Below are 72,089 nucleotides of genomic sequence, written 5' to 3'. Positions count from 1 at the left end.
CATTTTTTGGTTGTCATCACTTCAAATGAGCTTTCTTTCCACACACACACGCACACACAGAGAGAGAGATGGATGGATAGATAGATAGATAGATAGATAGATAGATAGATAGATAGATAGATAGATAGATAAAAAAATAACAACATAAAACAAGGTTTTATCTACAAAGTATATGGAATGCAAAAACTTAGAAGCTTAATATCTCAAAACCCAGAATTCAGACAGAGCCTTATAATTTATTACAATATTTTGTGAAAGGCCTATTTATTTATAACATTTAGTACAACTTGTTCAGTTATATTTTAATAAATTATGCATTTAGTATGAACAAAACTGTGAGAACTTTAGTTGAGCAAATACATAATTAAACCCGTTTCCTTTACTGACATCAATGATTGAGGTTCCCAAGTTGAAATCAGATTTTGAATGGCAAATCTATTCTATATACATGTACACGATGTGAATGAGCTGTAATGGAAATAGTCCAGTTATAGAAACTATGCATGTACTAAAGCCATCCGCCACACAGAGAGAATCACAGCCCTGATGTTCACCTACCATTCACCCGGCCCATAAAGCTGACAGACTGAGACAATACAGCTACTGGCGTCTGTGCTGGGATAATAGAGAATGGCCAGTAGCTGGTGGTAATATTGCTGGATAAATGATTATTGATTAGATAAAGGTTGAGATAATCATTAGCCTTTATCCGTTTCACTCAGTGTCTCTGACCTTTCTGCCTCTCTCTCTCTTCCTTCATACTGGAGTTATCTGTATGACGATATGATCATCTGTGTCTCACACACACACACACACATGAATATGAGTTAGAGAGAATGAGGAGGAGTGAGAGAATAAGAGGGTGGGAGAGAAGGAAATGACAAGTGTTTTACTATCTATGGGATATGTTTGATTATTTAGATCCTCTCTCTCTCTCTCTCTCTCTTTCGCGGTTTCTTCCACTGATACTGTATGGGGTACTATCCATTTTTTTATTGATTTAATTCTTGCAATTGGAACACAAGCATTGTTTACTTAATTACACTATGGTCTGAGTGAGTGAGAGAGAGAGAGCGAGAGAAAGAAGACTTGGATGCTGAAAGCACTTGACATGTACTCACCAAAGCAAACAGATCCATAATAAATCCACTGGGGACACTATAACATCTTCTTTGTATCCAGTGTTTGTGTACGTTTGTGTGCGTGAAAGACATAGAGAGAAGGAAAAGACAGAATGTAATGGAATTTAGATTTTAATTTAATATCTAATTTAAACCTGTACAAAAATAATAATACTAATAATAATTGTATTTATTTATTATGACACATCATGACATAAAATGGCTATTTGACTGCGATGTCTTGGTCAAATCATGCTGGAGAACATGATTATCAGTTCACGCAGAAGGAAAATTCATATAAATCTGTTCAATTAAACTTTTCACTCTGTTACATTTATCTCACTTGACATAAAAATGACTTTCAAATGCTTGATAAGTGCAAAATTTGGTTACATTTTACTTCATGGCGTCATTTTTAGAGTGTTATTATGCAATTAGGCATTATTTAACATTTAATAACAACATGCACAAGATGAGGTTTTGCTTAGGATTAGTTACATGCAATTATGCATAATGTAATGTTATTACTATAATGCGCAGCTTACATGTAACGTGTATCAAAGACACAAAAATATAGTGTCACCAAAAAAAAGAAAAAACTATATTTATTTCTTTTTTTTTAAATCTACTTAATATGTTACACTATTTGTGTGTACTTCTATCTGTTTATTTTCAAGTGTTTGTGTGAAAAAGAAGAGCTGGGAAGCACTCGGGCTGCATTATAACACATTAGACTATAGTTCTTATGGTGGCTTTATTTATTGAATTACTCTGAATTTCCCTCTTAATAGCCAGTTAAGCGGCAACAGACCCTAGCTAACATCTGGCTGCAATCAGTAGAGGAAATCTGCTTCTTTGCCTTTTGTTCTATTTATTCACAAACCCATGCTGGAATTGCGATGTTTATTTAAAGTAATACTGCCCGTACAACTACTGTACAGAGAGACATTTGGACATTTTTACACAGAATTTCATTCCCTAAACAATTGTCTCCGACAATGCCTGTGGTTATGCTACATTATTGTGGAGTTGTGGCTTTAATGTTTTGCATGAGCAGAATTGTAATTGGGCTGGAGTTTTGCCGTTCTGCAGCAAGTGTATTAGAGACGGGATGCATCAGAGGCTCCCAAAGAAATGCTATGATTCATCATTTAACTCAGAGAATACAGGGACGTTTATGGAGGACTGAATGACACATTTTACCCAGTACTTCAGTGTGTGACTTTCCACCGGCTTATTTGCATTTAATATGTTGACGGAGACAACCTTTGAAAAGCGTCTCGTGTATATACAGACTTCCAAATATTTGAGATAAAATATAATAGTTATTACTCTCAGCTTTTCACTAACAGACATTTGATCCGAAATACAGCATACCAATGACAAAATCTTGCTTATGCAATTAGTATAAGTACAGCAATATCATGTTATGAAAAAAAAATGAATTCATAAAACATTCAGTCATTCCCAAAAAGAAGAAGAAGAAAAAAAAAGAACAACACAAAAACGCCAAATGTGGTTTAGTTTTTATTAACACTTTTAAAGTACAACAGTGACTCAGTGAAGGAAAAACATGCTGATCCAGAACATTATGGAATAGAATTTCCCAGAGACGCAACACGTATGAGTGTTTCTGACAGACAGGTCAGAGCCTTGGCTGCATGAAACACAACCAGTTCAAACGGTTCTTCATGGTGATAAAAACCATATGGATGTCAGTTACACAGCTTAAATAAGCATTTGCACAACTCGCAGGCCAGCTCTGCACACCCGGCTGACTATGAAAATAATTAGTGTGTGAGCTGGAGCCCTTGTGGTGGCTAAGCTCACAGCTAACAACCCCCTGAAGAGCTTCTGTGAGAGCCCCCCTCAAGCTCTGTGTGTATGGAGAGTCTAGAGGGACAAACACAAATGTGGCTTTTCAACAATGCTCTTTCTCCCATTGCTGCAATGTTTACTTTTAGCGATAATGGAAGAAAGAGTTTTGTAAATGAGCTAAATATGTGACGTCCTCGTGATAATTGTTTTTTATGGATTTGCTTTTGCCTGAAGGGGAGAAATGTAGTGTGTATTTAGGATACAGGACACAGGAAGGGAAATAATCAGCAATACGTAAGGCAAGGATGAATTCAATTATTATTACTATATTTCAAATTAATGCTTTATCAATATAATGATTATATTTGTGAATTATTTTTTTCAGGATTATTTTATGAACAAACTCTGTGATGAGTATTTATTTGAAAGTGTTTTTTTCCCCTTTGTATTAACACACACACACACACACACACACACCTCACAATATCATATTATTAATACAATATATAAATTAAATTGTTAATAAAAATGAAATGTACAAATACAATTATAATCTCTCTCTCATATATGTATATATATATATATATATATATATATATATATATATATATATATATATATATATATATATATATATATATAAAATACCATTTTATTAATACCATATTATTAATACCATATTATTAATACAATATATAAATTAAATTGTGTTAATAAAAATGAAATGTACAAATACAATTATAACATATTTATGTAATTATAACACAATATTATAATATTTTTTTATCATAATTATTATTATAATTTTTTTTACTTAAAAATGTTGTGTGGAAATTATTTTCACACAGAAATTGCTAGTGAATTTCTTAATCAATTAAAAGAAGTGGCAAGTAACACAATTAAGTAATTGTGAAATTTAGATGTAGAAAAACTGAAGTAGTATTTCTAATTCTTGTAAAACATTCCAAAAAACTTTATTTACAACTTATTATTATTATTTTTTACAGTGTATTTTATTCATTCTATTCCATCAATCTTTGCTTCCATCTCTGCTCCTGCAGCTCTGTAAATATTTCAGCTGGTCATGTGTGTGTGTGGTGTGTGAAGTGTCGTTTAGTCAGGTAGGCCGCTGTAGTAAAGTGCAGCAGGGCAGACTGTTAGAGGTGAAGAAGAGTGAGGGAGCAGATGGAAGAGTGTAACTCTAATGGGATGTGAAAGGGAGAGACCGATAACTAATGTGCTTCCTGTGTTTCCCTCTCTTACTTGTCATCTCTCTCTCTTTCACTCAGAAAGAAAATCTCTCCATTTCTCGATATGCATGTGTCCAGTGATGGTGATGATGAAGATAATGTGTCTACTTGTGTGTGAAAGAGTAAAAAAAGAGAGCAAGAACGATGGAGATGAGAAGAAGGAAATGAGAGGTGACTGAGCCGTTCACTTAGCAGAGAGAATGATATTAACAGCGACAGACACCTCTCTGTGTGTATCAGTGGCACATTCATGTGTGCAGTGCATATGGTGCTTCTTGTGTAATTTCTCATAATGTCTTTGATGAGATTTGTATTTATGTAAAAGTTGCTGGGTGAACGTCTGACTAGACTGATTGATGTCTTTGCACAGGCACAGGTGGATGAATGCATGAATGTGAGCAGTATGACTGCAGACGTGATGTGATTTAGCACTGACCTGGATTCAAGACATCGCATCACACGTCTTATCCATTTCATTCCTCAGGATGCCCACTTCTCTGAGAAAAAACGATAAGCAGAGAATAATTAAAAGTAACTTCAAAAAGATGTCAGATTGTGTTTTGATTCATGGTGTTAAATTAAAATTATAAACCACAATTAAACAAGTTTAGAATATGTATTCATGTTTTTGAAAGACATTTATAATGTTCATCAAGACTGCATTTATTTGACTAAAAATACAGTGAGTAATATAATAAAATATTGTTACAATGTGTATTGTTACATTTTATATATATATATATATATATATATATATATATATATATATATATATATATATATATATATATATATATATATGAAATGTATTCCTGTGATAGCTGAATAGCAAACATTACTCATCGTCTCATGATTATTATTATTGGTGCACAATTATTATTATTATTAATATTGTTGTTGTTGTTATTTTGTTTGTATATATTTGGTGCCTGACGAAGACCTGATGGTTAAAATGTTGCACAATTAAATTATTTTTTGTAGCACATTTACATCAGTGTGCAGGCAATATGTTTGTATTTGTGTTATTATTATTATTATTATTATTATTATTATGTCATGATTTATTTAAAATATAGAGTAAATCTTTTGTAAAAATTATTAGGGTCTTTACTGTTACTTTTTATCAGTTTGATGTGTACTTTCTGAATAATTATACAAAACTTTGTAATGATATGTATCAGATTCCAACCTATTAACAGCATAACTGTTTTCTACAGTGATAATATATATATATATATATATATATATATATATATATATATATATATATATATATATATATATATATATATATATATTGGAGGGAAAAATCTGTATATTAGAATGATTTCTGAAGGATTATGTGACACTGAGACTGAAATAATGGTTGCTGAATATTTAACTTTGCTAAAACAAATTACATTTTACAATATATTCAAATAGAAAACAGTTTTTTTAATTGTAATTCTATTTCACAATATTACTGTTTTTCCTTTAGTGTAAATGCAGTCTTTTTGAGCATAACAAGCTTCTTTCAAAAACAACTTTTCTTTTTTTTTCTTTTTTTTTTTTACTTTTGACCAGTAATCATAAAGAAACCAAGCAACAGAGGCAAATAAAAGTCCCTATTACAATACGAAATGTCAAGTCACAGCAGGATGCATACCTACTAATCATATAATAAGAAACAAAAATAATCTCTCAGTCTATTTTCTCAGTAAAGGCATTCAGTGACCTCCCACTGCTTCTCCAATGATCTGCGGTAGTGTAAAATTGCTCTGCCGTGTTAGAGCGGAGAGCTGTTTTGCAGAAGTGTGTGGAGCTCTGTTGCCTTCTCACCTGCTTTTAAAAATAGAGACAAAGAGGTCACAAAGCTGAATTAATGATATGATTATAGTGTCCACTTAATACTGGTTACCATGGAGCCGACCGCTCGTGGATCATGATCCAAGTCTGAGCATCTGAGACTGACATTATGATGGAAGCCTTTATTTTTACTCTCAGACTGAAGCATTGTAATTATGGATATGAGTATCATGGACCATTCGAGGGCTGGTTTGTTTTTCTGTCTGTTTTTATAGACGTATGTTAGAATGATTATACAGTTAGTATAAGCACGTTATGCTAAAATGCATGACAATGTAGTTTTTCAAGTTCAACACATTATTGAGTTGCAAAATGATTTCTGTGATATTCAAATGTACACTTTTTGGAAATAATAAATATAATGTGAATCTTATAAAGCACTACAAAGTATAGATACCTCAAGTTAACTCCTAAAATCACAAGCTTTTCTATTTTTTTTTTTTTTTTCAGGCATGAAAAACGACCTAATCAAAATGTAAAAGCGCAACTCGCTTTTACAACTAAGTGCTTTTCCCCTTTCTCTCTGAAAAGCCTGGCCTCAGCCCAAGAGAAAGCTAGACTTTTATGTCCAACATTAATTTGCTCAGATCAAACCATTTTGCAGACACTTTGCATGACATTTGGCTGGGAAACACAGCTGAACACAGGCCACATTGAGCCCAGGAAAACCAGCAGGCTTCATTTCATTTAGTCATTACACGTGCAGTATGGGCCTATTTTGTATTATTGCTATTGCATTCCTGGTTTTGAATTGTTGGAAGCGTATGCACACACACAGAGATCATGCAGCGTGTCTTGTGTGTAACGTGTAATTAATGTACTCATTTAATTAGTCACCTTCCTGTGCACACACAAACCCAGACATACATCATCTCCTCCAGTAGAACTCAAGAAGATATTTCTTTGCCATATTTGCCATTCATCTCTTTATTTATTTAGCCCTGCTGACATTTGACCTTTGATCTGTGAACTTTAATGCACCTTTCCTGCTGCACCTGCTACTGGCTCTTATACAAACTGAACTCTGTTTGAGTCTACAATGGCTTGTTCAGGGTGGCCAACTCTGATCAGGTGAGAGACGCATCACTTCCTGCTTTGGAGAGGACAGCCCCTCCATAGCCAGATCCCATTTTAAGTGGTAAAACCCCTTTAGAGAACTTACACACTTTTGCTTTTTCTGTCAATACCACTACCAGCGGAAATAGCTACTGTGAATGAAATGTTTAATTTTGAGCATATTTGAGTTTAATTAAATACAAAGTGCCGGAATCACAGCAGGCTTTTATCACATTTGCATGTTTAATCAAACCCTGTTCTGATTCATTCTGTGCCTGGCTGTGTATTTTAAACACGCCCTGGATAACTCTTAAGAGGGACGTAAGGAAAATATGTGGAAGTGCTGATTTACACTGGCAGGAAACATCCAGTAGCCAGTTCTCAAGTGTCACATCTTCTAGCGTCTGGGTTTAGCCGCGGGAATGCTAATCATCGGGCTGTAAAGGCGAGCCTCTGGGTGCACTTTGAGTCTCTCACAGTAAACCAAGTCAGCCAGGGGTCAACGTGATGACATCTGATTGTGTGTGTGTGTGTGTATTGATGTGGGTATTTGAATTTGTCCTCTGATCAGATTTATGTTCAAAAGCAATGTGTCACATTGGTTCAGCTGTAATGTGATTATAGTTCCACTGAGTAGCATCTTGTTCTTTTCTTATTTCAATATACGTATGTGACATTTTCCACATACAGGTAGAAAGATAAAAACATTAACTAGCTTTAAACCCATTGCTTCAGTCTTCAGTGTCATTTCTAATAGTATCAATTCAGTGTCCATGTCAATTCTAATTTGCTGAAATCAAGCTACATGTATTTTAATTAAAATAAAGTTATTTGATTTTGAATGGCAGAATATGATGCTTTTCATAAACATTAGGCAGCAAAAACGTTTTTATAGGAATTTTTTTAAGCACCAATTCAGATAATTATAATGATTTCTGAAGGATCATGTGACACTGGACAGAGGAAAGTAATGCTGCTGAAACTTTCAGTTTTATTTCAGTCAATTACATATTAACTAATATTTTATATATATATATATATATATATATATATATACAGACACAGAGAGTATAAGAGACTTCTTTCAGAAAAAAAATAAATAAATAAAGTCTTAATTTTTACAAAAATTTTGGTCACCAGGTTCTGCACACACACACACACACGCCACACACTCTGACCTATGCCAAATATATATATGTGTGTGTGTGTGTTATATGTGTGTGGGGAGGGGGGGTATGAAGAATTATGTTTGTCCACATGGTTGCATGCCTTTGTTTCCTTCTATATCAATAGCATTAGAGCAGTCCCTATTGTAAGTATATTTATTCTTATACCTTCACTCACTTTCTCTCTCTCTCTCACTCTCTGTCTGTTATTAAACTCTCCTAGAGTGTTTCGAGGTGAGGCTTCTGCTTAGGAGGGCTGAAAAATAGATGGAGCAGAGAATGTCAGCGTAAGATAAACACCAGCATGGTGAAGTGGCTCTCACACGCTTGACAAGACAGCAGAAAGAGAGAGGGAAAGAGGAAGAGAGGTTGATCTTTTAGGCCAGATGTGGCTCTGAAGCAGCTGAGGTTTGATTTTTTATTTCTCTCTCTCTCTCCAGCACTCTTTACTAGTTTGTAAACCCTTATTATTTTGTTCCAGAACTTCTAATCTCCCCCTCCCCCTTGTGTCACCATGTCTTTTATTACAGTTTCCAGAGTCAGATTTCCAGGGTGGGGTCTTTTGACAGGTGGCTGATGGGAGTTTGTGTGTGTAATGAGGAAGGAAGTCTGACAGAGAGAGGTTGTAGCAGCGTTACATCACACCTAATTAATAAAGCAGGCCTGCACGAACACCAAAAAAAGAAAAAAAAAGTGTGATTAATGGATTAATGTCATCGCTGGCACACAGCCGTAGCATTAATGGCTGCATGGGGTAAACACACAAACACGCTCTGAGGCGCTTTATCTCTCTACATCACTTAATGCATTCAATTCTTTATTATAAATAGAAGGAGGGAAAACAGCCACAATAAAAAAGGATGTAAGAATGTCATACACAAAGGGGAAAAACGGCCAAGCGCAATGTAAAAAGACAGCAGCTATATTTAAACAGCAGTTTAATGACAGCAAGTTATAAAAAGTTATGAAAACACATTTCGGATTATCCCGCTCCAGCTCAGTCACAATCAGTGACTCACTCCGATCCCTGAATCATGACACTCATTCCAATGGATATAGATTGCGCTCTCTAGTAATATCAAGCTCATGAGAGAAGAATACTGGGAGGAAACCCAGTCAGGAAGCCAGAATGAGTCGAGCTCCATCTGCTCTATAAAAACACACATATGCCTTGATTGGAACTGGATTGGGAACTGGAGCTGGATTTTACTAATGATATACGGTTGCATTGTATTGCAAGTCTCCCTGTGCCCGAAACACCTTCCGTTACACCAAAACATGTGGTCAATTTTATTAAAAATCGAACGTTTTTGGTCAATTAAACCCCAGCGATGCCTGAGTCTCAAATAACGACTGCCTTGTTTGATGGTCAGTTCTGTTGACCTTGTAGGTCTGCATTTGAGAGCCCGCTTGCATCATTATTAGCACCAAAACAGAGCCGGGGCTATTAGTTATTCCGTTAGGAGCTGTGAGCCGGGCCGGCCGTGTTTGTCTGGTTTTCATTGGGGTAAACATTTGTTCCAGTTGTAGATGTTGTGCGGCAGGAACATGAATCAGGGACGAGAGGCGGAAAGAGCTCTGACAGCTGCAGCTCATTACCACCACCATTACTGCTGTAGGGGGCTGCTGGGGGAAATTCCTCCTTCCAGGGAAAACGTTCCTGTTTACCATACAGCGCCGTGGATCAGGTCCCGCACACAGAGATGCAAGGCAATCACATGCAGGCTTACGCACACTCACAAAACGAATGAAAACGTGCCGTTTTGCGCACACACATACACACACACACACGAGTTCTTATGTGTGTGGTCACGCTCAAATACGCACATGGACGCGTGTACACACAGACACACTCGCTTCCTCTCCCACACTCATCCTGCACACTCTTACACACTAACAATCAGTCTTTCTTGTGAGCTGATACTAGTACTGTACCTCTACCCCAACTGTTCCTTGTCCCTCACACACACACACACACACACACACACTCACATGTTCCTTCAATCACGACTGACTCATGCCTGCTTTACGTCATTCTGTCCAATCAGACAGAGTTCCACAAGGCCATTAAACTGAAAGTTGCTTTCTTTTACTTGGTCATTCTTTCACCACTACATCAAAGTCAAACATTCAGTCATAATCAAGCTCTTCACCCACATCTGCTCGTTCATTGTGTAATCACAGTCACCCATCATAGATCTTCAGCACAACGCAAATCTTTATCTCACTCAGAAGCTTCAATCGCTGTCTGTTCTGACAATGATAATCTCCAGAAAAAACTTTCAAGATCAAAACACTGCATACGGTCAATACTGGCGCAGAGATCAAACTAGGAAATTATTGAGCTAAAATGTGTCATTTGAACCGATTTCTTTGATTTGTAGCTTAATTTTTGTGAATTAAAGGAGGAAGAATAGACTGTAATGGTCATCCATACAATGTGTTTAATACACCTTTGTGTTGAGCATGTTTTAATTTCTGCAGTAAAATTAATTGTGTAAAGGTCAGTTATTCTCTTAAAACCTCACACAATTTGACCTTGCGGTGCATGTGACTTACCAAAATTTTAATATATTTGAATGAATAATATAATATTATATAATATATTTATAATAATGGATTTATAATATTATATTTAAAATACAATTAAATCAAATACAAATTAAAACTTTTTACACTAAAACATTATTATTAATAGTATTTTTTATATATATATATATATATATATATATATATATATATATATATATATATATATATATATATATATATATATATATATATATATAAATTATTATTATTTAAAAAAAAATACTTAATTGCACCACATGCAATTTTTTTGAATCATTATATGTAAATGTATTTTTGTTGAAAATAATGTTACATTTTAAAAAAAAATGTAACCAAAATTCTATATTTTGACAAAAGGAATAGTTCAAATAAAAAGAAACAATTATATTTTGTCATTATTTACTCACCCTCATGTTGATTCAAACTGAATGGCTCAGGTTTCACTGTATGGACAAAAAAAATAATATATTTCTTACAAATATATTTTGTGTTCCACAGAAGAAAGAAGGAGATGAGGATGAGTAAATGCTGATTTTCATTTTTGGTGAAATATAACTTCAAAGTCCATTTTTTACAGATATTTATTTCCTGTATTGTGAATGCTCTTATTTGTCATTGACCGTGACATCAATCCTCTGAAGTAACACATTTCTTCCAAACGTTCCTCTTCTTATAATCTAACCTGCATCTGATTTAACAGTCTTGGCTTTGATAACCACAACATAAGCCACAGTTGATAGAATTGGGTAATGTTTTAATTTTTCTGCTGCTCTCCTTGAAAGCATAAATCAAAAGAGATGAAAAAGCACCACGTGTTTTGACTGCTCCCTCCTTCTCTGACCTATGCCAATTTTTATCTCAACCTGCTTTAACTTTGTAGATCAGACTTTAATTTTGAAGCGGGTCTGTGGGACAGTGATGAATTGGATATATCAAGCAGGGCTTAAATTACCCTCTCCCTGGTGGCAGAGGATGGGAAGGTGCCGGAGAAAGAGGCATGAGTGCGGGGAGGGGGGCGCTCCATGACCTAGTAACAGGCAGAGAAAGAGGGCTGGTCAGCACTTGCCCTCTCAACCCTGCAAGCTAGCACACCCAGAGAGAGAGAGAAGGAGTCAGAGAGAGAGAGAGAGAGAGAGAGAGAGAAAAGAGCAGCCCCCAACACTTAAGGTTCCTCTTCTGAGGAAGAAGGACATACCAGAGTATGAGACAACCATCAACGGTAAGAGGCAGAGGAAATATTGTGCCTCTCTGAAGAGGCCAGCAGTCCTTTTCTTCCTCTGAAAGCACTTTAACTTTCTGGGCTGAACAACAATTGTGAGCCAAACTAGATGCAAGTTGAACCAGTTCTAAATGTGGGATAGTTACCACACACACACACACACACAAACACACTATAATATGTTAATTGTATTGTATTATGCCGATTCTTGAAATTATATATATATATATATATATATATATATTTTTTTTTTTTTTTACCTACAATAATCATGCTTAATATTTAACAAAACACTATGCTTTTTATTACATTCAAAATCTAAGGAGGCACATATTTATTTTTTTAAATGTGTATTATTCTATACTTTATCTAGCTGCAGATTGCATTAGGAAACAAAATAAAATAATAAACTAAATATTGAGAATTAAAGAAACTATTTACTTTAATAATAACTATGTAACAGTGGATGTGTTGCAATATATATATATATATATATATATATATATATATATATATATATATATATATATATATATATATATATATATAATTTTAAATATCATGACATCAAAATTAATTTTCAATTAGAGTGTTGCAGAACAGAAAGCAAATGTAATGTAAAACCGTGATGTAGAAAATATATCTATATATATGTATATGTGGGATGTATATGGGCTGTGGGATCTGCCATATCCAGAATATAGGCATTTGTTGCCTGTTACTGAATAAATGTTTTGCCTCTCTTGAGGAGATCTCTCTGATGCCTAGCCTCTTTACACACACTACTAGGAACAAGTGTGCCGTGAAGATGCGCGGTGCAGGAGAGCGTGAGCTTCAGAAGTGGGAAATCTCCTCTAGTTCTAATTACCACACATGCTTTTTATAGCTGACCAGGATCTAGTCCTAGCTATTGTTTTCAGAGAGTAAGGATGTGACAGTATAGACACTTGCCCTCTTCACACCACAAAAAAATTAGCTGGGTACCAAGCTGAGCTTGTGCTATGTGGGTCTTGCCTGATCAGACCACGGATCAGAGAGACCCTGGCCTATAGCACAGCTGGGTCTCCTAGTCTCATGGGTGGTGTCACCAGATATTAACCTTTCTTCATAAGATATGTTCCTTGAAACAATGAGTGCCTGCTGCTCCCCTGGGCCTAACCTGTGTATGTTGTGCTGTGATATATTATAATGGTGTATTTTTCATATTGTGTTGTGTTTAATATTTAGAGCAACTCAGGTTAGAGCAGTCTTACTTGACCAATAAACCTCAACTTTAACTTCACCTCTCATCCTCTGACTGATGACTAATGTTCTCCACTCATATATCGATCACATCCCAAATCTAACTGTGCCTCTGCTCCATATAAACCTGCTCTTGCCAGTATGATAACAGTATAAATGATCAACATCTGTAACACGGGCCACAGAATTAACAAACACTACTAAAGATCTTCTTCAATTTATATTTATTTTTACTTGGGTATATGACAAATGTATAAATGTGTGTGTGTGTGTGTGTGTGTGTGTGTGTGTGTGTGTGTGTATATATATATATATATATATATATATATATATATATATATATATATTCACTGTTTAAGATGCATTTTAAATATATAATGTACTGATAGACTTCCATTAGCATTTTAAAAGAGGATAAACCTGCACACCTGAAACACCCCAAATCCTGCTATTCTACCTTAATGTAAAATGCCTTAAACATTACTTGGGATAACTAATATTAATATTAAATTACCAGTAAGCTAGTCGAAATAACTACCGAGGATTCCACATAACAAAAAGTATAAACTTAACAGTCCTTCAGGAGAGCAGGACTAGAAATCCTGCTCCTCATATCGTTTGTCACGTTAGTGTCTTGGCACTCCTCTATATGATCGTACTGAGAAACTGGATGAATTGTGATCCCTGCTGTAGATCTGTGTCGTGTCAGTTTGTGTACAGAGAGAGAAATCACAAAATGGAAAACAGGTGTTAAACTAGAGAGAGATTGTGAAGCGTATGGAATTATGTTGTACTTTTTGTTTGTATTTAGTAGGCTATATGCTGCACTGAGACAATCAACCTCAAAGCAACCAATGTATTTTTTTTTTTTTTTTTTATTATTAATTATTCTTGCAACTTAAGGAAAGGCTGAACTGACTGAAGCTGTTATACGCTATAGACGTTTTTATTTCCTCACGCAAAATTTTGCATAAAAACCACTCCGTATTCTGCACAATTCAGTTTATATGTATGCCAGTGGTTGCTTAGATAAAATTGAATACGTTCCATTTTTGTCACGTTTTTCTTTCTTTTTTATTAACACAAGATAGATGTGTAGACGAATGAGGAGGGAAAAAAACGTAAAGATATCCACATGCCTGTAAAACAGGGAGCAATAAACACAGCACTTTTTTTTCTCCCACTTTTACTCGCTCTTCTCTAATTTCGTGCTTGCATCGGACACTTTTGGAAACCAGACCGAAAGAAATATTACAGCTGAGGCTGAAATCTGGATTAGCATGGACAAATAAATGCATTAATCTCCCGTATTTAGACATCTGGGTAATTAAAATAGGCTGGAACTTTCCAATAAAGTATTAGTTTAGACTATAAAACATATAGGACAAATATAGGTTTAAGATGAAAAGAGTTGGGGTAATGCTGCTCAAGCTTTAATGACTCGTCTCCACTGGGGCTATTTCAGACTTTGCTCTCAGTTTAAAGGTAGAAACGAACTCTCAAATCTCTGCGGTTCGTGAGAGCTGCACTAGTAGTATATGCGGAGACAAAGAAAAAAAAAATCAAATTTGAGACTTTTTAATTGATTTTTTTTCTTTCGTTTTTTATCACGTGGTGCATTTACTTTTCCTCAATTTCAAAGTTTCAGGACTTTTTGGAGAATTAGTATTTTCACAGCGTGTGTTCTTGCTCAGATTGCACTTGCATTTATTCCTTCATTTTCGACTGGAAATTTTTCTGAAAAGTTCCTTCTTTAAACTGAACTAACAGCAGTTTATTAACCAGGAATGTTTAACAAAACCACCAAGAGCAATGCTATTGCGGCAAATAAAACATATTAGCGTTCCTGTTGTCTTCAGCGAATGTGGCAATTAAAACGAGCCTCCAAGTGGTACTAAATAACTCATTGTTTATGCTACAAATATTCTTCCTCTCTCTTTCTCTATAAATAGTGGCAGAAATGCCTACTGTAATTATAAAACAAAATGAAACAAACATCCACAGAAATTAAGATAAGCATAATTTAATAGTGAAGGATTCATTAAAGTATAAAGTTTATCTCAAGTTTTAAGAATGATGTCTAAGTTAATTTACATTTTTAGAAACTCTGATAATGGCACTCTTCTCTCGTAAGGACAATACATCACAAGCCTACCTTACAATAATGAAGACTGTGAATTGTTAATACTAATATAAAAATTAATAATAGCAATAATTATAATAATGTTTAGGTAAAACACACACACACACACACACACACACGCTTTAAGACTTTTTTTTTTTTTAAGCTGTAAAGTTTGTTAGGCCCATGTTTCAAGTTAAACAGATGTCTCTAATTTTGACATTAAAAACAGTGGTTATGTGATATTTTAACAGTTCATCAGACAAAGGATACAGACAAAACATACTATTAAACGCATGAAGGATATACACATGGAGAAACCCATATAAAATAAAGTGAAACAGACAATGACGTACCTTTTCTGCTCTTTGGACAAGTGAGCACAATCACGGTTAGTGCTGTCATTTTTGACAGAAATAATACTGTAAAACTTCCTTAGACGATGTAATTTAAAATAGTACATTTTTGGGATTTTAAGATAAGCACATAAAAGGGGCGGATACAATGAACTGCGCGCTCACGTTCATACACTCATGCAGCTGTTCTCTGTTCCACGCGCGCGCACACACACTCAGTAAATGACTAGTTATTATTACATAGCCTAGATGCAGTTTCCTCATCTCCGTTAATTGTGTTTATATATTTTTCAATTTAGATACCTGCATTTATCTACACTCATGAAAAGTAAATATTTGAGGGAGAGTTTTACCTGTTTAATAGTCTTTGTGACTTAAACATATCTCCATTACTCCAGTGTTTTACTTTGTGCTTATTTTACTTTTACAGACTATATAACTTTTAATAAGTCAAATTCAATTCGTGGTTTTCAAAACAACTTTCATGGCATATATAATCAAAGTAGTTTCACTAGTACTCACATGCTTGTACACTGAAGCAATCAGTGAAATATGGCCCTAAAAATAAACGCCACAGTTCATGGTATTTTTCACGCGGTTATTTACAGCATATCGAAACAATTCACATCAGTGCAAATTACTCAAAAAGACAAATACATTCACCTCACTCAGACTTAACAACTGTCAACAAGACAAGAAAAAAATATTATGAAATTAAATCATAAGAATAATAATAACAAAATAAAAATTGCATCCACTTGTTTGAGTTACTTTAAGAAAATCTTTCAGAAAAAGTTTTATATTTTAAACAATTACGCGTTGTCATTACTCGTCTGCAGGTTATTATTAATAGTTGCAGCAATAATATAGACTAACGTGTGGCTAATAATAAAAAAAAAAAAAAAAAAAAAAAAAACATTCGTCCACTAAAGTCTGAAAATGTAGGCTCCCATTCGCCTGTAGCAATTTGATAATGCATTATTTCTTTTAGGATATAACATCGGGAAGCACCCCCTATTAAACACTCTAATCTTGCTTTATCAGTCGTTTGATGAAGAAGAGAAGCTGCCCGTAGTTAAAGCGACTCCGTGCGGCGTGTGTGTGTTTGTGAGTGTATATGTGTGTGTGTGTGTGTGTGTGTGTGTGTGACACTGATGGATGCGCCAATGGTTAGACGGACAGATGCTTGGGCGGATCTAACGGCATGCACACACGAGTGAGATCGGGCAAAAACATCCCGGATCCGTGAAAGACTGCTCTTCCCTTTCAATCTGCCCGTGTGAGCTCGGCGCGCGGACACTGAAGAGATTCTGGACATTCTAGTTCTATTGAACGCTACGACTCCCAGTTGCCCCCTTCCGAGGGCTCGATGCGATTCCCTTTGCGGTCAGATGTGAGAGGAGACAGCGCGATCGCGAAGCGAAGACGCGGACTTTAGTGGAAGAGGCAGTGTCTGACAACTCACCCTCAGCTAGTAAACAGAGAGGACAGTCCCATCTCCCCCTCTCACCCAATACGGACAACTTCGCCCTTTCTTAAACGCTTGTAAAAACGAAAAAAAAAAAAAAAAAAAAAAAACTCTTTCTTTATAACACTGTATTTTGTTTCGTAGAAGTAGTAGTAGGTGCCATGATGATGGACATATCTGGAAAATGTTGATCTTACCGTCTTAAAAAGTCCATTCTGTGAAGAAAGCTTTTTGATAAAGGATTTTTCGAAAGTGACATTACTGGAGAGCACGAGAGGACTCGTCTGCTTCGCCCGTTGCTGTTTTAAATACCTGCTACGAGCCCCACAAAGAAGGCTAAAAAGTGCTATTAGCGGTGAAGAAAGTGTTTGGCAATAGCTCAGTGATCCATGCTCTCGCAGCAGCAGCAGCTGAGGCGCAGCCCGAGTCCATCCCCTCCTTCTGATGTGCGTTATTACAAGCAGGAATACCCAATCAAACACCTATCGCATCGATTCTCTCAGCGGATTCCCAACGCGCGCGGACAAAATAAGCAAACGAGGCAGCGCGCGGGCGACAAGTCCGTCCATCTCCTCCTCCTCCAAGCTTTTTGTCTTTACCCCGGTTTGTTTATTATAAAAGAGATGGACGTTTGAAAGGCGGTGGGCACTTGGAGTCTTTGGGATTTTCACAGAAAGCTATAGGCGACAGCTACACGATTTTTTTGTTTGTTTTGTTTTATTCTTTGGCTTTTCAAATCGTATGCGATTACTCGGACGGGATTCCTCATGGATAACACGTTTATTCAAGCGACCGAGTAAGTAAAGCTTCGTTCTTTGCCTTCGTGAACCATTAATAAAGGTGATTGCTGTTTGCATTGCACGCGTTTTTACGCTTAAACAGAAAACATTAACTCAGCCTGCTGACTTGATATACACATATGTAAATGTCAATCATTGCATTTCTATAGTGCTGTGTTTGTGAGCTGCTACTTTTACTATTAGAGTGCATTGGGGTTGGCTGCGGTAGGGAGAGAGATAGAGAGAGAGAGACATATGCCTACCCACATGACATGAGCTAGCTAACCCATTCGAGATGGAAGGAGTTAATATGACAGTGCTTGATGTTTGCCTCTGTTTGCCGACTTTGAGTGACGCGATCATTTCGTTTTCCTTTAAGCTTGCCTGTTGCAGCTTCCAGCGCGGAGTGAGCGAGGATCGCACTGAGGCACGAGCGCTTTTCCTCCCCACTGTAACGGCGAGACTCTCCGTCATATCCAAAAGACACGCGGGGTGAAAGAGAAAGGAGAAAGAGGGGGAAAATCTCGCTTCGTCTTCATCCTCTTCAGATCTATCCGTCTGATTTTGGGGTTTGAAAACTGCCGATACATGTCAGGCGTGTGAAAGCGCCCCAGGTGCCGTGTATCAGAGCAGAAGCGGAGCAGCTCTCGGGATCTCAGGGCTCCTGAAGAAAAAATAAATAAAAAATACCCTGAAAGAGAAACATGCCGCGGAGGAAACAGCAAGCGCCCCGGCGCTCGGCAGGTACGGCTCTTCTTCTTCATTTGCTCTTCTTCACCTCTGTATTTTTAGTTTTTAGTTTTTCTAGCGCTATTTTCATAGCAATGCTGAACGTGTGTGTGTGTGCGAGTATGTGTGAGTGAAATGATCTGGAATTACCCACTGCTCTTTTTACTTAGCGAAATTATGTGTATACGAAAAAAAAGTTTTTTTCTTATTTTTTTTATTTTATTTTTTTAATAACATAGGTTGCCTTTTATTAAGTTTGCCATGTTAGTGTTGCATATCATTTGAGGCCACAATTCTCTTAAGGACAGTAGCTAGTCGACTGGCTGAAAAAGAATAACCTGTGAATATACTACCTATTTTCCTCGCGTAGTTTTCGTACTTTGGTCAGTTCCCGTGCAGCTGAAGCTGAGTCGACTGGAAGTCTTCTGATTGTTCTCTCTCACACCGCTCTGTTTCCTCGCAGGGCGTAGATATTGACTCCATGAATTAGAGATCTATAAAGAAGCGCAGGAAAAAAGGGCTTGGGTGTCAGCTGACTGTCATGACTCTCTTTGATGCTCGCCTTCGTTCTTTTTTGGCTTTTTGTGCGAAAACATTTGATCACAAAAAGCCAACTTTATTTATTTTTCTTCTTTTCTTTTTGTATCCCTCTTCTCCGTTTCTTGGAAAGACTCAAGGATTATTTTGTAGCCGACGCACGAGGAGTCTAAGAAGAGCCTTTAATGGACAATTGCCATCTTTGATTTGACGGCTGATTGATTGTCTGTCATCCGGCTGCTCTTTGATCTATTCATTCCTGATAAACATCAATAAATCACTCGCCATGGCAACGCCACAACCCCGTGACGTCACGTGTACTCTGACAACCGCTCATTTAAATATCTTTAATTGCCGCTTTTCTACTTTTTTTCCACATAGGCCGGGCACAAGGCCACATTTACTTCCGCTGCTCAAAGACCACTAACACGAGGAACATGAGAAACAGACCGCCTGAATGACGATAGGCAACATCTAAAACTATTTAGCTTCTTCTTCTTCTTCTTCTTCTTCTTCTTCTTCTTCTTTTTTAAAGAACTGTCTAAAAATAACATATCTTTACATTTTGATTGTTAGCTGAAAAAATTCAAACAAGAAAGAAACAAAAATAGAAATCGGTCCGCTTAACTGGTCCTAATGTCTTTTCAGGCCTGCATTGTAGCCGCTTTTTTCAACCAGTCACTGTTGTGATAAAAACTAGAATACGTACGCCTTGTGATTTTTGAATCCTTGTCTAAACTTTGCTTGGAGACACAAGAAGTCTTTGTTTATTCATGGATGAATTACAGACTGTTAGTGTACGATAGACTGCTAAATATTTACCGCTTAAACATTTTCAGGTTAAGATCATATCTAAATAAAAATAGGCAGACTATTGAGAATCAGATCCAACAGTTAAGTGTTAATGCGTAAGTCATATAGAACAGATCCATACAGTTTGATCGACACTGATGCTCTTGCAGTCAAATGGATACCACTGGAGTATGATACACTCTGGAACGGTCCGATAGAGGGCACACCTACAGTCACACACACACATACACAAAACTAATAACCTAATCTGGAGACGGAAGAATGGTTTGCTCCATCAGTCTGACCCGTCAAAGCAACTTTGTTTCATATTTGATTTAATTGTCTCTCCTTTGACAGCCACATTCATCAATAGCTCTAATGGTCAATCAGAAGTTGGCAGAGTGAGTGCTCTCATTTTGTCCCCCCTCCCCTCCCCTCCTCTCCCAATACGATAGGCTCGTGCTTTACTTTATCAAAATGCTTTTGCCTAATGGACGCGCAGAGGTAGAGGGAAGAAGGGAGGAGGGGAACAAGGGTGACTGAGAGGCTTCTCATTTCAGAGGAGTGAGAGAGAGAAAAAATCAGGCATTTATGCCTTTGATGAGCGGATGAAGACAAATACAAGAGCAGGCTGAGAGCCTTTTTTTTCTCTCTTTAGACGAGGCAACTTCCTGTGATATTTTTTTTAACTCCCTCTCTCCTTTCTTCAAACCAATGCCCCTCCCCTCCGTCTCTCTCTCTTCTTCTCACTCCATCCCTCCCTCCCTCCCAGCAGCCCTCACAGCTGCAAGTTATAAGGTTGACGACTGCACTGTGGCATACAAAGAGTGATGACAAATTGATTGTGCCGTCGTGATGGAAAGAGCAAAGGAAAGATGGCAGATGATGGGCCTTGATTAGGAACTTTGGGAAATCCAGTCCCCTGCAACCTTGAGCTTTGCATGAGAAAATTTCGCCCTCCCTCACATTTTCTGTCTCTCTTTTTCTCGCTCCCTCGTTCTGTCTCTCCCTACCTCCCTCCTCCCACCAAGTCTGGAAGGCCCGCTCAGCCGTAGAAAAAGAAAAGTTGTTTTGCCAGCTTCATTAGTGTTCACCTAATTAGCTGTAAAGCTGATGGATTCCTGACAGGCCTAATGATTGGAGATGACAAGCTCCGCACACTGTCATCCAGCCCAATTAGGTTTGCAGCTAGTTTGATGTAATCAAGTTGATATTACACAGTCCTCCATGCCTTTAGTTGGTGCACTAACTCAATTTGCTGCTGCAGGTGACAAATGGGCCGGGGTACCTGGGTAATCACGTTGGCTAGAATAGAGCGCTTTTAATGGTCAAGAGAATAAGAGCAATAATAGCTGTGAGGTGACAGAACAGAATCAAAAGGCGCAGAAAAATCGTGTTGTGAAAAAAAACGGGGTCGAAGTGAGTCACGGGCTCTTGCGCACCTTTGTCATGATTTTTTATTTATTTTTTTTTAATAGTGGGGAAAACTGCCTGCTATCCATTTGTTCAGTCTACTCTGTCTATCTATCTCTCTTTTTTAACAGACAGACAGAGCACTCTCTGTCTAGCGAGGGTGATTCACCCCCCGCCAAAAAAACAAACAAAAAAAACACCCATTCAGACGCAGGCGATGCAGCATACACACCGTGTTTTTGTTCACAGGCTTCAAAGCTTTTGCCAGACCAAACATATCAATTGTTTAGGGGAGTCGAAGAGAACATCAAACTCTTTCTCCCCCCAGCCATCTCTTTGTCCGTCTCGTATTTTTAATATCAAAGTTAGCTACCAAAGCACACCATCGATGGAAACGTCCACACACCCTCAATACCTAAACTTACAGTCTCCATGTTGACGGGTCGGTCCCAGTTTTTAGTTTGGTGAAATCTAATCTCTGTACGTGCGTTTGAACCGAGCAGATTTGATGTATGAAGACAAACGATGTTGATATCGGTCATTATGATAGCATTCATAGTGTGTTTTAAGTTAGTTTATCTCGTCTGCGTTAGAATAAATGCTAACTCTCAGCATTGTTTAGAGCAGCTAAATATGATTTATAAAAATATTTGGGTTGTGACGAATGTAACGGAGGCTGCGCTGAGATGGATTGCTGTTGAGGAAAGGAGCTGATTTCTGTGATTTCGTGTGTGTTTGATTGATTGCAGACAGGGAGCAATGATTAATCAAACTCAAAGCCTGTTCCGGCGAGGGTGTGGAGCGTTGGATACGTGAGATCTTATGGGGAACACCGGTGGGCTCATAAATACGGTCACATGCACATAATCATCACCCACATGTTTGCTTATATGGAACATGTAGGGTTAGTTATTATTAATATAGACAAAGCTGAGAAAGTATATTATAATAGTTGGCGGCGTTGAAGTTTTCAATGTTTTTTATTTATTTATTTTTTCTGTATATTTGTAATGTCATTTGACTTTGCAAATTAAGAGTCGTCCACTTTGGTTCAAGATTTTTTTTCTTCCCCTGCTGCAATTTAATTACTTAAATTATAATGAAACATCATGGTGACTTGATTATGTTAATTATCCTTATTAAAACCTAGTCATGATAATCATATGCATTATTAAGAAAAAAATTATGTAATGTACACCACTGTCCAGAATTACATTTTGCTTCTCATATGAATTGATTATTATTTTTTTGTTTAATATATATTATTATTTAATTCACAAAATGATTAATCAAAAGTGTGCATACTAATGCAAATCCAGACGGATAGAATTTTAATCTAAATGTAATGCATGTAATAATAGTGAGAGATTTAACCGGAGATCTAATTAAATATCATCTGCAGCTCTTTTATAGGGATTTGAGTATTTCTGTATCAGTTTTCCTTATCTGACAGCATTATGGATGTAACATTTTGTTATAACTAGATGGTCATTTTAGTAGGAGAGGGAGCGGCTTTTTACTTTGCCGGTTGGACAAATTGTTACATTGAAATTATTGTTGTAGTCGCAGATTTTTTCCTTGCGTTTATTTACACAGGGGCTGGACAGAGGACAGCATTTGGCCCTGTGTAGGTGTCCCTTCAGCAGTGTGTGTGTGTGTGTGTGTGTGTGTGTGTGTGGATTATGGGGCCTGAGTCTTTCGTCCTCCTCACATTGCTCTGGCCCAAACCCTGCGCTCCCAGGCAGCCAACTGACACTATGATTAGTTATGGCTGTCCTCCGCCTTTTTCACCGCAAGAAGTGAGCAACAATGAGAAGGGTTAAGAGCAGAAGAGGCGGGGAAAAAGCACAGGAATGAAGAGAAAGAGAGAAAGAATGATGGGGGTTAAGGGAAAAAGCTGAATAACCTAACAGCCAAACAGAGGGAGAGAGAGAGAGAGACGGGAGGGAGGGCAAGTTCTCCTCCCTGTGGATCCACATCAGGGTTGATGGTTGATAAACAGAATTCTTTTTCCCGAATCTTCCGTCATGGCTCCCATTAGCTTGACAGCTGTCAATTAGGGCTCCCTTGGTCTCGCGGGCTGCAGTTTATTGCAGGCGGTTGATGCTGTCATTTCCCTCACAGTTTCGCCTTGAGCGTTATCAGGAGCGTTCACACAGTCAATAGCTGATGCATCAGCACTTATTTCTTAAATTGGCTCACAAGGCTGCATCCTTCCCTCATTTTTCCCCCTTTCTTACCATCTCTCTTTCTCTCCTTCTCTGTTTCTGTCTCACACTTCTTTTCTTTTCCTCCTTTCTTTTCCAGAGATTGTTTGGTGAAGATATGACGATGAATGGTGACTGCAGCAGGGTTAATGAGAGTGCAGGGCGATTCCATTCTTTTTTGTGTGTGACTCGCTTTTTACCCACACTTCATCTTTAAAACTAGTTTGACAATCGATTTATCTATTGATTGTTTTATTTTTTTTATGTTTTCTTTTGTTGGTTTATTTATCGCATCTTGACCACTGCTCTCATCCAGTAGTTGTGCTACATAATGTGTGCAAAAACAGTTTGTAATATCAAGGTTACACTATGGGTTTGAAAGCAACAGGACAGTTTGCAAAAAAAAAAAATCTTCTTGGATCATATTGACCATAATCTAAATATAGTAATGGTCCTTTTCCTGTAATTAAGTAATGTAAGGGACATTCATGATTTTTTAGTAAATCAGTAAAAGTTACTGTTTATGTTAAAATCCCATCAAATGCAATGTATTTATGATTTAAGGCATTACCTAAATGCATTGTTTAAAAGTGCATATTGTTTTGATCAAGATAATTTTCCTCCCTTTCTTTTTTTGCTTAGAGTGATCTAAATGCAGACACATTTTAAGTTTAATGCTGACAGTAATCGCTCGCCTGCTGTTAGTTCATATTATTTTGCAAAATAGAAAATGTTGGCATTATAAGAATGTTATAAAAATATAATATAAGTACATTGTTATATATTATATTTATTTTTTTATTTTTTAATCAAATGTATTTTTCACTAATTTGACTAATTACTAATTTCAAGTAACTTTGTTGATGGAGCTTCTCCGTTTACAACTTGAATCCATAATTGTTATTTATATATATATATTTTTTCATCAAGTCAAAACTAGTCTATTATAAAACATAGAAATATATATATTTGCATTCCTGATTCAGTGGATTGTTTAAAATGCTGTAATTTGCACATAGTTATGTGAAGCTCTAAACGTGGTTAAAATATGTGGTTTGAAATAATTGTACAAAGAATAAAATAAAGATTGATTACCATCTATCAGGACATTAGTGTTTGGTAAATTTGACACATTGTTTAAATTTGCTCCCTGGCTTTTATGGGTTTATGAGGCATTTTCATTTTATTCTGGTTAAACATGAGTATATTCTCTTTTAAATAATAAAATGCAAAAAGTGCATCATTCTAGTTTTGACTAGTCAGATTTTTTTTTCCTCTCACAGTTGAGAAGGTCGAAAATTGAAAATAAATAAAGCGTTGTTAGTGACGTTTAAACTAAACATTTTGATTAGCTTATCTGCCATTTACACGTCAAAAAGTACAAGAAAAATAAACATGTCTAAATGTTTATGTTCCCCTTGGAGATTTCTGTGTGTTTTGACTTGATGAAAAGTTGAAATAGTTTTAGTTCAGACGGTTGTGCGCTGTAGTTTGTTGATGATTTCCTCCGTTGTTGAGAGAATTGGAACTACATGCACCGTGATAGTTGAACATGTTTTACAAAACAGTTCCCACGGAGGGAACGTACTGCAGCAAGTGTTGATCAGATCCTTATGCTCATCTAGCTGATTCTTGTTTATTTAACCGATCAACAATGAACACTGAATCCTGCCGATTATTCTGTGATACCCAGAATACACCTCCCAGTCTACTTGTTGTTTCACTCTGGCGATTGGTCAAGATTCCCGGGAGCGCTGCATGATTTGCTGCTACCGTGGCCCACACCTCTTCCGGTGGAGGGGGATCTGGGAGGAGACAGGAAATTAAGAGGGTTTCTGGGATCTGTGTGTCTGGCTGTGGTAGATGGTTATTTTTACCCTGCGCGGTACTGTGAGGGATATTAGCTTAGCCTTGCACAAAGGTGGCACTGAGTATCACAGTACTAATGAATCATCCGGTCCGCGCTCTTTCCGTCTGCTCGTGTTGTCCCGCCTTCCTGCTCTGTCCCACTCTGAGCGATACTGTAGTTCTTTGTGTGTGTGTGTAGATGTGAGGCCGGTCCTCTCTGGCAACTACACGCAACTGTGTGAGTTCCAGTGTAGTCCAGTGAAATATGGGCGCGGGGAAATAATCCCTGTCATGTCAAAGAGCGATGGGGACGTGCCGAGGGAGGCAGAGAAAATGACACAGAGGGAGAGTTAGTTTGGGGCCAGGGACTAGATGGTAAAGATTTTGGCAGGGGGCTGGTTGTTGGTTTGGTTCAGAGTGTCACTTGAGTCTGTGTATGTGTGTGTACAATTCCTCCACAGAAATGGCAGGGGTCTTGCCCCACTCGTCTCGGCACCCTCCTCCTCTTTAATTCCGAGCCTGAAAACTGACAGCCATCGGTCTTGTGCCGCTTTTTTATCACAGTGCGTGTGTGTGTGACGTGCAGGCTGCTTTTTGATGGCGGTGCCGGTGATGAAAGGCAGAGCAGCAGAGAATGAGAGCGAGAGAGGGGCCCTAGTAATCAGGGCCAGCCTGAGCTCTGACATCCTTCTCCGGCCTGACAGGCCTCTTCCTCCTTCTCTCCTCACTACCCTGACTAGACGAAAGAGAGAGGGGGCGGCCCTCAAACGCTCACAAACTCCTGCTCTCTCATGTCCTGATCAGTCTCAGATGCTGGGAATTATCCCTCCTCCCTCCACGTTGGGTTTTATTTAATTAGGGCAGAGGAAGACGAGGGGAACGCACCGCACAGGGGTCGGGGATGTTGTTAACTCTGCCGGAGTCCCTGGAGCCTGGGTGCCTGTTTGTTCACGTCTGTGCGACCGCGGTGGACATATATGAGTGTTTACGTACGATGATGTGCATTTTCCTGTGTGCCGGCATTTCCTTCCTGTGCATTCCTGCGTTTGAATGTGTTCGTACGCATCGCCTGCTCGGGTTAGTCACTTCGGTTCTTGGCAGAGGCAGGCAGGTGTGAGGGGCAGAGCGAAGGAGGCAGGCTGAGAGAGAGAGAGCGAGAGAGGAAGTCTGTTTTATTTTATACTGCGGGCCTGTTGCTAATTAATGTTTCTTGGTAGGATTCTGTCTGAGTTGAGTAATGTTTTTGATCTTTATGCCTGATAACTGCATACCTAATGAGATTTCAAAGCTTCTCGAGATGTGTGTGCGCTGCTCCCTGCAATTATTGACAGATGCCTTTTCTCCGCCATTGGGTTCGGCACCATAAATCCTCTGGCTGTAATGAGCTTGAGAAGTGCCACCCTGCCAGTGAGCTAATGAAAGAGAGAGAGAGAGAGAGAGAGAGAGAGAGGGTGGAGGGGGGGATCACGCTTCCTTGACACATTTTTTTCTTTAAATGCACTCTGCAGATGTCAGGCCCCCACTGCCAGTGTGTTAAAAAAGAAAAGAGCATTAGATAGAGGAAGGAAAAAGAGAGGACGATTTTTACAGTAAAGGAGGGGTGAGTTGAAGCCTGCCTTTGAGGAGACATGAGAAGGGATGAGTAGAGAGTTTCGGTCGGTCGGTTGGCGAGCCGTTTCGGGTTTCATTTCTGCGCCGAGGTCGTTTGTCTGCCGCATGTAGTTTTTATTTGAAATAGTAGTCGCGTTGTTGCTGAACTTGACTTTGATTGATACCCTTGCCCTCTCGCACTACTCGGAGCCAGGTTTTTTTTAGGACTTCTTTCTCATACATAGGTTTTTTTTTCTCCTTTCTTTCCTTCGTTGGCCTGTTTCCTCTTCCTTTTTTTCTTTTTTTTTTTTTTTTAAAGGACAGTATGAAGGAAAGAAAGTGATATGGAGAAAAAAATAATAATAAAAGTCGGCTTGTTCTCTGATTCCCACATGCACAGATACAATGCTTCAGACTTTTTGATGCCGTCCTGAACCCGGATAGCAGGACCAGAGAGAGTGAAAGAAAGAGAGAGAGAGAGAGAGAGAGAGAGAGAGAGAGAGAGGCGCTCCATGCCAAACAGTCGATTTCCCCAGCTCCTCAGCACGGTCATACATCATGGACCCACCCTTCTCTCCTGACAGAATGACATGTGTCATTTATCAAATAGGCCCTTGCCAAGGAGCCCAGTGTTAGGGGCTGTCCCCCCCTCGGAGAATTGCCACTGCCTCCACGCCACTGAGGGGTCTGCACAGCCAGGGGAGGGGACGGCGGATGAGGGGGAGACATGGCTCCAGTAGATCCACTAACAATGCCACTCAAATCTTTCCCCAGAATTCCTCTGTTTTTATGTTTGCGCATTTTCTTTTCTTTTTATTCAATATCGTACTAACAGAAGTTCGTTTTTATATTTTAGGTCAAGGGAAGTCGTAGGTTTTATAAGTTAACATACATGTTCCGATTCGTGAAGACCAAGTCCGTGCGCACGTCTGGCTGTCAGGTATCAGTCAGAACCTAAATCTGCCGTCCCCTGCCCTCCCTCTTCCCTCCTGCTGTCCCTCCTTCTGCCTCTCCAGGGGACTGCATGAGTGAATCGGAGCTCTTTCGCTTTCCCATGATTCAAAGGAGCATTACTGAAGATGGATGCTCCTTAAAAAAAGAAATTGATGATGGATACGAGGCTGGCCATGTCATTCATCATTTTGAATATTATTTAGACTGGCCGTGTAAAGCTGTAACCTGAGCAGGGCTCAGAGAGAGAGAGAGGGAACAAGACAGAGCTCGGAGCAGGACGTGGGCTTCCTCTGATGGATGGGCCGAGCTCTTGCACTGTTCGTTACCAGATACCAGAGGAGCCGCACTCTTTTGCTCACTCATTCACCCACTCGCTACTCTTTTTTTCGTCTGAAAGGGCAAAAATAAAACAAGGGATGGCGGCGCTTGAAAACAAAACTCAAAGTGTTTTTGTTTGTCATCACCGCGGCCCTGTAACCTGGGTAACCCTGACTTTTTTTCCGTTTTTGTTTTCCTCCCCCCGCGCTGACAACGTTTTTCATCGAGGTCGTAAAGTTTTGTCGACAGCCCCTCAGGAACGAGGTGACCATTGTCGTCATGGACGTGAAAAGAGCGGGAACAGCTGGGCTTCATTAGCAGGAAATGAAGGCGACCTTTAACGAAAGCAGAAAAAGAAACGCATATCTGAGCGCTTGAATCGCACGTGATCCTCCTGTGTTAATGAAAACATTTCTGTCATGTTTTCCTCTGTCCCTTTTGTGACCGTAAGATGAGATCTGTCTGAATCTTATTTTCACAGTATCTATAAGCATCTGATAATTCGGTTAACGGTGCGCTCTCGCTGTGCGCCTGCAGTTCACGGGCTGGTCAGATTTCTGTCATCTCTGGAGGTGGCAGTTGAATGCTCAACAATGCTTGATATATTTGTCCATTGTTGCGGTAGAGGACTGCGCGACCATTGACGTGAGATGCGTCGTGCTTTTGGCTGCATTGAAATGGGTTTGATGAATTATTTTGCTTTGCAGGCTCATTGCTTGGACGTGGTGGGTGTACTTGGATTCATTGTTCTTGAATTTTCCAGCACCTAGAATGTGTCCCAACTCATGACAGGCCCCACCCTATGACGAACTCCTCCAGCGCTTGGGTTTCAGCGATCTGCATTTATAAAGCCCTATGGGCTTCATCTGTCCCTGCAAACCCCACTTTTGAGCTGCACCCTTCTAAGAGAGGTTGAAAGCTTGGGTCAAACTCTTAAGAGAGCTTCAAACCCATTCCAGCGAGAGAAAGAGAGAGAGAGAGAGTGCATGCGAAAAACATAGGGGCGTGAGGGAAAGCAAGAACAGGATGGAGAGAATAGGTTGTTTTGTTTTTGTATGCTCTATTTCTTCCCCTTCCTAGTACCCCTCTCTCCCTCCCTCACTCTCCCTCTCTCTCTCTCTCTCTCTTTTTTCCAGTTTTATAGCAGGAGACATGATTTATTGTGGCCATCCATCTCTGGGTCTCATCCATCACCTCCTGGTTGCTAGGCAATCATGGCAGCAGCTGTTTGCTTTGACTCAGACAGAGGCACTGTCAATCAAGACGGGCAGGTGAAAAGCATTAGAAACACGCTATTGTCAGACGGAATAATTAATCAAAGGCAAGAAAGATAATTAAAAAGATATGACCCTTGCTAGCACTTGCTCAGGGTTGCCTGAGAAGAGAGTGAAGAGGGAAAAAACGAGGGGAAGAGAGTGGAGAAGGAGGAAAGCACTGGCGTGTGGCATGTCCTCTCTCTCTCTCTGTCTCTCTCTTTAACTCAGTCTCACTCGCTCGACACAGTATGAGAGTGGAGCAGAGGAAGATAAAGCTTACTCTCTCCGTCACTAGACCAGGTTGTAATTAATTAAAAAGAGATCGGAGGAGAAAGAGAGAGGGGAGAGAAATAATAAAAGGACTGGTGGAGGAGATGAGAGTGAGTGAGGGGAGAGAGAGAGAGAGAGAGAGGAGCCACATGAAAGGGTTGAGTACCTCGCTCTGATACGAGCAAATGCTACAAACGCGTACTTAAAAGTGTTCCTCTTCAAATCCATGTCGCTCGCTCTCCTGTGTGCCTCTGAGTGTGTGTCTGTGTGTGTGTACGCGCTGCGACTTTCCCACAAAGCCTCAGGCCTACACGGTGTGCCTTCTTTAACTCTAGCTTAAGATGTCTCTGTTGAAATGCGCGTGCACGCACACTTGTAGTCAGCTAATGTTATTCAGATACAGTGAGAGACAGACAGCCCTGCAGTTCAGAATAATGAGTGACCGCGTGTTGGATACCTCAGGACAGTTTTATCGACACCTACACAGAGTCAGTCACTCGTATAATGCAGAAAGTTTGGGTCAATGACATCTCTCTATCTCTCTCTCTCTCTCTCTCTCTATCTATCTATCTATCTATCTATCTATCATTTTTTATTTATCATTTAAAGAAAATCATATTTGTATGGACACTTTATTTTATTTCAGGGTTATTGCTATTAACAAAACCATTTTATGAATTTTGTCTTTATAAACTCATAATTTGCTGCTTATTTTGAGTTAATAAGGTATACTAGTTGATAAATTTAGGTATTGGGTAGGATTAGGGATGTAGAATATGGTCATAAAGAATATGTGTTTTTAAGTGCTAATAAATAGCCAATGTGTTAATAATAGGCACGCTAATAAGCAACTAGTTAAAAGTGAGAATTGGTCCCATTTGTATTAATGACTATGACATGAATGCTCACATGTAATTAAAGTGTATGTAAAATTTTATATCTTTTTAATTAAAGATGACATTTTGAAATAAAAAATTACATTTAAAGTTATTTCTCTTTCTTTCTTAAAAGAAAAAAAAAAGTTTTTTTTTTAGAAACCTTTTTCATGTCATAAACCTTTTAGTCTAATTTTCACATCATTAATTTGCGTTTTATTACTGCCACGGTATTGTGTGTACATGTCTGTTTGCGTGGTGCAAGCTGGTATAATGTAGAGTCAAACGGTCAATTATACAGTTTAGCTGTCATTATCCAAAAAATATCTGACCACAGAATGCCTGCATTGACCGATCCGAATCAAGTATTCTGGAGAGCCATGTAATAATTTGCAGTGACATGGTGTGTGGAGTGTTTGTGCCTGTGTCTCTGTTCACTTGGTTAGACAGCAGTGTCTCCTGCACCTACATGTCTCTGAGGTAATGTGAGGTCATGTTGCCTCTAGCAGCACCTCTCCCATGGGCCTGTCTTTTTGTCTCTGTCTGTCTCTCTCTTGGTTGCTTTCTCCATCATTTCACTCTACGTACATAGATAAGACCCAGAACAATGCGCTCACCTCCTAAACCAAAGCGTTCTTCTAAATGTTACATTCATATCAAAGTTTATGATAAATTTCAGAATTCACACAGCAATCGTCGTGCATACCACTTCAGTGTTTTGGCTCAGAAGGGTAATAAAAGTTTTTAAAACATTAATATGACACTTTTCCCGCATGCTAGATGAAACATCAGGGCGCGTCTGTGCTGTATGTTTAAGTAGTGTTTTGTTAGTCATTATCAGATAAAAGATTGGCTCTAATCTTCTCACACAGGTGCAGACTGAAAGTCCAGTCAAAACAGTGTAAAACGCATTCATAGACGTCACACTGACATGGTTTGCCCTTTGTGTAAATGGAGAAAAATAGCTTTGCTGCGCCGGCTCGTACCACAAATATGCCTTGGATAGACACGACTACTCTCACACCTCCTCAACATACCTTTCTGATAAAATTATAGAGATGGAAATGTCAAGGCTCTTAACTCAGTGTCTGTGAGAGTGTTAGAGTTGTTTTTTTCACAGGGTGGTTGCTAAAAAAGGTGTTGTTCAGGCTATATCTGATTAGGGTTTGATGTGTTTGACATAAAACTATTAGTTTGCAGATTAATATGATGAGCCTTGCTTTCGGTATTATGATAATGTGTCAACTGCTAGATATTTTGTTGCATCATTTATACTCTGGTGTGTTATATGTGCGTCACTTTTAGTAGACATTTCACATTATTAATGAGAAGAAACAGACCGGGATATGCCCCCCCCCCAAAAAAAAAAAAAAAGAAAAAAAGAAAAATGAAGTGAATAAGAATCGAAGGCATGTGACACAAAACAGGGATTATTTGAAACAGTACAGACTTGGTGACTTATGTTTTCAACTCAAGTGTTGCACAATTCAGAGTTGTTTTTTCACTGGTGTGAGACGTATCTTTCATTGGTTATGTTATGCTTGGATTCATCTTAAAAGCACCTTTCAGTAAAGAATAGCCATTAAAAATTAAAAATATATAATAAATACAAATCCAACAGATTTCCTGTATAATAAAAAAAAAAAAAAAAAAAAAAAAAAAAAACTATATTGTGGTATAACATTGTGATGTAAAATAATCTATTCCGTAATAAAATATTTGTATTCATAATACGCCCCTACCTTGAATGCTAGTTTATGTTAGGGCACTTGAGAATGTTAAAATTTTTCCCTGGCGTCCCTGCTCTGCTCTCAGTACATAATCAATCCCAAGTTCAGTCACTGGCTCTCAGTAAATGTGTAGCTAAATGGCTTATCAGCGTAATCTCTCTTCGCAGTTGCACTTGTGTCAAACATGGGTTTAAGTGATTTATTGAGTCGCTGTGAGGTTATATATTGACCTGGTCCTGGGTCAGTCTCTGTAGCTGCTAGTTATGCACTGAAGTCAAACATTACACTAACTCTCGCGACTGATTGCCGATGCAAATTTTGTCCGCTCCAATCCAGAGACCTAATTTGACGGGCGTTGAATGTAAAAAAAAAAAAAAATAATAATAATAATAATAATAATAATAATAATAATGATAAGTGCTTCTGAAATGAAATGGTTAAAATGGCCCCAGTGTGGTTAGCTATGTACTTCTGGATTGTTAATATAACATTTCCTCAAAAAATGGCTTCGGGTGCTGCTTTGGTTCGTTTAGTCTTACTGACTTACATACATTTTGATATGGCCTTGAAGTCCCTTGCAATCACATCTGTGAACTACAGATGAAAATAATAATAATAATAATAATAATAATAATAATAATAATAATACTTAACGAATACTAAAAAATTATACTTCTTTTTAAATTGTTCTAAAATGATGTTTAGAAAGCAGGAACATTTGTTCTATTATTAATAGTAGCATTAAACTACTTTGTTGCATGCATTGATATTTTGGTTTTATTTGATTTATTTTATTTGATTGCCTATTTTATGTAGTTATTTTGAGTTTCTACTTGAATTCATCCTTGTATTTTAAGACGTTTTCAGACTTGCTGTTCCTTAACATATTTCTTATATTTTCGTTTAAGAAAAAAATGAAGAAACGAACGAGTGTAATTCACTCCTCCCCTCTCCTGCGGCTGTCTGTGGCGCTTTTTGATGACACGGTCCACATCACGTCTGCTGTGCGCTTGAGAGGATGTCCCTCTCCCGGCTGATAAGGCCCCCACTGTTTATGAATTCCTCTGGCTCGATCCAGTCACCCAACCCTGGAATTCAGTGGGGGAAAAGTTTGTGTGCCAGAGTACGTCCCTGTGCTCCCAGCTGTGCGTATAAAACCACAAATGTTATGACGCTGACAATCTTACCCACTTATCTTTACCATAGTGTGTTAAGTACACAAATGCATGTCTGAGCAGGAGGTATTTCACTGTGTGTGTGTGAGTGGATGCGAAACGAAGCTTTGAATGACTCAAATTAATTTTTGGCTGTGTAATTGAATTGCATACATGCTGCACATAAGTGTAGCAGTTTGGTCAGAGATCTGGACGTACAGCTGTCCCACACCCAGCAACCATTACAAATCACTGTTTCACCTTAACACACACACTGCTTTATTCCTGTATAAAAAACACACACACACACACACACACACACACACATGTATATATATATATATATATATATATATTAGGCTATGTGTGCACTAATATTATTCTGTTTTATATATGTGTTTTATAACACATTTGGATTCAGTATTAAAGCTGCTCTCAATTTTCCACTATTCCTCCATTAGTAGTGTTTCTATTGTAGGCTGAGGGGGAAAACAATCTGTTATACCTCTGGCTATGTTTTGTGTTTGTGTGTGTGTTTGGGGTGTTGGGAGCTGCTGTGGCTGTGTGTTTGCTTATCTCTCCATCATGACACAGGGAACTGCGCTACATTAATACCTGCGATAGGGACTGTCTGCCTCGCACCTCTCTACAATGCAGATAAGCTTCAGCTCTGGAGGATTATCAACAGAGCCCGCGCTCACACACACATACACACATGCTTTATTTATTGTTTGGAGGTGCTGCAAGAAAAGAGAGAGTGTAGAAGTGGTAGTGGAAAAAAAAAACACGAGACTAGGGAGAAGATGGTATCAAGCAAAAATTGGCAAACTTTAGAGTCTTTTTTTTATCTTCCCTGATGCACACAAACACTCACACGAAGATTTGTTCAGGAAGAAGGGAGTGTTCTTGCTGTCTGTCTTTGTCTCACATGTTTTTTATTCCACTGGAGTGAAAGGTGGTGACATGTTTTAAAAGTTATTTTGATTGTGATATATTAGGTGATACTGACCACTGTATTTATTAAGACAAAAATTAAATTAAATTAAAACAATAAATCCGAATATCAAAGAATAAATTCTTAGCATACATGTTCTGACATATCAAGCTGTGACGTTCATATGCAGGTGACTCTGGTTCGAATCCGGCATGTCATATCCTAATCCTGCACTTCCTGTGCTCCCTCTGCAGTTGTATATGTACTAAAGCAGCTAAATTAAAATGAAAAAAATAAATAAAAAAATGACTAGAACCCTCTTAATCTTTAAATCTGGCCTTGAGCTAAGCAGTGTCAATTATCATGTTTTTTTTTTTTTGTTTTTTTTTTAGTAAGTTCGGGTTCCAAAGCAGGTGTTTCAGAACATCTGTGACATTTAGAGTTTCTCATTCTCTCGGTAAATGAGAAAGGTGGTGTGTGTATCATTTGTGCTTCATATTATTGAGTAGACCACGACCATACATGTGCAGCATTGCCAGCATTTATGATTGTGTTTTATAAGGCGACACTGGTTCTTTGTAGCGTGCAGCAGTGTCTATGCTGCAGGTTATTGCAGGAACCGTGGTTTTTGTTAGTAGCCGTGAGTAGTGTGCAGAGTGTGTGTTTGTGTGTGTGTGTGGTATTGATTGTATTGTGGTGTTATTGTGAAGTTCATGACCATGGCGCGGTTCTCCAAGCTCCCCTGTGGAGTTCCATCCTGCAAACACAATGCTAGGTGGTAACTCTTCCTCATCCTTACTGCATTCACAACAGACACGCTGATTAGCTTTTGTGTGTGTGTGTGTGTGTGTGCGCATTTTTATCCACAATGTGATTAATTTACAAAACACTCACATCAAGAACACACAGAGGAAAAGATGCAATATTTCACACACACACAGATGGAAGCAAACATTTACTCTTACACATACACACTCACTCGCACAGACTTTAATTGGGTATGGAGAGGTTAATGATCTTCCCGAGCATAAGCCCTGAGGGTGTGTGTGTGTGTGTGTGTATGTGTTTGTGTTTAAATGGCAGTTTAAAAGAGCTTGCACATCTAAACATCTAAATACAAGCCTTTAGTTCTTTGAGTTTGACACACTTCCTCAAACACACACACACACACAAAGGGGGTGGTTTTAACGCTCTGAGTTTCAGGGATCACTCGTTGGCCTGTTTCATTTATGTTCGTTTGTCGTTGTGTGATAATGAGATAATTAAATGTGGCATCCCTCTTCCTGCTATATTTCATTCCCCCCCTTTTTTGAGCTGTGGAACAGGCCAGGCCTTTGAAATAGATACTCTATCAGTTCCCAGCCCAGATCAGTGGCCCTGCGGCCCCTAGGACTCAACAGGGAGGGGAGGAGAGGGCCCTGCGGCACTCGACCAATCAGAGCGCGGCCCCCGCTAAGAGGTGTTGATGGCTATGGAGGACTAGCTATCCATCATTCACTGTGATTTTAGGAATAACTTGTCTGTAATGCAATATCAAAGTAAACGAATGCCCTTTTAGAACGAATGCCATTTTAAAAGTTCTAGAGTTGCATTTTAATTTCAGTCGTGCAATAAATCATAGAAAGACAAACAGAATAATCAAACTTTTATTCCAAATAAGGTTTTGAAATATCAAATTAAGCAGAAAATATGCAGGATGCAATATGACACCGAGGAAAACAAACCTCGTTGAAGAGTTGTAAAAATTGATTGATATGCAGCACCTTGGTTTCTCAACACTTAAATAGAACCCGTAATCTGTTGGAGTTTTAAACTATTTGAATTAATAGCAAAAACAATGACAATTATTATATTTAACTATAGTTACTATAGTAAATATAAAACAAATATATAAATTAATGTAACACATTATTCTCAATCAGCTAAATATTTTATTATTGAATATATCTATAGTTAACCCCTCATTGATTTAAAAGTAAAATCCACAGAGAGGAATGCCATAATTATTTATCAATGAAAGGCAATAATCAGCTGATTTAAATGCAATCATAGTGCAATGACTTTATTATAAGAAATTATTTTATTACCCTTTAAAAGCATGCAATGCCTTTCTGCTTTGAGGAAAATTTTTCATAATTATACTTCCTCTAGAACAGGATGAAACTGATAAAACCTTCTTATTTAGTTTGATGTTTTAGATATCACTATTTAAAATAACATTCTGTATTTTGTTGTGCATATTTATCTCTCTGTGTGTGTGTGTGTGTGTGTGTGTGTGTTATGCAGCAGCCCAACTGTCTGGATTGGTGGTGTCTTAATTGCATATCCTGTTTACATCCTATTGTGTTTCATTTCAGCACGTAGCACACAAGCGAGTTTCCTCCACCCTGCACTTGCATCTATACGTGTATAATATAGATTTTCTGTAGATCGGGACATATATAGAATAGCCACAAATATAAGAGAGAGAAGGGCAGGAGAGAAAGATAGCGAAATAATGGCTCTGTAGAATCACAGTGACCTGGCGTAGCCGCGCGACATTTTTAAACGTCTCAAAGCAAAGGTCCGTGCCAGTGCCGGGACAGCTATAACGAGAGCCGTTCTCTCGTTAACAGTGGAAGGCTGTAAAGAGAGCGAACAGGGTCCTCTGCCCTGGGCCCCAGTTTTATGAGCTGAGAGAATGTACTGCCAGAGCTGCGTCTGCTTATCTGGACAAAAAGAAGCCAGTTTCAAGCCACGTGTTCACACCTCTGAGGGAAATGTGCTATTTACAACATTTTAAGTTGTCTATTCAGTGACTCTTTACCTTTGAGTATCTTATCTTTGTGTTTCTGTTGTTGTTCTCTGGCTATTCCTTGAGGTTTCTGAGAATTTTGTGAGAAAAAAAACAAAAAAAAAACACATTCCTTCTCTGGTAGACCACCAACATATTTCCCCACCCTTATTAAGTATGTGATATTAGGATCTTAAATCTGTTGTCAGCTACAGCGGGTGTGTATGTATGCTTCTCTCTGTGGAGGGGCTGTGATGGCTTGTTTTCTTATTGCATCATTAGTTGAGGGGGTTGTGTGTTTACCAGGGCAGGCTGAACATTGTGGACATTAATGTGTCCTCCTGTGGTTTATGAGCCATCCAGAACACGTGCACCCATATACTCACATGTGCAATCGACAATATACTATACAGACAGTATTTCCAGTATCCTAAAGCCACATCTTTTATTTTTGTTTAAAAAGTGGTGGGTCCTTTGCACTACTTCTATGCACAACTGCGTGATCGTGTCCTCTTAGCAATAGGCCTAAAATGAAGACATAGGGTTAAAGTCTCATTAGTAAGCCGGGGCTACTGGAGATGGTCCTCACTGCAGAACACAAGATCCAGGGGGTGTGGTTCCTCCTCCCACCTTACATATACCTAAACCTACCTGTCTCCACCCCCTGATTCCTAAACCCACCCATCTCTACCCCTAAACTTACTCTTCTGCCAGACCTCCACCCCTAAACCTACCGAACTCCACCCCCTAGATGTGGATCCAACCAGGCCCCCTGGATCTTGAGTTCTGCAGTGAGGTGCTACTGTGTTGTTGGCACAGTTCTAATATTATTTACGAGGCTCCTGAAGAAAAGCATCATTCCTGTCCTCGGCTTTTCATTAATAATCACAAATAATATCCAGAGCAGAACATTAGCCCATAGCAGCTGCGACAAGATGACACATGCACACTCAAAATGAACGAATCCAAGACATAATGTCATTTTTCTCTGCCAAAACCCAGAGAGCATCTTTCTCTCCCTCTGAATATGCATTTCTGTAATTTTCTGGTCAACGGGGATAAACAAATAGTGTGCTAACTTCACAAGAATCAGGCTACTGCTAATTTCCTGTCATGTCTCGGTGGTTGGAGAGCGGTGCTACACTACCGTATTTCTTTGCATTGAGATAAAATGAAGTCATTCAGAAAATGATGTTCTGTCTTGGCGGTTCTGATCTCAGATCAGTTTTCTAACTGTGTCTCCAGAACGATAAACCTGACCCCAGCCCCGCAGCTAATGGTGGCGCGGCAGTGATTGGCTACACGGCTGTAAGCAGAGTGTCTCTTTCACTGGCTATTTTCACATGGGGGTGGGGGTGTCGAGGGGGGAAGGAGGGGGGGTGTGGTGCACATCACTTTTTATTAGCTTAATAAATCACCTTTGTTGTCAATCAAGGCACAGAGAATAATTGGATATGGTTGAAGCCTTGCGTGATGGATTATAAATCATTCCAGATTAAATTAAAAGATAATGCACAAACTTAATGGTTTGTGTTTTGCAGTCTAAATTGCCTCGGAGCAGTGTTGTTTTCTCGCTTTATTGTGTGCCGTTTTTCTCGTCTCTTAAACCCTGCACGTTTGCCTGCCTTTTGCCGTTCTCCCTCCACTGAGGCTAGGCATGTGTGTGTGTGTGTTGCTCCTCGTGCAGCGTTGTGTGTAATTTTCTTCATTTTCTATGATGTGTCCATGCGCCAGCGTGTTGTTTCTACGTCTGGTTTTGTTTAGATTATGTGTCTGTTTTCACGTCTGCCCTGCAGGCCGACGGCGGACTCTCGAACAATATCATAGCCAATCAGTCCCCTCCCCGCTCATCTACACCCTCTGCCCTGTCTGCCTCCAAATCAGAATAAGGCAGATCTCTTTCTGTTTGCCTCCTCAGCCCAGCTCGATGCTAACAGATTAACCCTGACATCCTCAACAAGCAGGGCTTGCTTCTCAGGTGCCATCCAATGAGAGAGCGAGGGAAAAGTCGACCCAATAAAGAGCCAAGCAGGAACTAAGGCGGTGGAGGCAGAGAGGCTATATCCTGCGCATTAGCGCCGCGGCTGCCCTGTCCGTTTACGTGTTGACAGATCCACTATTATCATAATCGGCCCGAGAACATGACGGGACGCTGAAGCGATGATGTCGTTTTATTTACGGGCGAGGCAGCCCCCCTCCACAGCCCGCACTCATGGACCACGTACCCCGGCGGGCTGGCATGAGCGAGCGAGTAGGTCAAATGACATCTTTTGATCAGAGCTGTCCAAAGAGATCAGAGGAGAGTGGCAGGTAATGGATACCCAGTGACACGCTGAATGGAGAGAGCCAGCGACTAGATGACTGCATGTCTCCCATTAGGAGCATCTCGCTCTCTCTATCTGGCTCTTCTTTGCTTTGCAGGCCCACTCTCTCTGTGTAACTACATCCCCCCTCCTTCTCACTCTCTTTCTCTTCCAAGGCCTTCAGATTGACGTCTCGACGTAGTACCTAAATCAGTGGACTGCCACCGGCTAACACTCTGCATTATGGGTTGGAAAATGCCTATTATTTTGCTGCCTAACGTATCTGCCAAGTTCAGGGCTTGTGCATGTGGGAGAGACACGGCCACTTTTTTCGTTTCAAATCAGAGATCTTGTCTATTTTCTGTCTTTGTGTATTTGCAGGTCACGACTGTCGCTTGTTGGATGACTTGTCCATGGCTGAGACTTTTTTTTTCTATGTTATAACTTATAAGTGTTGTGCTTTAATTAGCGTGCTAGGAGCATGTTTTAGCGGATACATTAAAGCAGCACCGCTGCAGTTACACATTCAGATGGAATGGTCTTTGGCCGTTGCGTCATGTCTTGCACTGAGCGTCCCGTCATGGCATGTCAAATTAAAAGTAGTCAAACTATTAAAAATGCAAGAACATGTATTATGTAAACGCCCTCTAAAAACATGTTCCATAAAGGGATGGTTCAACCAAAAATGAAAATTATTTCATCAGTTACTCACCCTCATGTTGTTCCAAGCCTGTGAGACTTACTCTCTTATTTTCAACACGAAGACTAGTAAAAAATTAAGATATTTAAAATACATTTATTTCATACTACTTATATTTTAAATCTGTTAACATATTTACTGACATATCGCTCGAGACTGATATATATATATATATATATATATATATATATATATATATATATATATATATATATATATATATATATATATGTATGCATGTTGATGAGGATTGTGTGGTCTTTGAAAGCAAGATGTAAGTGTACCTGGACTTTACTTGCAATAGTTCCACTTTAGCACAATCAAATATACTTCAGTATATTTTTAGTTGGAATTCTGCACATTTAAAGTGCATTAACTACAAATTTAGTTGTTACAATTTAGCAGACTTTAAGTATACCAGTTAAGTATACCAAAAGTACAATTGCAGGGAATTCTTACGATAAATGTAATTGTAGTATACTTAACACGAAGTAAATGTATTTCAAATACATTTTAGTTTATTTATTTTTAACTAGGGTTATTTTGAAGAATTTTGGAAACCAAACCATTTCAGTTACCATTGACTTCCATTGTATAGACAAAAAATTATGAAATAATTTTTATTTTTGTCCGAACTATCCTGACTGGCCAACTAGTCATTCAGGGAAGTCATAACATTTTGAAAATGCATTGTTTATTTTTATTCCATACATATATTTTTCTTCTTTGTGCAGAGACATAAGCATGTTTATATTGTGGTGTTAATATGTGTTCTGTGTGTGTGTGTATGTGGCAGCCGAGTGAGGCCCTGGGGATCACAGCAAGGCAGATCTGTTCTCTCCCATTACCCAGCAACCCTCTCTAATGGGAGACTGACACACTCCTGTGATTCTGAGTGGGACAGAGGGAAGAGAGAGAGGGAGGGAAAGACACGTTATGGGAGGGATTACTAAAAGAGGAAGAGGAACAGCACAAGTCGCAGAGCTAAACCGAGAGACACACATGTAAACTCATTCAATCGCCCCTCCCTCTCTCCCGCTCTCTTTAGGCCTCCTGGGAGTTCCCAGTGTTTGTGTAGATGTGTCTGACCTCTGGTTGCCCCGTGCTTTAGGAATGTGACTTCTCCAAGTGGAGCACATCTGAATAACAAAGGCAGGCGGGTGGATCATTTGCTGGAGATCGTCTTCCTCCTGCTTTATAATTGTTTGTGGTGTCTGTTTGAGAGCTGCTTCAGACAACAGAGCCACACACACACACACACACACTAGACTGATTATTAACTAACTAGAGTTCATATCTGGGCCCAATTTTAGAATACGCTTGACTATTCAAAAGTGAAAAATAAAAATCAGTAAATAATATTTGTATTTGTACAAACAAGATATGTACAAATATAGAAATTGTTCCTCATTTCTATTGGATTTGATCTGCACAGGTGAGCTGTAAGTTCATTTCATTGTCTGTTGGGTACAGGAAACACCTGCTGCAGGCACAGATTTCTGTCTGTCCTCGAGAACATTTGCTCATCATTCAGACAACAGCCTCTTTCCAGTGTGACATCCTGAAATACAGATCATAGAGTTTTATTTGGTTTTGCTTTTGTAATGGCAGCTGAAAAGTAATCTTTGCTAAAACAGGAATAAATAACTATTTACATTTTAATTACTTTAAAATATATTAATAAAATAGATAATATGTAAATAAAATCAGTTAATTTTGATTGTAAAAATATTTCACTTTATTATTGTTTTATTAGGTTTTTGAATATTAAATTAATTACCGGTGAGTGTCTGAGACTTATTTCACAAATATTTTAAAAAATCTGGAAAAAATAAAAATAAAAAAAGAGTCCAAAGTGTATTCCATTTTTCCTTTGCTTCCTCTATTAAACATTTTAATGATTTTGTTTATTCTTTCCGCTACCAATTCAAAATGTTTTGTAACCTAAAAATTTCCTTCATGCATTAACATGTAAAATTAACATATTTTATAAATATTTGTAATTAATATGACTGAATGAAAATGAGTACCTTATATCAGCAAAAGAATTGAAGGATTAATTATTATTATTATTATATTTTTTACTGCATATTCTCAGCTCAGATGGGTGGTTTTTTATTAATTAAATTTATTAATTAAAATTCATTTGAGAATTTAATCAGTTTTGCACCAAAATCAGCTGATACTTTTTTACACATGTAATCTAGAAAAAAAGTAAAAGTCGCAGACTGTTTCTTCACCTCAGTTTTAGAACAGAAAGTGATGATTTGGTGCAAATGATGGTGCTTTCAATCCACACACTTTTAGTTCTACATATATGGAATAGGAATCCTATATGGAATAGCTGTGGTTTTAAAATAATAGTATTACAATCTTATCTTAGTATTACATTCATAAAGAAACTGTCCTTTTTTTAAAGTGCATGGTAGGCTACTCGCAATTAGTTGCAGCATATTGTACTGGCCACTGATATGAGTATTTAATAATTGGTGCCAATATCTTAAAGGCTGGCCAATTAATTGACATTTTATTTATTTATTCATTAATAAAAAAATAAATAAATCTTGCAGAATATGATTTGTCTCTTGGCTATTTAAGTGGAGCACGTGGAAATGCTGGTCTGATAGGACAGATGGCCTGGGGATGTGATCTTTCTTCGGAGCAACAGTGAGGCAGACCTTAAGAAGAAGTGTTGGCCAGAATCATTGGGGACATTCAGGGCAGCACTGGTGTTCATTAGTGACTAATAACATTTTGGAAGAGGTGGAGCATGTTTTTACTCGTGAGAACGTCCGTGCTGTGCTGTTTTTACCTCTCAGTTCAAACATCTGAAGGAGTAGATCCAAAAAGCACATGTAAGGTTTTTATTGGAGGCGTCTCATGAGGATGCGGCTCCAGAACGATTTTGTCAACAGAACTTGTATTTGGTCACTGAGCGATACATCATCGAAGTCGATGAATAAACACTATTTCAGTTGAGCAATTACTGTAATAATCGGTGCTAAAACACTCTCATCAGAGGTTAAAGACCCCCTCTACGTTTCCTTAGCAAGGGCTTTCTAAATGCCTGCATCAGCACCGAGCCTGCTTTTGAATATAAATCAACTTTTTGTTTGTACGTTATTGTGTTGCACACAGGATCATTTGTATGACTGAGCGCTCACGTGTGTGTTCGAGGCTGTCGAATCTTGATGCCGTGTAGGAGTGTTAACTCCAGTGGAGGTGCTATGGCAGCAGGGGGAAGTTCTGTTCTCCAGCGTGGTTACCGGTTGCTGTGCACATGCAGGGGGGAGAGCGGGGGTGTGTAAACATACACACACATACACACACTGTCAGGGGCTCTCCCGCTGAGTGGCATGAGCGGGCGATTAGCCGTGCTAGCGTCTGTGTTTACCAGCTCTCTCTCTCTCAGTTCTGCCAGCGCCGATGCACCTCCAGCCCTGTTTTTCTTTTCTTTAATCCACACCAGCTTGCTCTTTCTCTCGCTCTCACACTCTTCCACCAGCTCACATTTTCACATTATTATAACAAAAGATGAGAGCATTTTTTTAAGATTTTAAATACCTGTGATTCTGTTTTAACAGGGTTTTTTTTTCTCTCAAGTTGTTTTTTTTTTTTTTTTGCACAATAGGTGTGATTATTTCTTAAAGTGAACCTGAAATAATTCAAATGGACCAGAATTTCATTTCTTAATGTCGCTTGTCTTATTGGGAATGATTCACAGTACATGTTATATATATAAGTATTGGTAATTTTTAATTTCTTAGCTCTTTTTTTGGAAACGACTTTATCTTTTTGCTGAAATCATTTATATTTATCAAACTCTTATTTAGTCTGGCTACATTACAGTATGTAACATGCTTTTCACAATCCAATCAGTTACTGATAGATAAAATCAAGTTTTTTTTTCGGCAAATAGCAATTCACATTCAATCAATATTTTAGGAATTTAGTAAAAATTTTGCGAATGTTAATTTTTTATTGAAATATTCGTTTACTGAATCTGTTGCATGCTATAACAATAATTTCCATGAACACAAGTACTATGTTATAGTAATGCAATGGCAGTGTAAGCCTAGCAGGCAAGTGTGCTGCATCACAAATAAACGTTTAAAATATGCAGCTATCAACTTCGCTATTAAAGTCACAGATGCTGTCCATAAACATTTAAGTTGTAAACAACCCAGAATATTTCTTTAATGTTTTCATAAATGGAAACAACTCTGGTTGCGGACACAATTCATAGACAAACTTGTTACAGTCATAGCCATGCTACCCATCACTTGGTAACAGTTACACATTCTATAATCAAAACACAAATGATTCTATAGGTAGAGGCCATTTTCTTTCTTGTGTTCTCTTTGTGTTACGCTCCTCTGTCTATCCAATCCATCTCAATGTGCCGTTTGTAGGCAGGGCAGGCCAGGCTGGCGAAAGTGGTCTCAGTGAGCTCTCTCTTTTTTCTCCAGCTAGCCTTGGAGCAGGGCCTCCATCAGTCAGTAGGCCTGGTCGATGGGGCGTCTCTCTGGAATCGATGGCACGCCTGTCTGCTTCGTCCATCCTTCTCTCTCTGCATCTGCTGTCCAGCCATGCCCCCTCGCCCACCCCGGTGCTGGACACACACACGGACACATCTAACACACACATGCGTACATACACGTCTGGCCTCCCCACCAATTTGTCTGTGCATGTCAAATTGCAATAATTAACCATTATTGATCTCAAATTCAATTAACTTCATTAACGCGGGTCATGATAGCCGAGGAGAGATGGAGGGGAGGTGAGGAAAGTAGTGAGGGCATAGGACGAGAGGAAAGAGGAGAAGAGAAGTGGATTGGTGCTATCTCATATTCTCCAGCCGCACACAGACAGCCTGTCTGCTTAAGGCTACAAACCATTTTCCTCTTAATGATATCACATTGCAGATAGTGGCATATTAGAGAGAGATACCTCCCATTATAAATGTGGGCTTTAGGGGCTATATATAGCAGCTTTAATTACCAACTACTTACTCTTTCGCTCTCTTCAGTTCATCCGCACACCCAGAAGTATTGGACCGGGCTGCCGACTTCAGCGGCTGTCTGTATAAGTGAGGCCGATTGCAAACAAGAACAAATAGCAGCAGCTGCCTTGGGTGGTGTTAACTTGGTTCACACGTACTGTATAGAGTTCTACATTGTCCATGAATAGAAAGAAACAAACAGAAAAAGAAACGTGACAACTGAAGGCTGAGGATTTCTTTTTTTTCTGTTCTTTTATTTTTTTTAATGCTGAATCCTTAAAAATGTCACAATATCTACAAAAATATTAAGCAGCACAACTGTTTTTAACATTGATAATAATGGGAAATGTTTCTTGAGCAACAAATCTGCATATTAGAATGATTTCTGAAGGATCTCTGATGTCCATTGAAAATGCAGCTTTGCCGTCATAGAAAAAACAATTATAATAATTTCCAACTCTAAATTTTGAGCAGTAATACATGCAAAAATATTATTTCTATTTATGCTAATATTTATTATATACCTGATACCACATATGTTTTTATTTTATTTTATGTTTTTATATAGCCTATTAATAGCCTATTATATATAATTTCAGAATGTTTGTTAATTTCATTTACTTGACAGTAGCTGCTTTATTTTAATTAAAAAGTGGTCTTAGTTTTTGCAATCATTCAAACAATATAATCACAAATGTTTGAATCATATTTGCATAACTTAGTTAACATTCATTGTGTTCTCTTGATGAAAGGGCTTGAGTATTAGATTTATCGCTGAGATATCTATTAAGGTTTTTACTTACTCCGATATGTTTGAAGACGGTATGTGCTGTAATAGTCCAGACCCAGACGGCCCGTTAAGTTTGCAAGGTTACGCTCTCCACTGCCTTGGAAAACAGCATTCTCTGCTGGTCGTCTCCCTGGATGTCCGAGTGTAAATTAGATCTGGCTCTTCTTCCAATCTGATGCCAAATCATTGGGAGGTCATTCTCATTTTGCCCCCACCCTACCACTCTTGGATCCAAGCATCCTGTTTTCTAATTAAAACAGCACCTGTGTGGTGTGGTTAGGCCTGGGCCAGAGCACTGGCTTCAGAAGGTCCAGGGATGAAGTCTCAATATTGTTCCCAGCCAGAACACACGGACTCTAGGTACACTGGGGGCTTGGGAACCTGGAATACAGCCAGGACATGCACCAACACGTGTGTGTGTGTGTGTGTGTGTGTCGCAGATTGTCGGGTCTCTTTCTTGTTAGCCCCTGCCTCTGTCTTTCTCCACCCCTCCCAGGATACCTTGGGGCTTATGACCGATTGTTGTGTTGTCAAGCAGTGCTAATTCTCTGTTTGGTGTCAGCAAATGAATTTTGAACAAAACACACACATACACAGAAACAAATGCACACATCTCCCTCAGATTTGCTGTAAGGTGAATGCCTACTCGCTGGCAATACTTACTCTGTGCTCTACATACAGTCAAGTTCAGGTCAAGGTTACAGTGAGACAGGTTTGCTTGTACTTGAAGTGATGAGCAAATTCTCTCTGTCTGTCTCTCTCTCTCTCTCTCTCTCTCTCTCTCTCTCCTTTTTTTTTTTTTGCCCATTGGCACCCTCACCCTCCTTTTTAACTTTAATTACCAGCTAATCATTTTGTGTAATTATGTTCAAGGCTGACCTTACATTTTACATGTAGTGGTTTAGCGGCAGCTAAAAATTTCATGCTAAACCTCCACCTTTGTGTGTGTGTGTTTTGTAATCTTTGTGAATAGGTTTAAATTGTATGAATTTGAAGGAACCAGGTTTTTACATTGCTATTTGGCCTTGATGTAAAGCTCGGCTTCTCTCTGCTTCCTGAACGAAGGCATTGTTCTCTTAAACAGCTGTCGTTTTGGCTGATTCAGAACAGATGGCTGTGTGTGAGCGTGTGCATTTGAGTTTGTGTGTGCTGCACGATCACAGTTGGTTGTGATTTGTGTAGGGGGCGATTCGATTTCACAGACTGGCTGTGATGTGTGTGAGAAGATGGATCCTAATAATAATGCTGTAAAAAAATCACTATTGAATGGTCTTTTTTCCTTTGTTTTGAGACTTCAGTAGTTCAGTAGTAATTTCGAATGTATATGCATTATGTGAATAAATAATGTTGATAGTAATACAAACAAAACTGATAATCATTTAGAAAATGTATTATAGGGCTAAGTATTTTTTTTTTTTAATTATTATTATTGTTTTTTACATTGCAAAAAAACAATGGAATTCTATGGAGTTCAATGAAACAACACAGAATGCCTGAAGTCGTAAGTTATGCACATTACAACTGCGAACTAAAAAGGGTTATGTGCAGTACCTCTTCAAGTCCCTTGGCATCATTCTGCCAAGGGCTACAAAATGACTGTCCTCGTGTCGATGGCATTCTTTTTTACTGTTGGGTTGTTGTTGTTTCATAACTATCATATCTGCATCACACCAGTGTTGTTTTGTTAAACTTAAATTCAATATTTTATCTAAAAAAAAATAGTTTTTTTATGGGGCTGATGTAAATTCAGAAAATTCTAATTCTATGTAGTCTTTGTAGAGGATATCCTGGAATGTTTCTTGTATACAAACTGACATATTGTTTTTTGAATTAAATGTATATGCTGTGTGTTGAAGTTGTAGCACGAGTAGTTTGACATTTGTGGTGTTTAGACGTGATATAATGTGTTCACAGAAAACCAGTGTGTCCAATGGAGTGTCCTCTCTCTCCATTGTTTACATATCTGGTCAACAGCATGATTAACTGACTCAGTCAGGAATGCACAGAATTATTTCAATGCATTACATTTCTTTCTGTGTCTCTTTCTCTCTTTCTCTTTTTGCATGACTTCCACTGGAAGTTAGAAATACTATATTTTTGTTGCTTATTTCTTTAGGCTTGCACAAACATGACCATGTTTTTCATGAGCGTTCGCGTTCGCGTTCTCTGGGCTAAACTGTAAATAATAACTTTCAACTTTCTAATCTTTCTTAATTGACACAAATGTGTTTGGTGCAGGGATTTTTATGTCGGAAATGTACATACAATCATTTTTATTTACAAGCAGGCAAGCCTTTGCTGGGTAATGAGTGAGAATGCTTTCTTAATTTAAATGGTGAGTGTGTCTGTTTGGGAATGCATTAGGGGCTGCTGAAGAAGCGTAAGACATATTAATTGACAGACAGGAACTGCTGTCTCTGAGGTTGATACAAGTAATTTATTACTTCAGAAACGAATGCCACCTCCAGAATGTGCTTCATTAATTTCAAATTTAGTTTTAATTTCAAGCTGTTGCCCCTTGAGAAGAATAAGGTGGCAACTTCGGTTTGAAGAGTCATTTTTTCCATTCTTTTACCCCCCACCCCCTACACCCCCTGCCACACTCTCTTTTCAGAACAAAGGAGGAGAGAATAGTAACTTCATTCCATGTGGCAATGTAATGCAATTGGAAAGCAGAAAAGGAATTACTGCAACACTTTATAATATAAAAAAGTCTGACTGATTGTTTTGTTTTTCACTGCTGGAGAAAACATACTGATGCCTGACATTTCTATCAGCTATCTATCCAACATACAAGGCTTTGTAGGAATGCAATGTGTCAAATTTTCATCATTGGACAATGTGATAACATGTTTTTTTTTTTCTTTCTGTTTCTTTTATCTCTTTTTTTTAACCTGCAGCATATGTGCCAGACGAGCTAAAGGAGGCTGCCTTACTAGATGAGGATGTTGAAGGAGAGGATTCAGCCGTGGAGGAAGAACCTGCCATGAAGTATGTGTGCCAGGACAAGGACTTACTCCTTAAAGACAGGCAAGGCTTCCATGACTCTCCACCGGCAGATTTCTCCAGCCATGAGATGGACAGCGAGTCACACCTGAGTGAGTCCAGTGACCGCATGTCAGACTTTGAGAGTGCCTCAGTGAAGAACGAAGAAGATAGTTCAGCCAAGGAGCCCCTCACATCTCTTTCTTCAACTTCATCAGTGATGATGACGACAACAGCCACGCCAAGCAGTGAGGAGGTGACACAATTAGGCCCAGATAGCCTTGAGCAGATGAAAGCTATCTACACTAGCTTTCTGACCAACTCCTACTGGTCATCGCTGAACTTGAATATGTCTCAGCAAACAGCAGAAAAGCCCCCACGTAGTCACAGTAGTAGCAGCAGCAGTAGTAGCAGCAGCAGTAGCTGTGGTAGTGGCGGTTATGACTGGCACCAGACAGCAGTGGCTAAGACCTTGCAGAATGTTTCACAGAACCAGAGTAGACTCCTGCACCCAGCATCTGAGCCAAACCTCTTCAGTACTGTGCAGCTTTATCGCCAGAGCACCAAACTCTATGGTTCCATCTTCACTGGTGCAAGCAAATTCCGCTGCAAAGACTGCAGTGCCGCCTATGACACTCTGGTCGAGCTCACCGTGCACATGAATGAGACCGGCCACTACCGAGATGATAACCACGAGACAGACAGTGAAGGTGCCAAACGCTGGTCAAAGCCTCGCAAGCGTTCCCTGCTTGAGATGGAAGGAAAAGAGGATGCCCAGAAAGTTCTTAAGTGCATGTACTGTGGTCATTCCTTTGAGTCACTGCAGGACCTTAGTGTTCACATGATAAAGACGAAACACTACCAGAAAGTGCCTCTTAAGGAACCAGTAACTCCTGTGGCAGCCAAGATAATCTCATCAGCTCGTAAAAGAGCTCCCATTGAGCTAGAACTACCCAGCTCACCAGATTCCAATGGAGGCACCCCCAAGCCTTCTTTGTCTGACCCCAATGACCTTCTTCAAAAGACCCCCAATCCCTACATCACACCCAACAATCGGTATGGACACCAGAATGGTGCTAGTTATGCATGGCAGTTTGAGTCACGCAAATCCCAGATCCTGAAGTGCATGGAGTGTGGAAGCTCACATGACACACTGCAGGAGCTGACGGCCCATATGATGGTGACAGGACACTTCATCAAGGTCACTAACTCTGCCATAAAGAAAGGCAAACCTATCATGGAGTCAATGTCCACAACTGCTCCTAACACCATACCTACTAATGAAGACAAGGTACAGTCAGTGCCACTGGCTGCCACTGCATTTTCCCCACCACCACCTGCACCTCCTCCCCCTAGTATCTCCCCTGCCATCACACCCATGGAGATTAAAAAGGAAGAGAAGGAAGTGGAGTGTACAAAGGAGACAAATAATAGCAAAGACAAGAAGGCAACAGACAGTGAGACCGAAGAGAAGTTTGAAGTCTCATCCAAATATCCATATTTGACAGAGGAAGATCTTGAAGAAAGCCCTAAGGGGGGGTTTGACATTCTGAAGTCTCTCGAGAATACAGTAACATCTGCCATCAACAAAGCACAGAATGGCACACCCAGCTGGGGAGGCTACCCCAGTATTCACGCTGCCTATCAGCTTCCAAACATTATGAAACTGTCCCTGCGCAACTCAGGGAAAAGTTCTCCTCTGAAGTATATGTTTTCTGGAGAAGAGATCCTGTCTCCTACCAAAAGCCAACCTCTAATTTCTCCACCTAGTTGCCAAACATCCCCTTTGCCCAAAAACAACTTCCATGCCATGGAGGAGCTGGTCAAAAAAGTCACAGAAAAAGTGGCCAAAGTAGAGGAGAAAATGAGGGATCCTGGAGCTCGATCTTCCCCACTTAGACGGACCACACCTTCACCTTGCAGTAGTGATGCAGGGGAATCTGCCAGAGGGGAGTCTCCCAAGGAAAGGAGAGGAGCCAAAACCCCTGAGACTAATGGGGGTGGAAACACTCACAAAGACTCAAACGGGGATGCTCTTACAAAAGAGTCCCTGGAGAATGGTACTGACCATGTTGTCAAAGCCCCATTGTCTACCTTATGCAGCAGCACTGCTATTATAACTGACCATCCTCCAGAGCAGCCATTTGTCAACCCTTTAAGTGCGCTTCAGTCTGTCATGAATGTTCACCTAGGAAAAGCTGCCAAACCTGCCCTGCCGTCCCTTGACCCCATGAGCATGCTCTTCAAGATGAGCAACAGCCTGGCAGAGAAGGCAGCTGTAGCTGCCTCCACTCCATCTCATACCAAAAAAACCAACGAGCATCTAGACCGCTACTTCTACCACATCAACAATGACCAGCCTATTGATCTGACCAAAGGCAAGAGTGATAAGAGCAACTCCCTGGGATCTGCTGCCCTGTCCTCCTCCACCTCCACTCCCACCTCAATTTCACCATCATCGACCATCACCATGGCAAAAGCCTCATCTGCTGTGGCTTCCTTTATGTCCAACTCGCCTCTGCGCGAAAATGCCCTGTCCGACATCTCTGATATGCTGCGCAACCTCACAGAGAGCCATGCATCTAAGTCCTCCACACCAACAAGTCTTTCAGAGCGCTCAGATATAGACGGATCGACGCCAGAGGAAGCAGAAGAGATTTCTCCTGCTCAGAAACGAAAGGGTCGGCAGTCCAACTGGAATCCACAGCATCTACTTATCTTGCAGGCACAGTTTGCCTCCAGTTTGCGGCAAACGGGTGATGGCAAGTACATTATGTCAGACCTCAGTCCACAGGAGCGCATGCATATTTCCCGCTTCACTGGCCTCTCAATGACCACCATCAGCCACTGGCTGGCCAACGTCAAATACCAGCTGAGGCGGACAGGTGGCACAAAGTTCTTGAAAAATCTAGACTCTGGCCACCCTGTCTTCTTCTGCAGTGACTGTGCATCACAGATCCGTTCCCCCTCTACTTATGTCAGCCATCTTGAGTCACATCTGGGCTTCCGGCTCAGGGACCTGGCCAAGTTGTCTGGAGAGCATCTCGTTAGCCAGATCTCACGCCATAGCAAGGGGCTTTCTGAGAAACTGCTTTCAACCCAAGCGCATTCTTTGGCCCATTCAATCCCCCACCCCAGTCCTCATTCACTCACCCCTTCCCCTTCCCCAGATGAGGAGGCAAATGGCACCTCATATCAGTGTAAACTGTGTAACCGGACTTTTGCGAGCAAGCACGCTGTCAAGCTCCATCTGAGTAAGACCCATGGTAAATCCCCTGAGGACCATCTTATGTATGTTAGTGAACTTGAGAAACCTTAGCAATGGCCAAGGACAAAAACTGTCTCTCATCTCTTTATTCCCTGTCCTTTTTTCAAGCCTTCTGACTAACATTTCATAAGGAAGAAAAAAAAATTAAAAGAACTGAAAGTAATTAACGAAGAACTAACTGCACATAAATGCCAGAAAACTACTGTTTAGTTTTGGCACATCATTTGGAGTTTTCCTCTGGGGAACACTCATTTGGCCCTAGAGACATTAATTTTCAGCATTTTTAGTTCACAATGGAAAACAGAGAAAATGATGACAAATGATTTTCTAACTGTGCAGTGCTGAGTGAGGAGGTCACTGGTAAAATATGAAGGTAAATAAAAAGACTTAAAATGAAGTTGTATGTATTTGAAAGTTGTGTAAATTGAATTTTTTTGGCATCCTTGAGATGTAGTAAGCTGCATGCATTAATGAAATGGTTTAGTTCAATATTTGATAACAACTAAATCTGGGCTTTTCTTTTTCTCTCGCTTTACTTCTCTCTTATTTTTATTTAATTTTTTTCCCTCTTTCTTTTTTTATGTGACCTAAGTATGCTGGTGTCCGCAGAAAAATTTAACCCTCTGAGTACGCCTAAATACTTCTGTATTTACAACCCCCCAAAAGTAAACAAAAATATATGTATAAAAAAGAGAGAGATTAAGAGATTGGAAATCACAGAGTTTGTATGTATTCGAGTGGTTAAATTCAAGGGTATTTTGAATATCCACACAAAATCACCTTGTCTGATAGATCACCTCTTACAAGTTGCAGTTTAGAAATATATGTGAATCCAAAATAGCAGTTTTTTAGTTTGCTCAAATCAGGGGCCTTTATGAATTCAGGTCAGTGTAAAAATGTGTACATAAAAACATAAACTAATTTCTGTCTAAATTATGCATCATTTTATATTTTTTAATTTAAGATGAGTATGACTATCTACTGGTGCACAATATATGAAGACATTAATTAAATTGTTTTGCACAATAGTTTTATAAATATGTTATTTAATCAGAAGATATGAAAATGAGAAGAAGAAGAAAAAAAAATCACCCTAAAGTTTTATTTCCAACTCGTGCTCAAAGGGTTAAAACTTCTTGTACAAGACAGTACTTGTTCCATCATTTCACTTAAATGGTTGTATAAAAAGATGCTACTTTATAATGTAAGGAGGAATTCCACAATGTAACCTTTTATTTATAAACACTCTTGGTTGTTGTTTCATATTGTAGAATGCCTTTTTGATTGGTATCTTTTATTTTTTTTCTTCTGTCTAATTATTCCTCCATAAAACCACACTGCAGCATCATCATTTTGGGGGATATGAAAGGTAACCATTTTTACCTTACCTCCAATTGACAGTTCTGCTACGTTTTGGCAGTTAATTTACTGAAGTAACTGACAGCTGCCAGTGAATGGAAATCTTATGTGTAAAATATTGGCATGTTAACAGCACAGGCACTGTTATGCATTCTGTGCCGTGTTTCTTTTTTTGTTGTTGTTGACAATGAAGCACTCATTATATGACTTCATATAACCTTTTTTCTACTGCAGCATTAAATTGAAATTGTTTTGGTTTTTTGCAATAACTTGATGTGTCGTGGCTCACAATTCTGTCGGGCGCCGGGGGATAAGAAATGAGCAGATTAAAGAGAACTGCTGTCAGTTAAATAGCAGTCGACAAGTGTGTGAAAAGACGTTTGTGTGGCAGTAGGGGTAGACCACCGGACCTCTGACAGGTATGAGCATATTAAAATCCACCAGGTGGCTTGTGTGAGTGTGTGTGTGTGTGTGTGCGCACAAGCATAGACCTCTGCTTACTGGTCTCCCAAATATTAAGTGTTTATCTCTTATGCGGCAGACTTGTGGTGTCATATATTTTTGGCAGATCTATCCCATCACTCCTCTCATCTAATTCCCTGCCTGGTGACACATCGACTCACAACGTCTCCTAATATGGTTTAACTAGGGAAGCATCAGGCGGCGTGAAGAGCGATGCGCCTTTCCCTCTCTACAAAGGAGTGTTACAGATAATTGCTCTGGCATTAACTGTCTCTTTTTCACCATTTTCACTGTTGTAATTAGCTCAGGTTCCCATTTTGCAGGGACAAATTTGTTTGGGCCTCATCCAGGATGACAACAGAATCGCATTTAGAGTATGACTACAAAATTTTGCTTTGGCATAGACTGCACTCAAAGAAAATGTAAATGACATACTGTATATGCTGATTCCCAGCTTGGTGTTTGTGTATGTGAGGGAGAAAGAGAGAGAGACAGAGAGAGAGAGAACCTTTGTGAACAGATCAGTGGAAGTAGGGGCACGTATAAGATATATCTCATAATGGTGGGACACTTTCTCAAAAATGGTTTACTGTTTAGTTACCGAATATGTTCCTCGTCAGATCTGTCAGAGAGCATTCAGCATGTGCGCACACACACATTCAAAGACGTCAGGAGCCAGGTAGAGGGGACATCATGTGTGGTGACAAGGTGCTGCTGTGTGTGAAAATGTCAACCTTCACAGGCTTCCCTGAAGTCTGGCGCCATATTTAAGGTGCTCATTAGTCGCAAAGAAAATGTGCATGAAATTGAAGTGTAACAAAGCCATTTTCTCTCCTCTATCCCAGCCTGGTAAGCCACAAAACTAGGGTTATTAAGTTTGAAAACAACTATAAATGGAGACATTTAACGATCAAGAAATGCCTAAACACTTTCACACATGCAAATAAACAATATCCCATTACTCCCTGATGATTATGGCATGTTTTTAAAGCTACTCGAGCTGCATACAGGACACCACGTGCGCCGTATCAGTGTTGCATTTGAATTTGACCCACTTCACAATGGGGAGAAAACAAATTGTAAACAGGCACACACATGCACAGCCAAAGGTATGTTTGTGTAGAGAAGGCCTACATAATTCTTTGTGTCTAAATACCCTAACAATGAGTATATTTCCCAGGATGTGAGGAGCGTAATTGGTCTGTACACATAATCTGCTCAGAATGAGAGGTTTACGTGTGCGGGAGGGAACCGCACATTGGAGGCTTTATCTCCGTTGTGCTGTTACAAAAGACCAGAGTGTCTATAGCTCAGTGAAACTCTTAAAGCAGCACTCTCCAACACAAATGAATGCTGTGTTGTAATGCTATTGAGCTACTGAGGGACTTTATGTATTGCTGGACTTTTCTGATAAACGAAATTGCGGATTACGCACGCCAGCGAAGGAAATGTATCTGTGTTTGCGCTATCACGAACAAACACACGCAGAGCGTTCTCAGTAGGCCTTTACAATAAGCGGGCACTGGCACGTCCCGCCATAGCAAATTACAATGATGCAGGCGACGCGCATTCGCTCCTCAACAATCAGGCCTGATTGATTCACTGCTGCACTGACCCAAGGCTTCACTTTGTCTGCGGACGCCTTTGAAGCGAGCTGTCTCTCTTAACCTGTGTAATTTACATGCACTGTAATTCACTCACCATCTGCAGTCTCACCTTGGAAGCACTCCCATTACAAATGCTAATTTAGAGCGCCTTATAAATTCTCTCAATCAAACGCTCATGCGTAGACAATCTACACACTCATGGATGAGAAAAAAGCAGATATTAGCAAAAAAAAAAAACCTTTAAATCATGGGCGTGTCCCAATGACCCCAACATTACCCCAAGGAGGAATGAAGAGATAGAAGGGGAGGCGTCATTGCGTTTTGTAATGCACCGCCATAGATCTTCAAGCTGTCTGGTTCCCAAAGTATCTTAAAATAATGCATGTGATGAATGTGCGATTTCCCTAATTTACGGGGCCTTGGTGTGCTCCCGGCTACGTGCAGGATAGAAATCTTAAATGGGGCTTGAACGGCTCTTTGCACAACAAGAAATCAATACGCCGCACATCTTAGGGAACTAGGAGTTAGAGAGAGTTTAATGCTCACTTAAAAGCTCTAAGCACACACCTGTAGTGTCAGAATCATCACACATACGTGGTCGTGTGTGTGTGTTTGTCATTTATACCACTTGTCTCTGAGAGTCGGTTGGCTGTCAGTGGCTCAGTAAGATGACAAAGGGCATAATGGCGTTGTGCAGCAGTGTGCCATTACAAATGTGATCACCAATCACTCGAGACACAACACACTCCACGCAGGAAGAGGTAATAAGGTCTCAGTGAACACGCACACTCGCTCCCTCCCAACCCGCTCACATTCCCACATGGGCCTGCGTGTCTATAAGACAAACATACCGGGGGGAAGAATTATCTACAGTGCAAAAGCAGTTAGTTGCTACAATACAGATGCACACATACGCCTCAGTATTCATTACAAATGGCAGGCGTTAAAGCCCACCAACACAGATGAATGAAAAAAGCCACTATAAAATGCATATAAAAGACACTGAGGGTGAATCTTTTAGTGCTTGTAACACAATAAAATGTGTCTGAGATGGTTGGGGATTGCTGATGCCTGCACCATGTCTTCATTTATGTACTAATTCATTTTAATTTGCCTTCAAAACAGCATTACTTCTGTTTCCACTGCACCTATGCCCTAGAGACAAACTAAAATTATGCATGTTAAATGTCGCCATGCTCAGTACAATGTGTTCATGATATTAGATGCCACATAGCTGTTAGTTGGCTAAATGTTTGAATCAGAAAGTGTCACATATTTTACATAATACATATGACTTTATACACTTGAGAATTACAATGAAATTAAATTAGTTCAGGCAAAATTATAAAAGAAATGAGAAGAACAATCATTAAAAAAATCTCTGTCTGTGTGTCTGTCTGTCTATCTATCCTTTATTCAAATGGGTAATTTGCATCTGTATGTGTGTCATTGTCATTAACGTGTTAGTCTTTATTACCCTTTCATTGGTTGAAGAGTTAAATAAACACGGCCCTGACATGGTCCTCTTGTCCTGTCACTCACCTCTGACCTTTGACCTGAACATGGGGTGAATGGCAGGTTACAGAAGCTGAATTTCTGCACAGCCTCTGTCGCTCAGTTTTTCCCCACTTAAATAGTTCTAAATCAACAGTTAACAATTTTACATTTTCTTTGTTTAATATGTCTAGCTGAATAAAAAGTGAGACACAAAGTATGACAATTGTGCTAACCAATCTTCGTGCCTACACTGCATTCACCATACCATTTCCATTAGTGCCACATAGTTGTTGGATGATGGTCACTATTTGTGTGCAGAAGCATTAGTTTCCTCTTAGTTTGGCAGCATCAATGCATGGCTTTCATCTTTCTTTCTTTTTTTTTCTTTTTTTTTCTCAACACTGTAACAGTTATTTGACATCTGACATTTCATAGAATTTGTTAATTTATCTTAAAATGTTCCTCCGTTATAGATGAATCCATTGTTATTTGGTTTGATTCATTTTGTTTAAGTTCTAAAAAGAAAGGCTACAGATGTTGACTTCATGCACAACCTCTGCTCGGCTCAACACAGATTTTGTTTTAAATGAAAGGAAAGGAAAGGAAAGGAAAGGAAAGGAAAGGAAAGGAAAGGAAAGGAAAGGAAAGGAAAGGAAAGGAAAGGATCCCTCTGCGAGTGTCGCTCGAGGGCAGTCAGAGAAGTGATGTGTGCTGATTGTGTCTGTTTGGCTTGCTGATGTCGAAGGGTTGGTTGCCCTAGGGCTCAGACTGAAGAAGACCTCTCAGAAAGGTCAGAGGTGAATCTTCTAAAGCGGGGTGATAAGGGAAAGTGTTTAGCACCATTTAACCTGAACACCCCTCGCACTGCTCCATAAACACACACATACACACACAAATTCAATTTTACCCCATCTCTAATAGAATAACAGAATTAAGAGGACAGCATGACCAAACTATAGCGAATGTCTTATTTTGTGAGATGGCAAGGGCGGTGATCAGCCCAAGACTGTTTTTTCCTCTCATCATTATATTCTGGCCACTAGGAAATCACAATGCATGAATATGCATGAATACTTTGATTTGTATTTAAGTATATTATTTTATATTTATATATATGTTTAATGAAACGATTATTTAATAGTGGATAAAATGACACAATCGTAATGCAATGTGTTGCAATAGCATAATACAGTGAACTGTATTAAAATTTCTCATGAAAGTATTTCATTGTATGTATTTATTTATTATTAATTTTAATTAAATTATATATGAATAATCTCTATATTTTACTCTGAAACCTATGGACTGTAAATGTGAAACTTGCACCGTCCAGGTGTTAATTTTAACAAAGGATGACATTTGACTTGATCATACCCAGACAGCACACGTACGTAGGGTTGACATCGGCCCAACGTATATGTGCTTGTATGGGTATGAACACTGACTTAGCTAACAGATGCACAAATAATTCCCCACACAAAAGCTGAGAACAAGTTAACATGAATCTCGTTCGTGATTGGTTGATTGCTACCTGTCTGTCAGCGTGGGCTGGCAATTGCAGGCGAGGTTTGTTAGAAAGCACCACATGTCAGTGGCTGGACTCCAAAGACAGTTATCTTGTTCGAGTCCCCTCTCAAAACTCATTATCACACTCAAATTATTTCCACCCACAAGCTGCTTAATTAACACGCATGTCCAGACTCACGTCAGCTCACATATATTGATTACAACATCAGGCTCTCGTGTCTGCCAAAGCTTTGAGTCAGACAAAGAGAGAGGATAGGAAAGGAGGCCAGGAGCAAGTAAGAGAAATGTATGTAATACGCTCTCTACGTTATCGACTCCATTTTGTTCCTTTCCGTCCTAATGAATTATGGGTAAGCGAGCTAATGAATGGCAGCCCTGTGAACAATGGGCGTGCGGTAATCTCCCTTCTCGCTCACAGCAGTCGGGTAATTCTGGGTAATTTCTGGCTTGGCCTCAATCAGTAGCATTAGCCATCATCTCAGTCCTGAAGGGGTTAATTAGGGGCCGAGAGAAAAGCCCAAATTAATTGGCTCTCGTCCGGATGAAGGGTAAAATAAAAGAGAGAGAGAAAGAGCTGGGCTTTTTTAATACATTAAAAGCAGCTGACAGCACTTAATTGCCATAGACATAAATAGAGTAATGACAGAAAAAAGAGACACAAAAATAGACAAAATCCTCCTTGTCCAGTGTTTTGTGGTGAAAAATGAGTGAAGTTTAATCTATCAGCAGAAAGGTCACATGTTTGGACAGGGCGCAAAAGGAAAACAGCCACTCAGAAAGGGTCTAGGGAAGTGTATTTGTGCTTGCGTTCAATAGAAGCGATAGGATGAAGGGGGAAGCTGTTTCAAGACAAGCCCTGGGTGTTGTGGGATATGTGTTTTCTTTCGTTTCTCTCTTTCTCTTTTCTCTGTATTTTAAGTGATGGTATGGCGACGGGCATCATGCATCGGTGAGCATGAAACGGAGTCGGCGAAAGCACTGAAGGAGTGCTCTCCTCCTGGAAGCCTCATCAGGACTTGTCATCGCTCTAATGAATATCATTTAAATTGCTTTGTATATGAGAGAGTTTGGATGTCGATTTAATTTGCGCATGTGTTTGAGTTCTTCTGCTTGGCTAGGCGAATAGAGACAGATAGAGAACGGGAGGGAGGCTAAGAGAGAGAGTGAGGAAGGCAGACTAATGAAAAGCGAGCTGGGGTGACAGCGTGATGAGACTCGACCCGATCAGACGAGTTTGAAAGGAAATTCTGACAGGGCTGGAGAATAAAAAAGCGCACTCATGTGCACATACACACTCATGCGCTCGGAGACGTCAACTACACACATGCTGCATCTCAGGAAGTGTTTTACGTTATCAAGTCCACTGTTGAATGGTGGTTCACGAGGGGGAGGGGCACACCTGTTCTCATTTGCCGATATCCCCTGTCGTAGAGGGATTGCTAATGACGGCTGAGGAAGCATCCGCAGGCTTTGTGTATATGTAAAATAAATAAACCTGCTTGCCCTCCGTGCGCATGGGAGCCTCCTCGGCTTTTAAGCATGGCCTTATCAAAATAAAATTACAATATATGCTGATACTGTATTTCAACCCTCCCCCTCGTCCCCCTCCAGCACTCATTCTGAACGCCCGCACAGTACTGAGTCGCACTCTGTGCCGTGTGCCGTGAAATATTACAACCTTTCCTGAAGCAAAAGATATAAATCCGCATTGAGGAATTGCAAAAACAGCACAAAGCATTCCCGGCCCGGCGCTATCTAGTGAGGCGCTGATGATTTAGCATTGCAGGTGCATCAGGACCCCAAGCTCTGCAGACAAAGCCCAACCCTGCAAGCTTTTCGCTTTCTCTCTCTCTCTCTCTCTCTCTCTCTCTCTCTCTCTCTCTCTCTCTCTCTCTCGTGTCTGCTTGCTTTTTTTTTTCTTTTTTATTCCGATGGTAATAAATGCGTCATTTGTAATTCATTTCAATTACTCAGGCTTTTTAATTGAGTCGGATCCAATTATGCCCTGGCAATTAGTATAATCAATTACGCTTTGATTACGCAGGTTTTCATGCTTGTCACTGCAGGATTCTGCACAGATGGGGGAAGTACGGTGTGATTTCAGCCCATCGTCGTCGCTATCTCTGTCCCGGCGGAGAAGACGGGCCAGGTAGATCTCGGTATGTTTTTCAACTGCGCCTCTGATGGGGGATCCGGGGAGACGTGCCGATATGCTTGTCAAAGTCAGCATTCTGACTGCCACAATTCATCTGAAAGTTCCACGCACCTCACTTTAAGCAGCACCTTTCTGCCATTCTTGGGATTTATTGTGAGCGATAAAATTTGAGCTGTGAGAAGATGGGTTTCAGCATCGTTACAGAGAGCACTTTTAAAGGAAAGTGCGTCAAATGCCTTACACAGAGCCGTGAGGCCTTTAAAAACCTCATATAGTGTCTGAAGGGTGGGCACATTTCAGCCATTATCATGTTATTCCAGCAATATCAACAAAGCATGCTGGGCATTTATATCCTTGATCTTCTGAAGGTGGTGAACGCAGATTCAAAATAGTGAGCTCATCTCGGTGTTCTTGATTTGACATCTGCAGTCTTTTAACTTTGATATTTTTCTTATTGTGAGGTGTTATATACCATATCATGAATGCAGTTCAGGGCTGTACAACACTGAGGCATGTGCCATTGTATCACTAGGGTGACCATACGTCCTCTTTTTCCCAGACTCGTGCTGGCCAGGATTTCTAAATGCCTAAAATATCCAGGTTTGGGCTTTGTTTTCTTGTTTTCGTACTTGGTGAAGTTAATGATCGAAAAGTAATTTGGCAGTTAACATGCAGGCATTATACATAATTGGCCAATCGTGGCAAGTGAGACGGTGAGATCTACAGAGAATGATCAAAGCGATTCAAATACACATACATATCAGGTGTGTTCAACTTGAAGCAACACAGCGCAGATCCGATCGCCGTATGACATCAAAGTGCCATGAGAGCTATAGAGAGCAGACCGCTCCTTATGGTTTTGAATCGCTCTCGCAGTACTTTGATGTCATAAACTGATCGATCTGCACAGTCCAACACACCTAAAATGTATGTGAATTTGCATCGGTATGTATGATATTGGCCAAACTACTTTCAGATCATCATCTTCAGCAAGAATCAAAACAAGAAAACAATGCCAAAAACTGGATATTTTAGACCAAGACATGTCTGGGGAAAAGAGGATGCATGGTCACTCTAGATGACACTAGTCTATATTGTTTTGCTGTTCAAGAAGCTCAACATCAGTTTTATTTATAACATCTGGAACAGATATACTGACAAAAATGGGACCCGACTGCAATAAATTGTCAGTCTGGATAAAAGCATCTTCCAAAAGCATTAATGTAAATGTTGTGTTCCTATAACAAGAGCATCAGTATATTACAATGCAAGGTCAACTGTAGCCTGGTAATACCAAACTCTGCTACTTCGCTTTGCTTCGTAGACAGAGTCTGGAAGGGCATAATTGACAAGCATTTACTTTCTAATGTGGTGGGGGGTGGGGGGTGTTGGGGGGGATGCTTGTCTGCAGTTTAAAATCATTGGTTGCTCATAAGCTAATCACATAACATTTGGTTATGACATGTGTTATGCGCCGGCTCAGCAATCGAAACAAAACCATTGAGTGAGTTTAGCTGCCTCTTTAACCTGATCCTCCATGAGAGCAACCAAGGGGGACACACTCAAAAAAATTATCGCCTTGCCAGACTTTGGCCTCCCCAGTTTCTTGCTGACGATCGGTAACAGTTGATAAATTAATCTATTCACAAAACCTGTCGCGAGTAGGGCCACAACATCACCTCCATTCAAAATGTGAAACAAACACTCTGCGAATAGCATACTGTTTCTCCATGTCCGCTGTTGTTTTCGATTTCCTAACCTAAACTACGATCTTAAATTCGGCGCTTAGTGTGTATGTCACGGCTCTCAGCCCGCCCTCTGTTCGTTGATTGGCTGGCTGTTTTGCAGCCGGAGGTAAACTGGGAGATGGTTTGCAATCTCAGACTGAGTACAGGAGCGAACTGAAATTGAGCGGAAGTATGAAGTCTGACGTAGTGAGGCTAGGTCAACTGGCCACTTATGACTGAAAAAAAGTAGAAAATTAATGTTACTTAACAACATATTTAATCATAAAGATTTAATATCAGCACATGGTATTAAAGGTAATTCACCTGTTTGTAAGGGAGCAAGAAGATTAGACACTTTGGAACCTTTCTTGTTGTAAAAAGTTTCATGTCCATAAGTATTGTTATAAACTGTGTTGAAAATTAACATAAGTCCATACATTCACTTGTGTATCAAATGAGGGGATGGGGGTACCATACATTTATGTGAAAACAAGTTGTTTACATTTACATTTATTCAGAAAATGTTATCCAAAGTTATTTACAACTGAGAATAACCCAAACATAAGAATGGAACCCAAGCTCTAAATTCCCCTCTATACTTAAACTCTGCAGACCCGGTACCGGGTCCTAAAATAGAATTCAAATTGTTTGTATTGCATTTGCAACGCCTTCCTTTTATGGTATCAGGCCATATATGGGTTCATTTGAAAGCTTAGAGTGTTTTCTTTACATAAACACATTTTTCATCAAATACATTTCTCTTTTGTGAAGCGCTATTTGTCCTAATAGCTGCCATTCACAAGTCGTTCCCTCCAGTCGAAGGTGTGAATTCAGCACCAGGAGGAGTGACAGGAACTGGACAGCGACTGCCCAGTCCTTTCCGCCGGTGTGACGCCAGCGAAGCGCTGGCAGATGGGAAATTGAGTTTTTGGCTGCTTCTAAACAAAGACCACGCGAGGGGAAACTACAAGCGGCCGAATCTCCGGATTTATAATGCATAATATTCATAAAACAAGTTATGGGTGGCCACCTTCTCCGTGGAGAGGTCAGGACGCGCATCTGGTAAGCGTATACGCGTGCTACTTGCCTTTTATACATATGACTCTTTATTCTGAGGCCTGGAAGCTCCGCTAGCAATAAGCTAATCTGTTTATTTTCAATATCGTACAGTATTTGACCGCATCTCAGTGAAGGTACAGTAAACAGTACAGTACTGGGGGAATAAACATAAATTAGTTTGTTGACGCTCTGAAGATCGCGTACAAGCTTCGGGGAGCGTGTTAGCGCTGAATCAGAATCAAAACAAACAGACACGCTGATAAAACATCAAAATATTAAATATGAATGAGACAGGCGAGGTCTCCCAATCTTTACACGATGCAGAATAGACATAAATGAAATGATATGAAGCTGGAGATTGTGGATTCTATTTTAGATTTTGATAGACCAGATATTTTTTATAATTTTATGCATGTTGCTATTGTGTAATTTGACTTATTCTCTTTCAAAGACTGTTCAGAAAACACACACACAAAAAAAGCACATTGTATTGAGATGGTTCATCATATGTGAAACAACATAAATAATACTATTTGTCACAAACAGAAGCTTTTTATGTAACTTCTGAGTGTTTTCTGTAAAATAATATACAGAGATCACATTATTCCATACTGCAAGTGTGCAAAAGATGACTTCATACTTATTTAGACTAAAATTTTATACAAAAATGGTATTATTCCTTCCTTCAGTTGGAATAGAATAACTTTAGCATAGATTAGGATAGAAAGAAATTTCTTTTTTCCTCTACTAGCTGACAAGTGCAAGAAAAACATGACCTTGGTCTGAAGTTGCTAGGCCTTTCATTGCCTGAGCTACTCTATTTCAAACTTCAGGTTACACAAATAAAATAAAAAAGCGCCTTGTTTTTTTCCCCTATTTATTATAACACAGACAGCATATATTGTCATTTTTATCAATTTCAACAGTGTTTTATGTAATTTCAAAGGGTTTCCTTTAAAATTATACCAAAATTTCTGAGCTTACACTTTAGCATTAGTATAGGGAAGCATTCAAAATTAGGTAGGAAAATGAAAAACGGAAATCCCCAAAATAGCATTTGTGCTTTTAATAATGTTGAGTGAGAAGTTCATTGAAATAAAGGTGGCTTTGCAGTAGTGGAGGGATGCCAGATGACTTGTCACAGGAGTGAGGTAAGTGATCAGTTATATTCAGTCCTTTTGTGTTGTGACTGATGGAATTGGATTTTTGGACTGTTTGCGCTCCTGAGAATTCCACTGTGAATAGTACATACATGGAAAATTACGTCAATACACAGATTAACATTGTTTCACTTAAAATATATTTACATCTATTTAAATATGTAAAAAAACAGGAATTGTGAAAGAATTCATGAGAACAAGTTGGTCTAAGATTTTTGTCCCCAATTGCTAGTCTTCATCTATAAGATCAGATACTTGGCTAGAAGTAACCTTTCTGACGGACACTGAGAATAAAACAGACACATAATAGGATATTAAACTTTAACTACCCTGTATTCATTGCAGTCATCTGGGAAATAAATGGCCAAAATTTCACGCTCACAATTTCATTGTATCACATCAGAAAGGTGGAATTTATTAGTCTTTTTGTTTAAAAGGGTATCTACGGCACACACTAAAAAGTTGTCCCTCCCTCACTTCTCTCCATCTTTAGCTCTCTCTCATTCTGACTCCATGATGACATACGTCTTCATTTGAAATACCTCAGTTCATGCCAGGCTGGAACTTTTATAGGTTGGGCTCTGTTTCCCCTAGAGGGCTGTAAACTGTTGCACAGAAATAAAAAAAAAGAAATGCCAAGATCCCTCTTAATACTGAGAGTGATTTTATTACATGAGTGTTGAACAGAATTGGAGTTGTGGAATTGCACGACTTGCTAGCCAAAAATGGCACAGTTAGAAAAGTGTATGTCAGAAGCGTAAGTGTCTCTTGCCTTTCATGACTTCACAGTGCCATTTTTCTGCATTTAGTGCACTTACATGCGTAATACGTTGCTATTTTCAGAAATATCTCATATAGTATAAAGTATAAACATTCATTATACACACTCTACGATATGCTATACACAACAACATCAAAAAAAATACAACTATAATGTTTAAGTTCTTCTTGTATGGTTACAGGCAAGTTTGATAACATTCCTTATAATTATAATTTGAAGAGTTCAGATGCAAAAGCCTCTAAGTACGTTGAATGCTTTTCTTTAAAATTAGCATTTCTTTCTGGCTACTATGTATAGGTTTCTATGTTTTATTATGTATATGAGTTGAGGCTGGGATTTTGCACATTTGAAGTGAAAGTACTTGAACATATACTATGTCTGGAGAGCATTCACTCAGTATCATTATCTCATTGTTGACCCAGATGGCTTTTAGAGGCTTTTGCATTGGAACTCTTCAGTTCTTCTCTGTTTTGTAATCATTCTTCCATTTATTCAACCATATGTCATTCCTAACCTGAATGACTTCCAAGTAACACATAAAGATGCATTTTTGAAGAAATACCTGTCAACTTTTTTAAGATTTAATGAAAGTAAGAGAAGACTGGGGCTGTCAAGCACCATGAAAGTATCATAAAAGTGGTCCATATAAATCATATGCTATATTCTACAGCTTTATGCAAGGAAAAGGTTGCAAATTTAGTCTTTATTTCTTTAAAAAAAACACTTTAGATAGTTAATAAGAGAAGTAGTATGAAGAATCATTTTAGAACATAAGTGTTTATATATATATATATATATATATATTTTAAATAATTAATTGATCAAGTTCACAGACATTCTAAAAGATTTGTCTACAAATTGAACTGACTCAACGATTCAAATGGGGAAGCTCAACAGAGAATAATAACATTTGGTTCACATAAAGCCATCATATGGCTTCCGGAAACTTTAAAAGGGGGGGGGGGGGGGGGGTGAAATGCTATTTCATGCATACTGAGTTTTTTACACTGTTAAAGAGTTGGATTCCCATGCTAAACATGGACAAAGTTTCAAAAATTAAGTTGTACGTTTGAAGGAGTATTTTTGTTCCAAAAAAACCTCTTCCGGTTTGTCACAAGTTTCGGAAAGTTTTTTTCGAGTATGGCTCTGTGTGACGTTAGATGGAGCGAAATTTCCTTATATGAGTCCTAAGGCACTTCTGCCGGAAGAGCGCGTGCTCCCATATAGCAGAGCACTGAGAGGCTAAGCACAGACAATCACTGATCAGAGCGAGAGCATCGCGAAAAGTCACAAAAGAAGTGTGTTTTTGGTTGCCAGGGCAAGACAACCCTGCACAGATTACCAAAAGAGAAACAGCATTAAGGGACCAGTGGACGGAGTTTATTTTTACAGAGCATCAACGGAGTTGTGCAAGTGTTTTTGTTTGTTCCCTGCATTTCGGATTGCACATCATTTATTTCTTAAGGATAATGCAGTCCCAACGAAAAAGGGTCACGATTGTGTGTTGGAACCGCATGCGGTGAGTAAAACTGCTTCAAATATCTCTGTTTTGTTAACTTAGCTATCGGCGCGTAAGCACATCAAGTAAACAACATGCGATGTTGGCATCAAACTGCACTTTCCACATGTACAGCTTAAAAAAAAAGAAAAAAAAAAAGACGACATAAAGTGGAACTTAGTCATTTTCCAAAACCGCTAAGCAAATATATACAGTTTCAGTACATACCACATAGAGACGCCTTTGCTGATGCTGCTCTTGTTCAATTTCAGCCTCTGGATCTGTGTCACAGTTTCCACACGCTCTCAACGCAAAAGCCTACTCGCGCTCGTGATTCTTTAGCTCCGCCCACACGTCACGCCTCTAGGCTCTCATGTTTTTCCGGGAAAAAACGGTACAGACTATCTTTCTCTTATAAATATAATAAAAATAAAGACTTTTTGGAGTTATGAAGGATGCAGTACTACTCTATAAGTACTCAAGATTAACAGGATATTGAGTGAAAACGAGCATTTCACCCCCCCTTTAAATATAGTGCATGTGAGTTATCCTTTTTTTTTTTTTTTTTTTTTTTCTTTAATTTGTTTCTATTCTGCAAAATGAATAAATATTTGGAAAAACACAAGTCAGAGTAAATTATTGAGTAAAATCAATGTTCATATTTTTGGATGAACTACTTCTTTCATCTCACCAAGATCCAAAAAAAGATTCACAGTTTTCTCTCCCCTGTTTATTCTGCTAACCGTGTAGCAATCAAATGTTCTCCCACTTATGGATCTTCCCACATCATGACTCCAACCCTGAGCAAGAAAAAAAAAAAATAAAGAAAAAACGGTCTGCATCAGTGCGGATGAAATTGAATCTCATTTTCGAGGATCTCCCGGGCAGCTGATGTTTTGATGAGATGAGCAGTTGTCACGGCAAGGGCCGGGGCCCGGGCAGCGAGAAGAGATCTCTTCTCTTAACTAACCTGCATCTTGACAAGGCAATCAAGAGGCACGAGAGAGTAATTAAATGATAAGTTCATATTTGAGGGACAATCGAGTGGCGAAGGCCCTCTTGTCACGGCTCCTGGCCATCGTGATGAATACCCTTATTAGCAGCTGCGCTGCTCCCTGTCACAGGGGCCAGGCCTGACAGCAGGGCCCGTGACAGAGCCCCTCGTCACCCCTGCTGAGATGGCTGCAGATAGCCCTCTGTAAGGACACCTGGAGGTACATAATGTAGGACAGTGACGCACGCAAAGGGCTAAAATGTGGACGTGAAAGTCAACAAGGGGGATGGCGATAAGTCATGAGCAGGAAGTGCCAGGTTGAGCATGTTAACGACTGGAGTCTGAGCAGGTATCAAGAAGAAGTGGGAAAAAAGAGACTGCACGACTGCCTGTTTTGATGCTCCGTAATTGAAGGTGGCAACCACTTCACTGCTGACTATGAGATATGGTGTTTGTTTGGATGTGTCTCACTGATCTCTAGTGCACACTTTGGTTCAATCACGAGGTGGGAGGAAAGAACAAGTGCCGTGCACGGTATTTATACAACACGGCACACTTCGCTCAAAGCTTTATTCAGCTTAAACATTTGGGTCACCACTAGGAGCGAAGCAAGCATCTCCTGAGCTCTGCTTGTGATGCATCTGATTGCAGTGGATCCCCCCGCCCCATCTGCAGTGCTTTAAGTCCCACTTGCTGTAATCCCACGTTGTGTGCCACTGGCTCGGCAGGATGCCATTGTGATCCTCTCCCCATTGTGTCGGCGGCATAAAGCATCCTCTGTTGTCTCGCCAACTTCCTCCCTCAAACACAGCTTGTGTTTTCAATGCTTACATCCCCCGTGCAAAGGAAAATAAACCTGGGCCCTTTGACTATCTATAACGGTGTTGTGTGAATACAAAGGGTGGGGGGAGTGTGTGTGTGTGTGTGCATGTGTGTGTGAGAGAAAGTGGGAGGGTGTGAGAGGCTGAGGTGAGTGAGCATTTGTAAGCGACACCCACAGCCAAAGAAAACCCATGGGTGAGAACCTGTAGATGTGAGTCACTGCGATGATTGCATTTCAATATATATCGCGAGTACTTTTCCCTTTTAAACTGACGTCGCCTGCACTTATGGCTGCTTTTGAGTTTAGGGATCAGTATAAAGAAATAATGAAATAATAATATGGTAATATCAAGAGCTTGAAATGGCAAAGGCCCCCGTAAGTCCTGCGGCAGAGCATGGGGCAATAAAGTATGCTCCACTTCAGATTTCATGTTAATAAATCTGAACTCCAGAGAGTCTGCTTAAATTGCACCTTTATATAACTTCTAAGTAAAGGTCACTCTTCTTGTTTAAGGGAATTTAAAGATCAAAATGGCTTCTGTCAGTGTTTCCATATTATACACCTCCATCTTGCTCGCACCCTTAAGCAGCATGAGGTTATATTTTTTAATCATTTGTGCACTACGTGAATATATCCAACTGAATAATTGTTCTCCAGACTGGGCTGAATCCAGATCTTCATAAAAACGGATGTCATATTTTCCATCCCACACTTTGTTCTTTTTAGTTTAACAGCAGGACTCAGAGATCAGCTAATCATTGTATGGCTGCTGTATTAAGCGCCATACATGGAAATTGTGGATCTCTAGGAAAAGGCCTGATGTATTTAAAAGCTGTTAGAAGGGAGTGAGGCGCTTAAAGGGTTACACTGTTGAGTCAATCCAGTAAATAAAACAACAACAGAAAAAACTGCAGTTTTATTACAGTATCATAATCAATAGAATCAATACATAATCCACAGGAATGACCTCTCAAAGAAAGCACAGTGACGAATTATGAACGTCATTAAAGGATAAGTAATTGGTTATATAAATAAAAAGACACACGCCATTGACCGATGTTTTGATAGTAAGGGGGTTGAATTTTTTGATAAGAAACAACCTACAATGACATACAGTACATATAGGGTCTACTTATAAAATATCTCTGCATTTTAAGCCGGAGTACTTTTATTGAGCATTATGTAAAGTTATTTCTGGTAGCCAATGTTGTTATTTCAAATCACCAAAATACACACGCCCATTCCCCAAAAGGGTCTCGCCCCTATTTTGATAGTTTTGCTGCACATTCCTGCTGATTGGCTACAAGTTTGTTTTGGTACTTGGCAGACTCAGTACATTTAATAGGATGCATTTTATATAAAATATTATCATAAAGTGTTGACATAGGATCATTTTCTCTAGTCACAAATAAGCAGCGTTGGGGAAAGTTACTTTCAAAGTAATGCATTACAATATTGCGTTACTCCCTAAAAAGTTCATGTTCAAAGTAAATGTTCATATATAGTCTAGAACTACAGTAAGCATCATGTTCACACAAGCGCTCACAACACCTCTGCACTTACTCCCTATTTTCTCTCAACTTGGCAACACGTGAGCTGTTAGTAATGACAAGGAAAACAAAGTAACTGATGTTACTTATTTGAAAAAGTAACTCAGATATCTCCTTCTAAATGTTACTTTAATAGTTATTTTAAAAAGTAAGATTACGTAACTTTCTAATACATTGAGCTGCATGTGATGATCATCTGGATGAACAATTGAGAGGTCAACCTGGAAAGTTTTTTTTTTTTTTTTTAATAAAAACCTTCCCACACGATCCCACATCCTCATCAGCAAGAGAAATACTATAAAAAGGACAGCCGCTGAAATCCTTCCTTCCTGCTCCTCTCTCTCCCTCCCTGTCTCACTGCTCTTAGCCCCACGGAGAGAGCCGTCAGATGTAGTTTGTCCTGACGGCTGATGGATCGGCCAAAGACACTCGTCTCTGGGCACTTCTCTATATATCGTTAATTTAATGCATGATGACGTGGCCAATTACAGGGCGGCTGCACGCTCAAATAGCATGTCAAAACCTGTGTATCAATCTATTAGATCTTGTCTCTTCGTGGCATGAGTAGGCACCTTAAAGTAGTGGTGAGACGCTGGGGGAAAAGAGAAAGTGCTGACCTCATGGGGATCCAGCCTCTGATCTCACACAGAATAAAAAACAGCTTTAACAAGATATGCTAGCAGGTGAGCTTGCACCTTCCATCTGAATAGAGCTCTCATGTTAATGTGTGTGTGTGTGTTTGTGTGTGATATCTAAGAATAATGAACTAAGAGTCAAGTTGTGTCTAATGTAGGCAAATATACACTACTGCTCAAAAGTTTGGAATCAATAAGATTGTTTTCTTTGGAAAGAATACTTTTATTCAGCAAGGATGCATTAAATATATCCAGCCTGATCTCACAGCAATTCTTATTTTTTATGAGGTGGCTAATTCGTATGGATTTGTACGACCTCATTCACACAAATTCATATGATTTGTGCTTAATCGTACATATTTTGCGAGTTGCACAATTTGTATACATTTGTAAGAATGACCCCTAAACCTACCCATCACTGGGGTCTAGACTAATTGTACGAGTGAGGTGGTACGAATTCGTACGAATTAGCCACCTCATAAAATACATAAATGCTGTTCTTAAAACTTTCTGTTCACTCTTCAATAAGCAGCACCCATTTTTTTTTTAACTAATAATGATAAGTTTATGTTACACCGAAGACTGAAGACTAATGTTACACTTAATAGCTGCTGAAAATGCAGCTTTGCCAAACACAAAGATAAATTGCTTTTTTAAAATAGACTAAAATAGAAAACATTTATTTTAAATGTAAATGATATTTCCCAAAATGTTTGTTTTTGACAGCATTTTTGTAAAGTGAACATAAGACAAAACTTACTGAATTTTTTAATGTTACTGAATGTCATGTTTGATTACAAGGAAAATACATGCT

The 72,089-nt window shown here is 39.3% G+C and overlaps 1 protein-coding gene across 1 annotated transcript; it reads left to right on the top strand.

The window, feature by feature from the left end:
* The first annotated feature begins 15,566 nt into the window (after window positions 1–15,566).
* Window positions 15,567–54,069, top strand: tshz3b (teashirt zinc finger homeobox 3b). The gene is made up of 3 exons (XM_026267908.1): window positions 15,567–18,030; window positions 18,393–18,757; window positions 49,089–54,069. The coding sequence occupies exons 2-3, from the start codon at window positions 18,718–18,720 to the stop codon at window positions 52,490–52,492; spliced, it is 3,444 nt and encodes a 1,147-aa protein (XP_026123693.1). The 5' UTR covers window positions 15,567–18,030; window positions 18,393–18,717; the 3' UTR covers window positions 52,493–54,069.
* The last annotated feature ends 18,020 nt before the right edge of the window (window positions 54,070–72,089 follow it).

The sequence above is a fragment of the Carassius auratus genome, chromosome 7, assembly GCF_003368295.1.
Source record: "Carassius auratus strain Wakin chromosome 7, ASM336829v1, whole genome shotgun sequence".
NCBI classification, from domain to species: domain Eukaryota; kingdom Metazoa; phylum Chordata; class Actinopteri; order Cypriniformes; family Cyprinidae; genus Carassius; species Carassius auratus.
The sequence above is the reverse complement of the archived record's forward strand: the minus strand, read 5'-3'. Positions and strand labels throughout refer to the sequence as shown.

Excerpts from the sequence above, each read along its gene's own strand:
- tshz3b (XM_026267908.1), top strand. The coding sequence starts at position 18,718 with ATGCCGCGGAGGAAACAGCAAGCGCCCCGGCGCTCGGCAG. Across the intron at positions 18,758-49,088 it reads AGCGCCCCGGCGCTCGGCAG|CATATGTGCCAGACGAGCTA; the intron begins GTACGGCTCTTC and ends TTTAACCTGCAG.